The sequence below is a fragment of the Oncorhynchus keta genome, chromosome 32 (assembly GCF_023373465.1).
Source record: "Oncorhynchus keta strain PuntledgeMale-10-30-2019 chromosome 32, Oket_V2, whole genome shotgun sequence".
NCBI classification, from domain to species: domain Eukaryota; kingdom Metazoa; phylum Chordata; class Actinopteri; order Salmoniformes; family Salmonidae; genus Oncorhynchus; species Oncorhynchus keta.
This window is the reverse complement of record NC_068452.1, coordinates 13,244,829-13,316,917: the sequence shown is the minus strand read 5'-3', so window position 1 is coordinate 13,316,917 and position 72,089 is coordinate 13,244,829. Positions and strand designations below refer to the sequence as shown.

Below are 72,089 nucleotides of genomic sequence, written 5' to 3'. Positions count from 1 at the left end.
TGTGGTGTGAGAGAGGAAGGGAGAGCGAGCTATAAAGAGAGAGAGATAACCACGCACCATTCAAAAATGTAGAACCAGGAACAAAATTAGCCCTTGGTTCACTCCAGAGCTGACTGCCCTTGACCAGCACAAAAACATCCGGTGGCGTACTGCATTAGCATCGAATAGCCCCCACGATATTCAACTCTTCAAGGAAGTTAGGAACCAATATCCACAGGCAGTTAGGAAAGCAAAGGCAAGCTTTTTCATACAGAAATGTGCATCCTGTAGCACAAACTCAAAAAGGTTCCGGGACACTGTAAAGTCCATGGAAAATAAGAGCACCTCCTCCCAGCTGCCCACTGCACTGAAGCTAGGTAACAATGTCAGCACTGATAAATCAGTGATAATTGGGAATTTCAATAAGTATTTTTCTACGACTGGCCATGCTTTCTACCTGGCTACCACTACCCCGGTCAACAGCCCTGCAACCCCACAGCAACTTGTCCAAGCCTCCCCATTTCTTCACCCAAATCCAGATAGATGATGTTCTGAAAGAGCTGCAAAATTTGGACCCCTACAAATCAGCCGGGCTAGACAATCTGGACCCTCTCTTTCTAAAATTATCCGCCGCAATTGTTGAAACCCCTATTACTAGCCTGTTCAACCTCTCTTTCGTATCGCCTGAGATCCCCAAAGATTAGAAAACTTCCACGGTCATCCCCCTCTTCAAAGGGGGAGACACTCAAGACCGAAACTGTTACAGACCTATATATATTTACATTTACATTTAAGTCATTTAGCAGACGCTCTTATCCAGAGCGACTTACAAATTGGTGCATACACCTTATGACAACCAGTGGAACAACTTGCATCTAAATCTTGTTGGGGGAGAGAAGGGGGGTGAGAAGGATTACTTACCCTTACTTACCCTATCCTAGGTATTCCTTGAAGAGGTGGGGTTTCAGGTGTCTCCGGAAGGTGGTGATTGACTCCGCTGTCCTGGCGTCGTGAGGGAGTTTGTTCCACCATTGGGGGCCAGAGCAGCGAACAGTTTTGACTGGGCTGAGCGGGAACTGTATATATCCTACCCTGCCTTTCTAAAGTCTTCGAAATCCAAGTTAACAAACAGATCACTGACCATTCTGGTTTCCCGAGCTGGTCATGGGTGCACCTCAGCCACGTCAAGGTCCAAAACGATATCATAAACGCCATCGATAAGACACAATACTGTGCAGCTGTATTTATCGACCTGCCCAAGGCTTTCGAATCTGTCAATCACCACATTCTTATCGCTAGCCTCAACAGCCTTGGTTTCTCAAAATGACTGCCTCGCCTTTACCAACTACTTCTCAGACAGAGCTCAGTGTGTCAAATCGGAGGGCCTGTTGTCCGGACCTCTGACAGTTTCTATGGGTGTGCCACAGGGTTCAATTCTCGGGCTGACTCTTTTCTCTGTATACATCAATGATGTCGCAATGATGATCGCTCTTGCTGCTGGTGATTCTCTGATCCACAATATTCAATATTCTGTATACATCTGGCACTTCTTTGGACACTAACCTCCAGATGAGCTTCAATGACTCTCCTTCCGTGGCCTCCAACTGCTCTTAAATGCAAGTAAAACTAAATGCATGCTCTTCAACCGATCACTGCCCGCACCTGCCCGCCCGTCTAGTATCACTACTCTGGGTGGTTCTGACTTAGAATATGTGGACAACTAGGAGTGGACAACCAATGTGTCTGGTTGGACTGTAAACTCTCCTTCCAGATTCACATTAAGCATCTCCAATACAAAATTAAATCTAGAATCGGCTTCCAATTTCGCAACAAAGCATCCTTCACTCACGCTGCCAAACATACCCTCGTAAAACTGACCATCCTACCGATCCTTGACTTCGGTGATGTCATTTACAAAATAGCCTCCAACACTCTACTCAGCAAATTGGATGCAGTCTATCACAGTGCCATCCGTTTCGTCACCAAAGCCCCATATACTACCCACCACTGCAACCTGTATGCTCTCGTTGGCTGGCCCTCGCTTCATATTCGTCGCCAAACCCACTGGTTCCAGGTCATCTATAAGTCTTTGCTAGGTAAAGCCCCGTCTTATTTCAGCTCACTGGTCACCATAGTAGCACGCGCTCCAGCAGGTATGTTTCACTGGTCACTCCCAAAGTCAATTCCTCCTTTGGCCACCTTTCCTTCCAGTTCTCTGCTGCCAATGACTGGAACAAATTGCAAAAATCACTGAAGCTGGAGACTCATTTCTCCCTCTCTAACTTTAAGCACCAGCTGTCAGAGCATCTCACAGATCACTGCACCTGTATGTAACAGTATAACTTTAGACCGTCCCCTCGCCCATACCCGGGCGCGAACCAGGGACCCTCTGCACACATCAACAACAATCACCCTCGAAGCATCGTTACCCATCACTCCACAAAAGCCATGGCCCTTGCAGAGGAAAGGGAACTACTACTTCAAGGTCTCAGAGCAAGTGACGTCACCGATTGAAACACCGTTTAGCGCGAACACCGCTAACTAGCTAGCCATTTCACATCCGTTACATGTACATAACCCATCTGTAAATAGCCCATCCAACTACCTCATCCCCATACTGTTATTTATAGATTTTTTTGCTCCTTTGCACCCCAGTATCTCTACTTGCACATTCATCTTCTGCACATCTATCACTCTGGTTGTTAATTGCTAAATTGTAATTATTTCGCCACTATGGCCTATTTATTGCCTTATCTTACCTCATTTGCACACACTGTATATAGACTTTTCTATTGTGTTATTGACTGTATGTTTGTTTATTCCATATGTAACTCTGTGTTGTTGTTTATGTCACACTGCTTTACTTTATCTTGTCCAGGTCACAATTGTGAATGAGAACTTGTTCTCAACTGGCTTACCTGGTTCAATAAAAGTGAAAATAAAAATAAATGAAAATGTCAGGTAAAGCCAACACCATCGTGTTACGTTACATTTGAGCTGTTTATTTAAGTACAGTTAACAAGAACACTTGTTATGCTTACTCAAACATTGACAGTGCAGTATACTCAAAAAATATATATATTCTCAAATGGTTCAGTGCCATTGGTTTCCTACAACCATTTGAGTAAATGTAACTAATCAGGTTTTACAGTGATAGTTGCCCTATGTATGGGTGCATGTGAAAATATGTTATAAATAGGTTTGGGAAAACCTGCTTATTACCTCATAACAATGGGGTAGAGTATAGCTGCCCTATGGCCTGAAACATTGCTGACTTTTGTCTACCTTGTGACAACCTTATGTCTACCTTATGACAGGGTAGTTATGTCAGCGTAGGACAATAAGTTATGTTTACCTTGTGACAAGGCAGGCACACAAACCCTTCCTCGCCAGTCTGCCAAGCTTGTGTGTTTTGTTTTTCTCTGTATTTGTTTGTTTGTTTTTACTATCTCTAAACCACCAGCACCAGGAGTGCCAGCGCAGAGCAGTGTAGGGTGATAAATGTTAGTTTTATTAACATTTTAATTTACCCTTTATTTAACCAGGTAGGCTAGTTGAGAACAAGTTCTCATTTACAACTACAACCTGGCCAAGATAAAGCATAGCAGTGTGAACAGACAACAACACAGAGTTACACATGGAGAAAACAATAACACAGTAGAAAAAAAAGAGTCTATATACATTGTGTGCAAAAGGCATGAGGAGGTAGGCGAATAATTACAATTTAGCAGATTAACACTGGAGTGATAAATGATCAGATGGTCATGTGCAGGTAGAGATACTGGTGTGCAAAATACCAGAAAAGTAAATACATAAAAACAGTATGGGGATGAGGTAGGTAAATTGGGAGGGCTATTTACCGATGGACTATGTACAGCTGCAGCGATCGGTTAGCTGCTCAGATAGCAGATGTTTAAAGTTGGTGAGGGAGATAAAAGTCTCCAACTTCAGCGATTTTTGCAATTCGTTCCAGTCACAGGCACCAGAGAACTGGAAGGAAAGGCGGCCAAATGAGGTGTTGGCTTTAGGGATGATCAGTGAGATACACCTGCTGGAGCGCGTGCTACGGGTGGGTGTTGCCATCGTGACCAGTGAACTGAGATAAGGCGGAGCTTTACCTAGCATGGACTTGTAGATGACCTGGAACCAGTGGGTCTGGCGACGAATATGTAGCGAGGGCCAGCCGACTAGAGCATACAGGTCGCAGTGGTGGGTGGTATAAGGTGCTTTAGTAACAAAACGGATGACACTGTGATAAACTGCATCCAGTTTGCTGAGTAGAGTATTGGAAGCTATTTTGTAGATGACATCGCCGAAGTCGAGGATCGGTAGGATAGTCAGTTTTACTAGGGTAAGTTAGTGAAGGAGGCTTTGTTTGCGAAATAGAATGCCGACTCTAGATTTGATTTTAGATTGGAGATGTTTGATATGAGTTTGGAAGGAGAGTTTACAGACACCTAGGTACTTATAGATGTCCACATATTCTAGGTCGGAACCATCCAGGGTGGTGATGCTAGTCGGGCGTGCGGGTGCAGGCAGCGAACGGTTGAAAAGCATACATTTGGTTTTACTAGCGTTTAAGAGCTGTTAGAGGCCACGGAAGAAGTGTTGTACGGCATTGAAGCTCGTTTGGAGGTTAGATAGCACAGTGTCCAAGGAAGGGCCAGAAGTATACAGAATGGTGTCGTCTGCGTAGAGGTGGATCAGGGAATCGCCCGCAGCAAGAGCAACATCATTGATATATATAGAGAAAAGAGTCTGCCCGAGAATTGAACCCTGTGGCACCCCCATAGAGACTGCCAGAGGACCGGACAACAGGCCCTCCGATTTGACACACTGAACTCTGTCTGCAAAGTAGTTGGTGAACCAGGCAAGGCAGTCATTAGAAAAACCGAGGCTACTGAGTCTGCTGATAAGAATATGGTGATTGACAGAGTCGAAAGCCTTGGCCAGGTCGATGAAGATGGCTGCACAGTTCTGTCTTTTATCAAGGGCAGTTATGATATCGTTTAGTACCTTGAGCGTGGCTGAGGTGCACCCGTGACTGGCTCAGAAACCAGATTGCACAGCGGAGAAGGTACGGTGGGATTCGAGATGGTCAGTGATCTGTTTGTTGACTTGGCTTTCGAAGACCTTATATAGGCAGGGCAGGATGGATATAGGTCTGTAACAGTTTGGGTCCAGGGTGTCTCCCCCTTTGAAGAGGGGGATGACTGCGGCAGCTTTTCAATCCTTGGGGATGTCAGATGATATGAAAGAGAGGTTGAACAGGCTGGTAATATGGCGGCGGGTTGAAGGCAGATTGTCAATGGAGTCCAGATTTTGCAGCTCTTTCAGAACATCTGCCATCTGTATTTGGGTAAAGGAGATGCTGGGGATGCTTGGGCGAGTAGCTGCGGGGGGGGGACACTTTACAGTGTCCCAGAACTTTTTGGAGTTAGAGCTAGAGGATGTAAATTTCTGCTTGAAAAAGCTGACTTCCCTTAACAGTTGCATATCGCGGGGACTATTCGATGCTATTGCAGTCCGCCACAGGATGTTTTTGTGCTGATCGAGGGCAGTCAGGTCTGGAGTGAACCAAGGGCTATATCTGTCTGAGTTCTGCATTTTTTGAACTGAGCATGCTTGTCTAAGATGGTGAGGAAGTTACTTTTAAAGAATGACTAGGCATCCTCAACTGACGGGATGAGGTCAATATCCTTCCAGGATACCCGGGCCAGGTCAATTAGAAAGGCCTGCTCGCAGAAGAAGTGTTTTAGGGAGCGTTTGACAGTGATGAGGGGTGGTTGTTTGACTGCGGACCCGTAGCGGATACAGGCAATGAGGCAGTGATCGCTGAGATCCTGATTGAAGACAGCCGAGGTGTATTTGGAGGGCCAGTTGGTCAGGATAACGTCTATGAGGGTGCCCTTGTTTACAGATTTAGGGTTGTACCTGGTGGGTTCCTTGATGATTTGTGTGAGATTGAGAGCATCTAGCTTAGATTGTAGGACTGCCGGGGTGTTAAGCATATCCCATTTTAGGTCACCTAACAGAAACAAACTCTGAAACTAGATGGGGGGCGATCAATTCACAAATGGTGTCCAGGGCACAGCTGGGAGCTGAGGGGGGTCGGTAGCAGGCGGCAACAGTGAGAGACTTATTTTTGGAGAGATTCATTTTTAAAATTAGAAGTTCGAACTGTTTGGGTATGGACCTGGAAAGTATGACATTACTTTGCAGGCTATCTCTGCAGTAGACTGAAACTCCTCCCCCTTTGGCAGTTCTATCTTGATGGAAAATGTTATATTTGGGTATGGAAATCTCAGAATTTTTGGTGGCCTTCCTAAGCCAGGATACAGACACGGCAAGGGCATCAGGGTTGGCAGAGTGTGCTAAAGCAGTGAGTAAAACAAACTTAGGGAGGAGGCTTCTGATGTTGACATGCATGAAACCAAGGCTTTTTCGATCACAGAAGTCAACAAATGAGGGTGCCTGGGGTCATGCAGGGCCTGGGTTTACCTCCACATCACCCGCGGAACAGAGGAGGAGTGGGATGAGGATGCGGCTAAAGGCTATCGCCTAGAGCGTTGGGGACAAAGAATAAAAGGAGCAGATTTCTGGGCGTGGTAGAATATATTCAGGGCATAATGCGCAGACAGGGGTATGGTGGGGTGCGGGTACAGCGGAGGTAAGCCCAGGGACTGGGTGATGATAAGAGAGGTTGTATCTCTGGACATGCTGGTTGTAATGGGTGAGGTTACCACATGTGTGGGAGGTGGGACAAAGGAGGTATCAGAGGTATGAAGAGCTAGGGGCTCCATTGTAAACTAAAACAATGATAACTAACCTGAACAACAGTATACAAGGCATATTGACATTTGAGAGAGACATACAGCGAGGCATAAAGTAATCGCAGGTGTTGATTGGGAGAGCTAGCTAAAACAACAGGTGAGACAACAACAGCTAATCAGCTAACACAACAACAACAGGTAAAATGGCGATGACTAGGCAGAGAGGGTCGGATTAACTACACACAGAGCCTGAGTTCGTGGCTGGGGCCGACAGATAAAAATAAATAAACAGAATGGAGTACCGTGATTAATGACGGTCCAGCAGGCATCAGCTATGTAGCCAAGTGATCATAGTGTCTAGGGGGCAGCAGTAGATGGAACAGGGAAGCCACCACTACGTTAGCACACGGGCGACACAGCGTTTAAAGTTAGTAGCCCGGGGCTAGTAGGAGGGTCTGCTCCGACGGAGGCCAGTTGAAGGCACAGCGGATGGAGTATCCGTCGGCAGATCAGTCGTGGTGGTGCGGCGGGGCGCCGTGTCGACAGAGAATCCAAGCCAGATGGCAAAAGAGGTATTGTAGGATTTAGTTTGCTAGCCGGGAGATGCGCCTGGCTCAGGGCTAACACGGCTAACTGGTGCTAGCTTCGTGGCAGTGGTGTAGCCACTATAGCCAATCGGTAGCAGCGGGGATCTGGTGCCAAGGTCCAGAGTTTACAGCAAGGATCCGGTGGAGTATTGATCTCTAGCTGTGTATGAGTGGGGTTCAGGTGAAAAGCTGAGTAGGCCGGGAGGTGGGCCTCAAGGATAGCTTCAGTATTGGGTGCCACGGTGAGTGCAAGCTAGCTGTGAGCTAGCTCGCTGCAAGCTAGCTGTGAAGATCAGAAGTAGTGGTCCAGGGATTACGGCAGGAATCCGGCGTTGTTGTGGAGAGACAGTCCGATACTGGTAGACTAATGAGTATTATCCAGGCTAAAACAGGGCTGGTATATGTGCAGAAGGTAAAGCCGCTAGCAAATAGCTTGTAGCTAATTAGCTGGTTAGCTTCTGGAGGTTCTTGAATGTGTTCTAAAATTGAAAATAATAGCGATTCTGTATCACATGAGGCAGGTTACCGGAAGGTATAATTGAATTAAAAATCTAAAAGAGACTGAAAATAAATTGAAATATATATACAAAAAATACAAAAAATACAAAAGTACACGAGAGGACAAACAAACACGTCTTCACTGCTACGCCGTCTTGGTGTCCCTTGTGTCAGAGAGGTGCCTGGCAGTGCCCACGGTTGGATGATTTGTGGAGTGTCCAACATTCCTTTCCTTGGCACTTGGGCAGTAATGTGCCATTAAGCAATCAAGGTGACTATTAGGTGACTCGTGGAGTATTGGATCAGTGGATTGGCAAGAGACAAGGCTTAAACTTTTCCCACCTTTCCCTAACATGGGTTGAGTCATTATTTCGCAAAAGGTGGGACAGTAATTTCCAAACCCATGAGAAAATCCATTGTGCAATGCTTAAAAAAGGATTGTTATCATTTTGATTAGGGCCATTATAAATCATGTTTAATACGTTAAAGTAAACTATATATACAAAGTAACTCAAAGGTTACATACATGAAACACAAAATTCCTTTTCAATTCAACATTCAGCAATGTTTCAGGCCACACTTTCCCCCTAAGCTGATGATCTGAAATAATACAGGGACAGTATGGTTTATTTAAGGTGATGAGGAGAAAAGGAAGAGACAGTATATTACATTTACGCAAATCATGAATGCTTTTAAAAATATCTATATATTTATTACTTTCCAAACAAACGTTATTTGCCGTGGAAAAACATGGGTAGCCATGAGAAAGACACCCCCCCCCCAATAGGGATCGACTATCTAGGATCACTATGGGGCGCAATCGGGCGATGCAGGCTTGTACACAATCGCTCAACCTTAACACACACACACACACTCTCTCTCTCTCTCTCTGTGTGGTTGCAGTAGGCTAACTAATGTCAATGGTTTTAGGAACAGCAGTAACATCAGGGAGGATTTAGGCTACCAACTACGTTCCCGCACTGACTGACTGTGTGGAGGGTCATTGATTTAACATTATGTTAGCCTACACTAGTAAAGTAATTAAATATATAGCTGTCGGCTATATTAGCCACGCTGTTCTTTGTGCAGCTTCAAATGTCGAACAAAGTTGGAAATTGTTGCTTCTCCGTCTGTAATTTTCTTCCTGCATGTTTTGCAAGTTGCAATCCTTTTTTTTTGTTGATACAGCGTAGTATTTATATCCGAAAATACATTTTGGGTATCATCTTTCCAAGGGCTCCATCTGAATTCACCTGCCGACGTTACTCTGCATTGCCACGCACAACTTTCTCTCAGCTGGCACAATTTGATTGGCTGCTGTCTGATTCCAACTGTGATCCTGTTAAATGAAGAGTTGATACACTGCACACTTTTTTAAATAGCATCATTTATTATATTTGGGATTGGGTAGAGTATCAAGTCAGTTCGAGTTAAAAGGCTCAAGTCCAAGTCAAGTCACGAGCCATTGGTGTCAAAGTCAAAGTAGAGTTGCAAGTCATCATATTTGTGACTCGAGTCCAAGTCATGTGACTCGAGTCCACACCTCTGCTATTTCCTGTGTAGTGCATAGGGCTCTGGACCATAGGGCTCTGGTCAAAGGTGCACTAGATAGGAAGAATTTAGGGTAAGACTTCAGATGCAACCTTGAAAATGAGCTGGCGTGGTAGGCATCCAAGAATATGAAAACGTCTGCCCACATCGACAAAACCAGGTCCCTTGTTTTCCATGGGAGCGGTGAACCGCGTAAGTGACATAAAAATGAGGTCAAAACAGACGGTTAAATAGTATACCTCCATCTTTTGCAACACCTTCTTAAAGGGGGTTGGTATATTGTGACACCCTCTAAAGGAGGTGGTAATATTGCAGCCATGTAGATAGGGGCAGGAATTTATATTTGGTATGCATCTGTTAAGAAACCCAGTGCGCTTATCACTTTGGGTCGACTGGGCCTTTCTTAGTGAGACAATACATATCACAGACTGAGCGATGTGGGAGTTTATGTGGGTCGTGAATGCGCAGTTGCTTGAGTCCTCTCTCCACGTTCTCTTTAAATGCTTACAGCCTTCTTCTGTGAAGGTATGGCTTTTTCAAAGCCCCCATGTGAGAATTAAGGATAAATTGCAACGATTTAAGGTTAGCTTAGACTATTTATCCATAAATTGCTGTGTTAATTCTATCCAATCATTGATTATGATTTTGACTCTGCTTCCATAACGAACTGGTGTTTCATCCATAACGTTTCATCCATAACACTGCAAAAGGTCACTTTACACACAGCTGTTTTGCATACACGTGCATCGGAGAGGCACACTCAGCTGCAAGCCAAGACTGGAAATGCCAATACTGTGATGCTTCCAACACCATGGATCGGTTCAGGTCTACCCGCAGGTGCCAACGTCAGCACCACGTACCATCATGGCAGAGCCTAACAAAGCCTTCGGTGTTGGGGCGTGCAAAGTCACTGCCGCCGGCAGGTGGAGCAGAAAGGAGAAGGTGAGTTATTGCCAAACATACCCTGTGCCCCAGTGCCAATGTTGTTGAGTAATTGTATATGTGGCAGCAAAGTGGGCCTAATAAGCAACTGAGGAGATGACAGTCAGGCTGGCCATGAAGTGAATATAATAGGCCTACCTACTATCCAAACATACAGTACCGGTCAAAGGTTTGGACACACCTACTCATTCAAGGGTTTTTCTTTATTTGTACTATTTTCTGCATTGTAGCGTAAGAGTGAAAACATCAAAACTATTAAATAACACATATGGAATCATGTAGTACACAAAAAAAGTGGACACTCATTGTCTTGATGACAGCTTTGCACACTCTTGGTCTTCTCTCAACCAGCTTCACCTGGAATGCTTTTCCAACTCCCTTGAAGGAGTTCCCCCACATATGTTGAGCACTTGTTGGCCGCTTTTCCTTCATTCTGCGGTCCAACTCATCCCAAACCATCTCAATTGGGTTTAGTTTTGGTGATAGTGGAGGCCAGGTCATCTGATGCAGCAATCCATCACTCTCCTTCTTGGTAAAAAGCCCTCACACAGCCTGGAGGTGCATTTTAGGTCATTATCCAAATGATAGTCCCACTAAGCGCAAACCAGATGGGATGGTGTATCACTGCAGAATGCTGTGGTAGCCATGCTGGTTAAGTGTGTCTTGAATTCTAAATAAATCACTGACAGTGTCACCTGCAATGCACCCCCACACCATCACACCTCCTCCTCCATGCTTCACGATGGGAACCACAAATCATCCGTTCATCTACTCTGTGTCTCACAAAGACATGGCGGTTGGAACCAAACATCTCAAATTTGGACTCGTCAGACCAAAGGACAGATTTCCATCAGTCTAATGTCCATTGCTCGTATTACTTGGCCCAATCAGGTCTCTTCTTCTTATTGGTGTCCTTTAGTAGTGGCTTCTTTGCAGTAATTCAACCATGAAGGCCTGATTCACACAGTCTCCTCTGAACAGTTGATGTTGAGATATGTTTGTTACTTGAATTCTGTGAGGCATTTATTTGGGCTGCAATCTGAGGTGCAGTTATTCTAATGAACTTAACCTGTGCAGGGTCCTCCTTTCCTGAGGTGGTCCTCTTGAGAGCGAGTTTCATCATAGCGCTTGGTGTTTTTTTCGACTGCACTTGAAGAAACTTTCAAAGTTCTTGACATTTTCCAGATTGACTGACCTTCACGTCTTAAAGTAGTGATGGAATGTAATTTCTCTTTGCTTATTTGAGCTGTTTTTCCCATAATATGGACTTGGTCTTTTACCAAATAAGCCTATCTTCTGTATATCACCCCTACCTTGTCACAACACAACTGATTGGCTCAAACAGATTAAGAAGGAAATAAATCCCACAAATGAACTTTTAACAAGGCGCACCTGTTAATTGAAATGCATTACAGGTGACTACCTCATGAAGCTGGTTGAGAGAATGCCAAGAGTGTGCATAGCTGCCATCAATGCAAAGGGTGGCTTCTTTGAAGAATCTCAAATATAAAATATATTTTCATTTGTTTAACACCTTTTTGATTACTACATGATTCCATGTGTGTTATTTCATAGTTTTGATGTCTTCACTATTATTATACAAAGTAGAAAATAGGTTTTTTTTTTACTTGAATGAGTAGGTGTGTCCAAACTTTTGACTGGTACGGTATTTCAGAATTCAGAGAGTGTATTATAAGGATGTTATATCTACTTACGAGTTCTTATGACAGTTCACAGCCAGTGTTACAACACACTACAATGGTAGGCCTATATTAAGGCATTATAAATACATGTGCCTCATAGAAAGTTACCAAAAGTTGTTGTGAAAATACCCTCCCTTCTTAGCGTATCTAAGATAGTATTAGCAGAAAAAGTTCCAGCAAGCCAACTGTTACTCAGACAGACCTTATCAAAGCACTTTTCATATCAGGGATAATTACGCCCCAGATGTAGCCACTGAAAGATGTTAATGGTTACTGTGCAAACAACAACCACTCTAAAGACTAGCCCTCTGTGAGAACATCTAAACCTTAAGGTTTTTCATTGTATAATTCAAGTTACAACTCTACAGTGTTCAAAAGTAGTCAACTGTATTAGTGTTCATTTTCAACTCTTTGAGGTTACTGAAACTCCCCGAAAGCGAACACTTATAGGATTAAATGTAACACAAAAAAGTGTCTATATTGTTCCACACTACACAGAGGTAGTTAACACCGTGTGGTGTAGGACAATATAGACACTAATGATTTAACACTTGCTGTTTTGCTGTTTGATTAAAAACTATATTTGTTTTTAAGAAATCTTGAATTGTTGGGAAAGGGCTAGTGGTCAAGTCAGCATGGATGAAAAAGCAATTCATCTAGGACTCTACTCTAAAATTAACTTCAAGCTTTAAGATAACTACAGAAAAAAACAGTTAGAAAAAGCCCCTAATGTTCCCTCAAAAACTTGGCAGACAAAATGTCTGCCTCAGTCCAATTCTCTACCTCTCCCTAAGATAGCAATGAGAAATAATAATCTTTGGGTAATTTTATGTCTTATCCAAGGGCGGCATGTCATAATCAGTGCCTTGACACACTTCATGTAATGGCTGAGTTGGCCCTAGTGCCTAGAAAAAACTTGGTAACACTTTCTAGTGTTATAATTTACTGTAAGTATATCTTAAGGCATAACGCAATTTGAAAGTGTTGGTGCCTCATAGAAAGTGTTACCAAACGTTTCTACTTGGTGATTTGTGTTGTTGTTGTTTTTTAAAATTACATTTGTGTCCCTCTGTTTATACAGCAAAAATGGGTATTAATCACAATCAAAATATTTTTGTTGTTGTTGATATTTGAACTATATTTTACTTAAAGTGCATGCTCAACTTTTTAAATGCACCAACACCCTTTTATTCCAAAGTTGAGCAGTATAATTTTGATGATACACTTCCAACTCATGGTTTATTATAACCCTGCTAGGAGACAGTAAGGTTGCAGGTTGGTCTTCCTTGTTTTTACAATGAAACACATTCATGCCTCCTTGTTCAGGAGAGGTAAAGGTTGAGTGCTATATGAGGTCCTCCCCTCTAAAAAGACTGATGACCGTTTGCCAGTATCTATTTTCAGTGAATGAGTCAAACATCAATGGGTGGTGAATTTAAAAAAAAATTATAATAATAATTTTACCTTTATTTAACCAGGCAAGTCAGTTAAGAACACATTCTTATTTTCAATGACAGCCTGGGAACAGTGGATTAACTGCCTGTTCAGGGGCAGAACAACAGATTTGTACCTTGTCAGCTCAGGGGTTTGAACTCACAACCTTCCGGTTATTAGTCCAACGCTCTAACCACTAGGCTACGATTGTTGTCAACAGTTTTGATAAGGTGTTGCTGTTTATTATCATTACAGTCCAGGTATTTATGGTTTATGATGTAGGAGACATATTTCTGGTTTATGATTATTATGATATTATATTTATAATGTAGTATCATATATTTTTTAAATAAACTCTGAATATACCGTTGTATATGTTAGGCTAATAAGTTCACTCTTTATCCTAGTATAAAAAGTAAATTTGATGAAAGACATATTGCAAATTAACAAAGCTTCATTGCAGGTCGAAACACTTTCTATTTAATGATGAGAAGAATATTGGGAACATCAAATCATGAAATGTACCTAAGGACTTCATAACACATTCATAACTTAGAAACACATTCATAAGCAGTAAACATAACATGCATATGTAAACAACCACTTTAACTTTAACTGAAAATATAAAATAATGAGTGGTTATAGTTAATAATGATTTGAATGACAAAAACAACAACTAATTTGAAAAAAAACTGCACTCTTTGTTTCAACCTTATGAATGGGCCTTGGCCCTTAACGGTTGGCCATGCCCTCGTTATGCTGACGCCAGGGGTTGGGTTACTTTGGGCTACGTGTGGAGTGAGTTGGGGGGGTTGGGGGGTGTACCGTGCGTCGTCGCCATGCGACTCGACCAGAACGTCACACTGCAAACAAGAGTCAGACAATTTGCTATGTCGCGTTCAAACAGTATTGTATCTACTACGGAACTCAAAAGGAGCGCAAGTCACCGCATGATTCAATGATTTACCTGGGAGCCCCCGCTCTCCGGTTTCGTTTGTATTGTTTCAGGAGCCTTCTAAACTTGCACGGTAGAAGCGCGTGAAAAGACCTCGGTTTAAAGTGGCATTCGCTCTTGTATAAGCATGGAGAGAGAGAGCGTAAAGGAAAGGGCCGCCGGGACCGATTTGGACATGGACGAGCAGTATTGTGAGCTTTGTGGAAAGATGGAAAACCTGCTTAAATGTGGACGGTGTCGGAACTCTTTCTACTGTAGTAAAGAACACCAGAAAGCGGACTGGAAGAAGCACAAGCAGTTTTGTAAAGAGGCCGAGAAACCACAGAGTCAGCCACAGCCCGAATCAACACAACAGCCCGCACGGACTACGAAAGGAGGGCAAGACAAGCAGCTAAAAAAGAAAAGCACAGAACAAAAGAGTAAAACAGCTTCTCAGAGCACCACAAACACTGGGCTTTCAAATCCGCCTGCAGGTGGCGAAAGAATGAAAGATTTGATCACTTCAGCAACTCGCTCGGGTAGTGTGTCTGACAGCAAGCAGACTGGGGAAGGAATTAAACTCAGCTCTAAGACCAACGGACAAACGATGTCCCCCCCGCAAAAACTGGCTATGGACTATATTGTTCCATGTATGAATAAGCATGGCATTTGTGTTGTTGACAATTTCCTTGGAGAAGAGACTGGACTTAGCATTTTGGAGGATGTGAGAGCCCTCCACAAGACTGGTAAATTTACTGATGGGCAGTTGGTTAGTCAAAGAAGCGACTCCACTAAAGATATACGAGGAGACAAAATAACCTGGACTGAAGGAAGAGAACCTGGTTGTGAGAAGGTAGCCTTTCTCATGAGTCGCATGGACGACATGGTCCGACACTGTAATGGTAAACTGGGAAACTACAGAATAAATGGAAGGACGAAAGTAAGTAAACACTGAAAGTGAGTAGCACATTATTATTAGATTTTAACTTATTGAAATAGCTATTTATCTTCTCCAGGTAGGCATATTTAAAAGTTATGAAAGTCTTAAGCATTTATTTTTGCAGCAACATAATAATCATAATGTTGAAAACAATAATAAAATATTTTTAAATGTGTAATAATAATAATATGAATATGGTATCATATTAATTATACTATAAGAATATATAATACATATAATATTATAATAACAGATAGGCCTATTCTTAAAATAATATGGAATAAGCATAGGCCTATACAGTGCATTCGGAAAGTATTCAGAGCACTTGACTTTTTCCACATTTTGTTACTTTACAGATGTTCTAAAATTGATTAAATTGTTTTTTCCCTCATCAATCTACAATCTGCAAATGTATTAAAAAAAACGGAAGTATCACATTTACATGAGTATTAAGACCATTTACTCAGTACTTTGTTGACGCACCTTTGGCAGCGATTACAGCCTCGAGTCTTCTTGGGTATGACGCAACAAGCTTGACACACCTGTAGTTGGGGAGTTTCTCCCATTCATCTCTGCAGATCCTCTCAAGCTCTGTCAGGTTGGATGGGGAGCTTCGCTGCAAAGCTATTTTCAGGTCTCTCCAGACATGTTAGATCAGGTTCAAGTCCGGGTTCTGGCTGGGTCACTCAAGGACATTCAGAGACTTGGCTGTGTGCTTAGGGTTGTTGTCCTGTTGGAAGGTGAACCTTCACCCCAGTCTGATGTCCTAAGCGCTCTGGAACAGGTTTTCATCAAGGATCTCTCTGTACTTTGCTCTGTTCATCATTCCCTTGATCCTGCATTTTGGAAAACTCCAACAAGGCCTGATTGGTGGAGTGCTGCAGAGATGGTTGTCCTTCCGAAAGGTTCTCCCATCTCCACAGAAGAACTCTGGAGGTCTGTCAGAGTGACCATCGGGTTCTAGGTCTCCTCCCCGATCAAGGCCCTTCTCCCCCGATTGCTCAGTTTGGCTGGGCGGCCAGCTCTAGGAAGATTGTTGGTGGTTCCAAACTTCCATTTTAAGAATGATGGAGGCCACTGTTCTTGGGGACCTTCAATCTGCAGACATTTTTGCTCCGACATGAACTGGTCAACTGTGTGACCTTATATAGACAGGTGTGTGCCTTTACAAATTATGTCCAATCAATTGAATTTAAAACAGGGGGACGACAAGTTGTTGAAACATCTCAAGGATGATCAATGTTAACAGGATGCACAGGATGAGTTCAATTTCAAGTCTCATAGCAAAGGGTCTGAATACGTATGTAATTAAAGTATTTCTGGTTTTTATTTGTAATAAATTAGCATACATTTCTTAAAATTTGTTTTCACTTTGTCATTATGGGGTATTGTGGTGTAGATTGAGGAAGAAAAACATTACTTTAATACATTTTAGAATAAGGCTGTAACGTAATAAAATGTGGAAAAAGGCAAGGGGTCTGAAAACTTTCTGAATGCAATGTATGAACGAAAATTTGGAAAGTAGCCCTGATATGGACAGGAACCCGTGTCCCTGAGTCTGTCAGTCCAACACCTCACACCTTACACCAAGAGTTCTGAACGTACTAAGGAGCCTACACACACTACCCCCATCCTGCAGAGAGCTCACAAGCCCCCCCCCCCTTTCTCCAGCTGGTACCCAGTCAGGTCCCTGCGTCTGTCAGTCAAATAACAGTCATTTAATGGGGGGAAATAATAATTGAATAGTGCACATTGCATTCCAGTGGTGGAAAAAGTACTCAATTGTCATACTTGACTAAAAGTAAAGGTACCTTAATAGAAAATGACACAAGTAAAAGTGAAAGTCACCCAGTAAATTACAATGTTTTAAATATACTTAAGTATCAAAAGTAAATGTAATTGCTAAAATATACTTAATTATCAAAAGTAAAAGTGTAAATTATTTAAAATTCCTTATATTGAGCAATCCAGACAGCACAATTGTCAATGTTTTATTTATTTGATTTAGGGATAGCAAGGGGCACATTCTTTACAAACAAAGCATCTGTGTTTAGTGAGTCCGCCAGATCAGGGGCAGTAGGGATGACCAGGGAAAATGTATGGAGTAAAAAGTACATTATTTTCTTTAGGAATGTACTGAAGTAAGAGTTGTCAAAAATATTTACTGACCAAAAAATATAAATGCAACATGCAACAATTTCAAAGATTTTACTGAGTGACAGTTCAGTCAATTTAAATAAATTCATTAGGCCCTAATCTATGGATTTCACATGACTGGGCAGGGGTACAGCCATGGGTGGGCCTGGGAGGGCATAGGATTATTTTGGCAAAGGAGAAATGCTCACTAACAGGGATGTGAACTAAATTTGTGCACAACATTTGAGAGAAATACACTTTTTGTGCGTATGGAACATCTCTGGAATGCTTTATTTCAGCTCATGAAACATGGGATCAACACTTTACATGTTGCGTTTACTTTACTATTTACACTGGAAAAAATATATAAAGTACTTTAAAGTATTTTTTACTTAAGTACTTTACACCACTGCTTGAAACAAAACAAAATCAACAAAATTACTTGATTATTAAATTGTTTAATTCATTTAATATTACATACATTTATTAAGACTTAAACTATTACTACGATATGCTACTTTCCATAGGCTAGGATATTTGAGTCTTATGACAAAAAACAGAGAGAATGGGGTATTCCCTATTACTAAAGAGTCCAGATTCTCTTTCCCTCCATCACTACCTCCTTTTTCTTTGTAAGGACAATGCAGCTCTTTCATCCTAACGTATGTTTTTCAGTTTATTCATGAGGAAAGTGGTGGCAGGATTTGATTTCATGCAGTTATTGGCCGTATGTGCTTGGGGGACTACAGCACTACCAATGTGCCACACTCCCACACAACAACCTCTCCCTCTTAACACTAGAACCGCTGGGCCTCGAGGAACCCCGTTCAAGCGAATGAGGAGTGATTCTGTCTGCAACACTCTAACAGTGTAATTCATACATTTCATATATGATATGGCAACAATCATAATTTTATTGTGTTTATGAAGGCCTTGGGTAACATTAGAATATAATTGTTATTTTATTTCAAATAACACTACAGCATTTCCATTAGTTTATGTTACTGTATGTAAAAACAGAAAACACCCAAATTCAAGTGGTGAATCAATTTTATTTGTGGAGTTCCATTGTTACAACAATGAAACAGAAAGCATATGTGTTCGAACTCGGTAACAGCTTCTGTTTATAATGACAAAATAAAATAAATGACCCAACCACCAAGACACACAGTCAGCAAGATGCGTGGTCAAATGATTAAAACATCTGTAGCCTAAACATCATTATAAGCGACAAGTAACCTTGATAAATTGTAAAAATCATCAGAAAAGCAATAATGGCATTATAATGAATATAAGTGTCTATGACAGCAGTCAAAAATAGTTAATTATTGTCAGCTCATGCTCACATTGTGTGCGTCGTCACGCAATTGCATAATTTGGATTTTAATTTAGCTGTTATCGGTTGTCCAACAGTTGACAAAAATCTTCATACTTTTCACTTGCTTGACACACAGTGCATTCGAAAAGTATTCAGACCCCTTGACTTTTTCCACATTTGTTACGTTATAGCCTTATTGTAAAATGTATTAAATATATATTTTTTTAACCAATCTACACATAATACCCCATAATGAAAAGCAAAAACAGGTTTTTAGAAAGGTTTGCAAATGTATTAAAAATAAAAAACAGATACCTTATTTACGTAAGTATTCAGACCCTTTGCTGTGAGCTCCGAGACAGCATTGTGTCGAGGCGCAGATCTGGGGAAAGGTACCAAAACATTTCTGCATCATTAAAGGTCCCCAAGAACACAGTGACCTCCATCATTCTTAAATGGAAGAAGTTTTGAATCCACCAAGATTCTTCCTAGAGCTGGCCGCCCAGCCAAACTGAGCAATCGGAGGAGAACGTCCTTGGTTAGGGAGGTGGCCAAGAACCCGATGTTCACTCTGACAGAGCTCAGAGTTCCTCTGTGGAGATGAACCTTCCAGAAGGACAATCATCTCTGCAGCACTCCACCAATCAGGCCTTTATGGCAGAGTGGCTCGACGGAAGCCACTTCTCAGTAAAAGGAATTTGCCAAAAGGCACCTAAAGGACTCTCAGATTATGAGAAACAAGATTTTATGGTCAGATGAAACCAAGATTGAACTCTTTGGCCTGAATGCCAAGCGTCACGTCTGGAGGAAAACTGGCACCATTTCTACGGTGAAGCATGGTGGTGACAACATCATGCTGTGGGTATGTTTTTCAGCGGCAGGGACTGGGAGGCTAGTCAGGATAGAGGGAAAGATGAACGGAGCAAAGTACAGAGAGATCCTTGATGCAAACCTGCTCCAGAGCGCTCAGAACCTCAGCCTGGGGCGAAGGTTCAACTTCCAACAGGACAATGACCGCCAAGACAATGCATGAGACAATGCACGAGTGGCTTCAGTACAAGTCTCTGAATGTCCTTGAGTGCCCCAGCCAGAACCTAAAAATAGCTGTGCAGCGACGCTCCTCATCCAACCTGACAGAGCTGCAGAGAAGAATGTGAGAAACTCTCCAAATACAGGTGTGCCAAGCTTGTAGTGTCATACCCAAGAAGACTTGAGGCTGTAATCGCTGCCAAAGGTGCTTCAACTAAGTACTGAGTAAAGGGTCTGAATACTTATGTAAATGTGATATTTCAGGTTTTTTATTTTTTACATTTGCAAAAGTGTATAAAAACACTGCCATTGACAGTGGAGTGAAGAAATTGTCCATGGTGACATTTCGGTTTCGCTTTAGTTTCGAGTCAATTATTGGGGTGATGGGCATGGCAGGTAGCCTAGTAGTTAGAGCATTGTGCCAGTAACCGAAAGGTATGACAAGGTAAACATCTGTCGTTCTGCCCCTGAGCAAGGCTGTTCCCCGGGCGCCGAAGATGTGGATGTTGATTAAAGGTAATCCGCTGCACCACTCTGATTCAGAGGAGTTGGGTTAAATGCGGAAGACACATTTCAGTTGAAGGCATTCAGTTGTACAACTGACTGTCGGGAGAAGCAGGGGCAACGGGGGATAACCATTCTAACACTTATTTAGGAAAAGTCAAGAACGTAGGGGGCAGTCAAAAGTGTTTATCCTAAAACAGAAAGGATTCAGCGTTGGCTGGCCACTGACTATTCTTTACCCGTTGTCCGCCCTGAACAAGATTATACATGAATTTGGGAATGACAGCCAATCGCTCACGTCCAACTAACGGCGAGGGTGCGGCACACACCTGTGAGCAATGGTCGACCACAGACGGTGTTGGACTGATCGTTGGTTCCGATGCGTCCCCTACTTTATGATTGAGTTCCTGCCAGACTTTATTGCTTCATTACATGCCAGACCTTACTACGCTTGGATATGTATTTAACATATAAGCTAACCACATCATATGAAATAGCCATCTGATGCACAGTTAATGATGTGGCACACAACCATTGGTACACATCTAGTCGGGAAGGAACGCAACCTATACTTGTGTGTGAGATCATTCTTCACCCCTCCACCAGACAGAACTGTTCTAGGGTTATAATACAGTACTGTGTTATTCCTCCAGTCTATCCACACACACCAGTTGAACCACGCTGCTAGTATGCACTCATTAAGTCTAATCTCTTGGAAAACTTTGAAGACTTAACCATTCTATATACAGAGTTGGTGTGTACTGTTAACCAGTTGACAGGTGATGCAATTTTTACAAGACAATGGAAAATAATTAAATGCAAAGCAATTCGAATACCTCCGATTGAGTTGCATTGCTGCCCCTTGTGCCTCTCTCACCAGCTGTTAATGGTAATGGTACTGCCAAACTCTACTTCATTCCACAATCTGTCCCCCTCGGGAGGACTAATGCATCTGTTGTGGCCCTTATAGGTTCTCGCCAGGGGTTCATTGCAGTCCCCAGGCCCACAGCCAAACTGCTGTGTATCTTCTCTCTCTATTGTTCTGAACTCTCTGATATAAAAACTAGAGTCCATTTCTTTAAACAGGGACTTCCTGGCAGGCTGCACCCAATGCTACTGATAGGCTGTATTTGAGTCATCCATCGCCAGGACGACCTTCACATTTCCTGCATGCGAGGAACGTCCCTTTCACCGTCAGCTTTGCGCCCATGCCTCAAAAAGGTTGTGTTTTGTTTTAGAGGACAGTTGCCTTAAAGATACACAATGGAAGTTTAGTTTTGTCATTGTTTAAGTCAAATTTTGGCTTGGATGTTGTCTGCATGTTTCATATACGTTAATACATTCATTTCCTGTTTTATGAAATCACACATCCATTTAATAGTATTAGGGAAACAATGTATGCTTTTTCTCATGGTTGTGATGTGCCACTGTCCAATGAGGTCATTTCTGGACAATGGGTTATTTCTGTCCATTTAGGGTACTTCCTTTGGCTCAAGAGCACCTCCGGGCAGATGCTACATATAGCCTCTTTAAGTTGTTTGACCAATAGAGAAAAAAATACACTGATGTGTCAGTTACTGATGGGTTTTGTTTGGGTATGTGTATCTGAACCCTTTGAGCTGCTGTAGTTCTCTCCACACTGTTGCCTAGCAAGGTGACTTGTTTTGTCACAGCTGTGAAGAAGGACGACCCCTGATAGATTGACTGTTTGGACTGTAGATTGGAGGGCTTCCCTTATCAGGCCCTACACACAGACAGACGCACGCATGAAGCTCAACTTTGTGGAAAACAGTGCAGCTCTGCTTGCTTGTCACGCAAGCCCCAGATTCAAGGTCTGTGAACTTTATATCCGAGTGTCTAACCAAACCAAAAACGTCTAAACTACTCTGAGAATGTTGCTTTTGGAACCCTAACATGCTCTGTGTCTTGATGTGATGTATCTTCTATCAATAATGAGTCGTTCTGTTGTTGACGTGGGGAATGCAAACACAACATTTCACTACAAGCAAAGCCTGGCTTTTGTGGTTACTAGAATTGGTATCTGGTGTCAAGATCTCAAAGTAATATGAAATTACAGCAATAATACACTGGAAATAACACTATGGTATGATCTTAAAGGAAAACAATCCTCTACCTAGAGTACAGATAGGGCTTTAAAGAGAAATTTGATAGGAAGTAATCCGCCCTGCAAGCTTGTTTATTTTCTATAATAATTGGACGTTTGCCTCAGTCATTAGTTTGTGAGAAGCAGAGCAGTGTCCAGGCCTGAAGGTTTCATTTGAACACTTTCCGGGTGTTAGGCCTAAACAGTAGGAAAATAAACAGACTGACCATGATATTGTGCGGCGAGTATTCAGACTCCCCTGCAGTATCAGCTAACAAAAAACAAAAAAAAATACATTATTGTTTCCTTATTGATTGTTTTCCAGCCGTCCTTGGACCTGCCGTATCAGCTAACAAATAAAAAAATAATTACATTATTGTTTCCTAACTGATTGTTTTCCAGCGGTCAGAGGACTTTGCACAAATGCACTCTGTCAAGGTCTTAAAGGATAAGAAAATGTCCCCTTTCTGTGATTGCAAGGCTTTGACTTATTTGCCACCAAATATTGCACATCTATGTGTTGTCTCTTGTCACTATTTTGAAATATACATTATCACCCAAAGTGTTTGGAGCCTAACACGCTAAAGTTCTTGATTGATGGACTGTGACTTTTAAAATGTGTTCATTTATCAACACTTTTCAAAGTTTTAATTTAATGCTTTTCCAGATAATTATATGTACATGTTGAAAGTGTTTATTTGAACACTGTGGGTGTTAAAATTGCTTAGGAGATTTTCCTGTGTACTTTTCTGTTTGACAGTTCAAAGGACATGTCAACTGCAATTGATAGACTTATTCCGTTGGGAACAAATGGAAGATACTAGGCGATATTTGGAAAATGCACAACACCAGATACACTTTTGTACACATTCAAGGAAATTGGCAACAGTTCAATGCAGCTGGTCCCTGTGTCATCTGTGGCCGTGCACTACAACAGGATGTTTCCAGAAGCGCCGAAGCAGTACTTCCTGCAGACACTGATACAGGCAGCAGGGCCATGCTGGTTTCTCTGGCCATTAGCACAATAGCATGTTAGCACCTACTAGACAATGAGAAAATGCTCAAGTTACTAAGCAAATAATTGTACACTATCCCTTTCCCCTTAACATGGCCCATTGCATAAATTTGGGATCCACCTGTGCTTCCTAAAGAATCTTACTTATGGGGACCTACAAAATGCAGTGGTCCACACGTGGTAATGGGAAACTTATGGCATAATTCCTCCTGGTTGTCTATACTGGTTAACTCAGGCTTTATAAAAATTCCAAAAGCCTTTGGTGAGTTACAGGCTGCGTTAGGGTTGTTTGAACCAATCCTGGCAGTTTTCTCGCCATTTTTCTCCTGTCTAGGAAGAGCTATTGATTAATTTAGGGGCTTGTTTGGACAGGCAGCGATGCAACGGGTTGACCCTCACAGGCTAAGGAGATAAAGGCTAATGGGTGCTAAAACAGCAACTTAGGGAATGTAAACAAAACAGGCTGAGAACAGGGTCAGCGTCCAATAAGAAACACACATTTTAATTTTTCGTGGCAAAAATTGTTTTCCGTTGCGAGCACGACCCTGGTGTCTCTGGGTCTGTCAGCCTATACTTCCTCCCTGGTGGTGGGTCGGTGCTGGAGCTCTAGGAAATGCCCAATGCCTCTCTTTACATTCTAAGGTGGAGGAGATGCACAGACTAAGGAGAGACGGTTTTCCCCCGTTGTTTTAATTCAGAAGACCAAGGCTGCTCCAGTCGCCCAGAACTCACAGTGGCTCTGTAGACTCCCCGTGGAAAGTCCCCCTCAGTACAGTCGGAAACTGACAGGAAATAAGAGTTTTATGTTACTCTGTTTGAGAGGTTATTTAAGAAATGTTCACATCATAGCAACGTCCTTTTTTTTATTATCCTTGAGTGCTTGAACTCCTTATCTGTGCTGAAGCTCGTATGTGAAAACCAAATTAATCCTGGTCCAAATGGGTTCTCATGTGCTTCTGAAATAACGTTGCTTTACCAATGGTTCAAGTGGGGCTACCGACTTTCGTCTCCAGCTGCACAGAAAGCTTTGATATGATGGCACGACTTGTTGTAGCAAATTCTTACAGTAGTGCAATACTCTTCTGTCGTGATCTTAGGGGACCCACAGCTTTTGCACATTCACGCCCCTGATAAGTTTTAATGTGGTGTGTTTAGCTCTGGGATAGAACTTAAATGTCCACACCCTTGGTGGTCCCCAGGACCTCAATTGTAGAACACTGCCATAAAGAAGAGCATATTTATTGACTATGATTGAATTGGATATTGCATGCAATTTCAAACATGGATGAGTTGCTCCCTGTTATAAGTGAAGTTGCATTGAAAGAGTGAAAATAGTTGCTTTTTAAAACAGCTGCTTTAAGTAAATCTAGCTTAAGGCATAAAACAGTGCACAACCGACGTGAAAGTCAGTCTCACTTTAAAAGGTCACTTTGAAGGCAGTTCAGGTCCTCCATCTCAAACAACACTAAGTGCCCGTGTCATACAGTAACTCATTAAACGTAAACTGCACACTGCGGGGGTTGTGCATGACCCGTCTCAATCCTCAATTGGCTCGCTAACCTCCCTCCCTTTGACCATAACATATGTGTTTACTCCAACACCGGTTGAGCCTGGCCTGGATGCTCTTCTAGTGCCAGGGCAGGTCCCCACTCCCCGCTAGAGGAACAGCAGCCAGCTAGAAGACAGACAGGCAGCCTCACGCACCGCACGTAGCGCGATCATTAAAATAAATCCTGTCTGGATGGGCTCCAGCTGCCGACACAGCCACCGCCGAGTTTAGATCAGTTCAGCCACTCTTCACCCTGGAGTAACTTGGGCAGTATACCGTTTAAACCGTGTACTGCAGTGGAGGCTGCTGAAGGGAGGACTGCTCATAATAATTGCTGGAACGCAACAAATGGAATGGCATCGAACACATGGAAAGAATGTGTTTGATGTATTTGATACCGTTCCTGTCACGTCCGCTCCCCCTCTCCGGTGCTCGAGGTCACCAGTTCACTCATCATTACGTACACCTGCCACCATCATTACACGTACCTGTGCTTAATTATGGGACTCACCTGGACTCTATCACGTCATTTACCTCATTTACCAAGTCAGCATTGATGTTATGTTTCTCCTGTCCAGACGCTGGTCTTGCTTTGTTTCATGTCTATTTATTATTAAATCCACACCCTGTACTTTCAATTCGCGCCCGGCGTCTCTTCTTACAGAACCATTACAGAATCCTGACTCACCAATTGGAAGCAGAGTTTTATTGTTATTTATTTATTTTTTGTTGGTGACATTGGGTCTGGGTGCCGCTACCGACACAATCAGGGATGCCTCAGCTGGCTTGAGAGTTTCGCAAGCCTCGGCCGGCTCGTCGGGCTCCCACACCTCGGCCGGCCCGCCAGGCTCGCTCAGGTAGAACGCCAGGTGTCACCCCTAGAGGACGGGGTACTGCTCGAGGATACCAGTTCACTCATTACGCACACTTGCCACAATCGTTACGCTCTCCTGCGCTTAATTATGGGACTCACCTGGACTCCATCATGTCATTTACCTCCCCTATATTTGTCACTTCCTCAGTTTCATTCCCGAGTCAGCATTGATGTTAATGTTTCTCATGTCCAGATGCTGTTCTTGTTTTGTTTCATGTCAATTTATTATTAAATCCACACCCTGTACTTGCATCTCGTCACCCAGCGTCTGTTGTTACAGAACCGCTATAATTCCACTAATTCCGCTCCAGCCATTAACACAAGCCAGTCCTCCCCAATTAATGTGCCACCAACCTCCTGTGGTATACCCAGGGTATTGGACAAAGCGACAGGATGGTTTTTCAATACTGTCAACAATTTCTATTAAGTTTTCAATAAATGTGAATATTTGTACCTCCCTGCAGTCAACTTGTGTTATATGTTAGGAGATAAAGCAGATTGAGTTCTTCATTTTACCTGTCAAATTATGAAGCTTACCATATTTCCCCAGAACAGATGAGCCAGGCGTGTGTTTATTTTTAAATAGCACAGCAGGAGCTGGTGAGTCCATAGCGTTCTATGTATATCGGCGAGTCTCAGTTGTGTGGCGCACATGAGGTGATGAAGTTATGCTTGCATGTAATTCACCAGATATCTTATAATGCCTTTCTGCCGGAAGTCAAACTCTGGATGAGTTATTTGCACAGCTACATTTCTTCCCCTGTGCTTCCTATTAGCATTTTCTTCCCTCCTCCGTTTTTCTCCCATCTGCTCAGTGTTCACATGCTGCTCTTCCTTCAGAAAAGCATGCATCAGAACTTTGTTCATTTGCACAATTTCTCTTATTTCTCTTATTACACAATTTCTCTTGACTTTCGGTAACTTTATGAGCTCGATTTCCCTTTGCAATTAGTTTGTTTGTTTTTCACTCATTAGCAGTTAGCAGTGTCTTTGATTTTTTTTTTGTGCTAATGTTGTTAGCATTCCGGTGATAGAAGGCCAATTAGCTTTTCTTGCGTTTTTAGCTCCCGCTTGTGTGCTATGCCGGTAATATCCCGGAATGAGAGAAGGATGGTATCACGATATGAAAATCTGGATACTACCCAACCCTACTCTGGAGGTGGCGCGTGTGAGAGATCGAGCAGGATGAGAGAGCAGCAGACCATTCTTACGCACACACTGACACACTCACTGAGGTGCATTCACACAGACACACACTCATTTTCAAACCATGCAATTACACAGAAAGACTGAAATATGCACAGACACACAAACACAGGAATACTCAGACATTTACACTCAGATACAGATACACTCACTCCAAGTGTGCAAGACTGGAGTGTTGAAGTGTATTGTGCGCAATGCCTACAAGTGCAATATAGCCTATTCCATTTATGTGGCCTTATACAGTTCAGAGCTGTGACCCATTTATGCATTGTGCCTACAGTAAGCGAGTACCTCGCTCCAATACATTTCTATTCCATAACGCATACATTGGCTTTATCACGTCTGCTTGCAGCAGTGCGGAAGACAATGTAACTGATCACCAACTTTGTTAACATAAAGGGTTCATTAAACATCTGGAAATTAAAGTAACGAGCAGAAATTTCAGGTCACAGTTACCAAATTACTCTCAACCCCCATAACAGTCTTGTTATGCATATTAAGTGCTTACAGTATAAGATGTTTCTTGTATTTTGTAGACTGCTGTTGTATCATAGTAAGGTATGTGTAGGGTTGCAACATTCTTGGAACTTTGAATCAATTCTCTGGTTTTCCCAAAATCTCAGTTGGAGGATTCCCAGATTCAGGAGCGAATAAGCAGAAAATCCATAATCCTCCAAACAGGATTTCTAGAAAACCAGGGAAGTTATTGAAAGTTTCCAGAATTTTGCAACCCCAGGTCTAGTATGGGCACTGTCTGTATGAAGGCGGTATGGCTGCCAACCCCCTCACCCGCCCTTCTCTCCATTCACATGCCCTCTCTCGATGGAAATCGCTCTTGCACAGCACTAATGGTTGATATAATCGATTGTGGGGGCTGTCATCTGTCACACACACACACACACACACACACACACACACACACACACACACACACACACACACACACACACACACACACACACACACACACACACACACACCTATGGTCACCACTGCCTATACCAGTTAGACTCAAGGCCTGACCCAGAGCGCCGGTGACCGATTTCGTGACCTCCGACCCCCTTTCCTCCCTTTGATTTCCTTTCTTTTGCGTGCGGGCCTCTCTTAAATAAAAAGACGAGGGGGTTTCCACCATCTGGAAATGACCCTGGCAGAGCGGCGTGAACGTGAGACGTGCAGAACATCCTGGTGGTTAACAGCCTCCTGTCCCCGTCCCCCTCTCCCCTCAGCTCATCTCACCCCTCCGTCCTCCTCCCTCCTCCACAGATGGAAAAGAGATCAGAAGGCCTTCCAGGTCACAAATAAACACATACAGAGAGACAATAAACACATACAGCGATCTGAGGAAAACGACAGTGTAAGCAGTCTCATGTCATAGTATCATACAGTCAGTCCTGTGGGGTGGTGAATTACACTCTGGCCCTTGTTGACAGTCTAAGGACCTATCGGAATTCTGTTATTAGTTTAGCATAGTTATGATTATTGTAGAACATAATTGAAGAGGACTTGCTATAGGAACTTGACAGGGATATTGTTTGGAAAGCAGGTCGAATTCAGAGTGTTGTCAGATTGTATACTTTGGAATTGAATGGTAACAGATTTGAAGCATCAATGTCTTCTGTTTCTGTGATTAGATATGAAATATATACGGTAACACTTTATTTGGATAGTCCAAAGTAAGTGGTTTGTATATGATTTGTAGATGTTCAGTAGTTGACAGTTCAATAACTGTCAACAACATTTCAACTAACTATCCACTAACCCTAGCCCTAATCTTAACCTTAGCAAGCAATTGCTTATCAACAGATAGTTGCCCCCCATGATTAAATTAGTCCCCTTCCGTCAGTATGTTTGTTCACCACACATGATTTCTCAGGCACCACTGGACTGATTTTGATGAAAATTTGCGTGAATGATGTGTCTTGCCATAGAGATCCAGCATTTACAAAATTACACTGATTGTCCAGATGGTGGCGCTTTAACAAGCTAGTTCAAATTTGCCTCAGGAACCCAGGGATTTTCCACCCTTTAGAATGTTGTGAAAAACACTTAAAATGCAACTCACGCAAAAAATGTGGCATCTATGGACAAGTCTCAACACAATATTTTCCTAAAACAACATGAAATTTGGCACACACGCTCAGGGATATGAGTCTAGCTAACCCATGCGATATCTCAGACACCACTGGCCCGATTTTGATTCAACTTGGGTGAATGATGCATCTTGCCACAGAGATCTGTCATTTACAAAATGACACTAATTGAACCAAGGGGGGTGCGGCATCATTCATGGGGGACGACATGTTTACTGTTGCCTTATTTGACCATCTGTACTTTCAAGTTTCAAGTTGTATTGTCACATGCACAAGTACAGTGAAATGCCTTTTTTGCAAGCTCTTTCCTAACAATGAATGAATCAATATCAGAGCACAGTGCCATCTCTTTTGATATGGAGATCATCTATATGGGACTATCCAAATAAAGTCTGACAAAATATACTACTTTGTGACTACTCAATTGTAGCCTATGTCCTTGGAAGTACTATACATCTCCAATGACTGAGCAAAATACACGTGTGTGTGCGTGTGTGTGTGTGTGTCTCCACTTTGGCCCGGTCCCATGGCAATACCCGAGAACCAAAAGGATGTATCCATTTATAAAAATAAATAAATAAAGAGGATGTATCTGTGTATAAAAATAATCCAGCTGGCTTTTTTTCTTCTTCCCACCCACGGTTTATTACGTAACAACTTGTGCGTGTGACCCAGAGACCGACATAATAAATCATTGTTTTCTAACACTTGAAGTAAAGGCCAGTCCGATGACACAGCAAAAACAACTTGGCTACTCCAATTAGCCTCTTTCCTTTCAAATCAGCCCAGCAAGCGTGTCAATCTCCTCTCTGCCTCGTCTTTCACATATCAGCAATTATGAATAACAAGCTCCCCTTTTTGTTTGTGATTCTCTTTTTTGTTAGCATGCATTGAATGGGAATAATTTTGTATATACGTTTTATACACATATGAATTTCAACAGCAGTATTATCAATTATGAATCAATGAGACTTCTTAAATGACATGACAATATCATAATAGGAAATATGGTGTTCTGTTATATGCTTTACCAGAGTGTAGCCTAATCATGGAGGCAAGTATTCTGAAGTGACATAGAATAGCCTGTTAAAAGGGGTCACTTTAACCAATTGGCTATGCGTTAATCATTTGTTGTGAAACGCATTGTAATGATTGTCACAAAATGTATTTAAAAATGAATTTGGAAGCAACAGCCAAGCAACTGAATTGCATCTGCAATGATATCCTCAACCGGTGTAATTTATTGCTGACTTGAATGGACATCTCAGAAGTAGGTGTTGAAAGTATGTCTACTGTTGGGACGCATTTTTATCTTGTGACAACTTTTACAACACTGTCAAAATGGCTACCCAAAATATTTCCTCCTAACATGTCCTTCTCATGTTCTTTTTCAGGCCATGGTGGCCTGTTACCCAGGCAACGGGACTGGGTATGTACGTCATGTGGATAACCCTAACGGCGATGGGAGATGTGTAACGTGTATTTACTATCTCAATAAAGACTGGGAGGCTAAGGTATGTCAATACAATGAACTGAAAGCAAACTTTATGTCCAATATTTAGTTGATTTTTCAAATGTTTTCTCTGCTGGGAACAACACTGTGGCTTTGTATATTGACTTTGTTAATTCCATTTGTTTGTTAATTCCATGCCATCATTGTCAATAAGAATTTGTTCTTAACTGACCTGCCTAGTTAAATAAATTCCATGCTGTCATTGTAAATAAGAATTTGTTCTTAACTGACCTGCCTAGTTAAATACATTCCATGCCAGTCACACTTCAGTCACCCTTTAGAGGTCAGTTTCTGGATGTACTTCCAAAGTTCACCAACCAGCCCACTAAATCAGTTTATGCGGATGGGAGAAGTGTTGATCGATAAAGTGAGGGAAAGTGGGGTGTCTAAACAGGTACTGACACGCTATGGATGAATCCCACACATACTGTACAATGACTCCATTGCCTGGCTTCTGAAACTCCTTGCTCCAGAAACCAGTGGGTTGGGCCAGAGCCAGAAGTCATTTTGAAAATGTATCATTGGCTTTGATACTCTGATTGGTTAGAGATGATCCAATCACTGATGACTTTGTTTTGTAAAGCACCCCTCATTTTGACGTCACCACAGACGACTTTAACAATGGCAGCCTGACTGAAGTGTGTAGTAAATGATAGAGCAGCGAAAGAACTCAGTTTGAGTCGTCAGGTAACTGACTCCATACCATATGTATGGTGTCCATATAAGGACAGCCTCTGATGGACACCAACACCTTGTGAATCTGTTCTAATATGGCAACCATACATGCTACAGTGTGACAAGTGATGACAAAAGCACGGCTGGAGTCCTGTTGGGACGGAAAACATGTAATGGACACAGTCTGCATCATTTACAGCTAATTACATTTTCATGTAATTGCACAAATAATGCTCACAATCCCACACACACACAGGCATTCATGCACCAAAGGAAGTGGCAGTAACTGCTAGAACCAACCCCAGGGCGGCTACCACTAGAACATTGTGATTGCAGGTGGAAACTATGCTGGAATGGGGATGACAGGCAGGCAGCTCCTCTCACACTCCCACTCGGACATTGTGGGCCTTAATTCTAACCCGATAGCGCCCTCCCTTCTCTTTTCCCCTGATCTTTGCCTTTGCTGACCCTCCTCTCAGATCTGAAAGAATGAACATGAATAAGGGGATAGGGAGTTATCAGTTTGGAATCCGCTAGTGGGGTCGTATAGTAGGGCTGCAGCCAAGGTCCTAGTAAGACTCAACAGAAGAGAAGCTGTCAGTCTCACTGACCTACAGGCCTGGTGTAAGATTAGCAGCTAATTATGAAATTAGGACCACTTAGAGATTTTACCTGGGTCATGTTCAGTAAGGAGAAAAAGGAGTGAAACAAGGAACTACCTAAACTTTTGCAATAAGGACACAGATTTGAATTTACTGTTGTTTAATTTGCCTATGGTGTGCCCTATTGAGCACGACAGTAAACTTGCAAATGCCTCACCATCGGACACCCAAAACATTTTGTTGTAGCCCTAAACCAGCACACCTGATTCAACTAATCAAGGGCTTGATGATTAGTTGACGAGTTAAATCAGGTGTGCTAGCTCTGGAATATCACATACATGGAATTGCTGGAGGTCTCCGTGGAATGCTGGAGAAGTTGATAGCAGCTGAGGTTCTATCAATAGATGCATCATCAGTGTTTCCGTCATCCAGTACCCCCGGACAAGCACACCTGATTCAACTTGTCAACTAATCATCAAGCCCTCAATTAGTTGAATTAGGTGAGTTTGTCCAGGGCTACAACAAGAATGTGTGCTGTTGAGGACCAGGGGTTGGGAATTATTTAAAAAACAATACCTGAGAACTGGGAATTATTGTCAGACAGCTCCCGTCAAGGGCTGTTCTGAGACCCTAGGTGAAGCCAAGGGCCGGGATACAGCCCTTGGAGGGAGTTGTCACATGATCATTTCTGGGTATGTGGGCATTATTGCTTTTAGAAAATGTTTGCCAACATATTTATAAAAATATTAATTACAAGTAAATTTGGTTTTGCATTTTGAAATTGCTCCCCTGGCTGGCTGGTCTTTAGTTATTTTCTCATGTTTTTACCCAGTCCTTAATTCAAATAATTATATTCCTTCAACATAGCTATGCTAAACCAAATCATTGGCATTGTAGCTAGTTAGCAGAGATTCAATGATGATGAGTAATGATTTAATAAATATCCAATAGGCTAGTTGGTGATGTTAATAGTGACGTTTTCCGTTGATGGCACACGAATGGAAGAACTGGTCGTGAGTTATTTTCTCATGTTTTGGCCCAGTCGTTAATTCTATTCATTCGACGTTGCTATGCTTAACAAATCGTTGACATGTAGATAGCATTCGATGATGAGAGACAAGAACTTCAATAAATAAGGATTTAATAAATATTAATACATATCCCACAATGCGCTGGTTAATGACGGAATCGAATTCTGAGTGTTTACGGTTTCCATGGTAAATTATTAGGTTCACGTTCGTTCTTGGGCTAGATAGCCTACTGGCTGGCACATGAGAGATCGCATTTGTCAATTGATCAAATGATACATTGTTGCACATGACGCAGACAACTGTTGCAAACCAAATAGTATTTTTTCCCCAAGGGAGATTAAGTTTATGAATTTCCTGCCTGGGCTGCGGGACAGTGGAATTAACATGTCATGGTATATTGCGGGAGTTGTTGTCCCACAGATCAACCAATCAGCATCCAGGATCCAAACAACCTGTTTTTATAATGATCTACATTAGGAACTCTACTAAGAGGTAGATAATTCCAGTGGGTCTTAATAGCTGCTAATACACTGAAGAAAAATATAAACGCAACATGCAACAATTTCAAAGATTTTACTGAGTTACAGTTCATATAAGGAAATCTGTCAATTGAAATAAATAAATAAGGCCCTAATCTATGGATTTCACATGACTGAGGAATATAGATACCTTAAAAGAAAGGGAGTGGATCACATTTTCCCTCATGCAGGGCAACACATCTCCTTCGCATAGAGTTGATCAGGCTGTTGATTGTGGCATGTGGAATGTTGTCCCACTCTTCTTCAATGGCTGTGCGAAGTTGCTGGATATTGGCTGGAACACACTGTCGTACACGTCGATCTAGAGCATTCCAAACATGCTCAATGGGTGACATGGCTGGTGAGTATGCAGGCCATGTAAAACTGGGACCTTTTCAGCTTCCAGGAATTGTGTGCAGGTCCTTGTGACATGGGGCCGTGCTTTATTGTGCTGAAACATGAGGTGATGCCGGTGGATGAATGGCACGACAATGGGACTCAGGATCTTATCACGGTATCTCTGTGCATTCAAATTGCAATCAATAAAATGCAATTGTTTTCGTTGTCCCGATCTTATGCCTGCAAACCGCTCGCCCACACGACACCATACACACTGTCTGCCATCTACCCGGTAGTCATCCATGAAGTCGGTTACGACTTCCGAACTGCAAGACCTTGGTGAGGACGACAAGCACAAAGATAAGCTTCATTGAGATGGTTTCTGACAGAAATTCTTCGGTTGTGCAAATCCACAGTTTCATTGGCTGGTCTCAGACGATCCCGCAAGTGATGAAGCCGGATGTGGGGTCCTGGGCTGGCATGGTTACACGTGGTCTGCGGTTCTGAGGTCGGTTGGATGTGCTGCCAAATTCTCTAAAACAACAACACAACACATTTTAGAGTGGACTTTTATTGTCCCCAGCACAAGGTGCACCTGATCATGCTGTTTAATCAGCTTCTTAATATGCCACACATGTCAGGTTGGTGGATTATCTTGACAAATTAGAAATGCTCACTAATAACAGCGATGTAAGAAAATGTGTGCCAAAATGTGAGAGAAATAAGCTTTTTGTGCATATGGAAAATGTCTGGGATATTTTGTTTCTGCTCATGAAACATGGGACCAACACTTGTTGCAATTATATTTTTGTTCAGTTTATTTCAGAGCACATAGTAGGATGTTAGATTACACCATGACTTGGTCTGTGCCATCTATAGCAGTGTTAATCCTGGTCCTTGGGACCCAAAGGGGTGCACATTTTAGTTGTTGCCCTAGCACTACACAAATCCACTAATCAAAGGTTAGAGGATGAGTTGATTAGTGGAATGACATGTGTAGTGCTAGGCCAAAGCAAAAATGTCCAGCCCTTTGGGTCTCCACAAACAGGTTTTAAGAAATACTCATCTACAATATAGGATTATTAACAGATCAAGTTTCTAAAAGGAGGCCTGGGTAAGCCCAGATGTGCCTTCAGTTATGGATAAAGAGACTTTATAAAACAAACTGCTGGACGAATTAGAAAGTGTGTGTTTAGTGCCATTTACACCATGCAGATCCTCGGGGTGTTTTCACACTTGGTCCCTTTCAGACTATTTTTGTGAACTCAGTGCGGTTCCCTTGATTTTGTTGGTGCAGTGTGAACACTCTAAAGGAACTCAGACCCCTCAAATGAGCCCCCATATGGAAATACATAAAAATGTTATATCAATAATTGTCTTTATTTATATCAATAATTGAATTTCTTATATTAGTAATTTAATTTTATATTCCACAAAATATTTATTGATATAAAATTGCTTTTTATATCAATATATATATATATATTTTTTTTATTCATATGAAATGTTTTATTATTTGTATAATTTGATTTTTGATATCAATAAATCATTTTTTGATATCAATAATTCTATGATAATGACCTTCATGTGGGCAGGATCACATTTGCATGCTGCTACATACGTTCTCTGCTCCCAACAGGAAGACACAGCAACATGGTTGCACGTGTATTTCTCCAAGTTAAGAGTGTTGCAGCAAAGATGCGCAGGAAGCCGTGACCCTAACCCTGTTGCTACAGTAATATTCACATTATGTAGGCCTAAGCACAACTCTTCTGGCGCTGTTGAGGAGCAGCAGTGGATAGTATTTTCAGGGAGGAAAAAAGTTTGTCTGCTGGGGGAATCGAACTCACAAACACCAGTTTCTCCAATGAATCCTATTGGGAGTTATTGATATATATAAAAAAATATATAAAAAATTCAATGAATACATGTTAAAACAGCTTTCCATAGCCCACGTGATCTCGAGAGGTTGCTTGAATTACGGGGGTCCGGTTCCCTTTTTTAGGGCAATGTGAGCTCCTCAGGTTCGCTTGTCATTATTCCTGAACCACACTAGGCTAATGCAACACAGTTTCCCCTGACATTGGTGCCACAAGAGAGAGATGGTGCAGGTTGGCAAAAAAAGTGCTGTTTTTTATATTGATTAGCGATTGTCAAGGATGCACAGAAAACCAAAATAATTGTGTTAACAAATAATATGTTTTAGTTAAGATTATTTGTTTGCAATATGTGATCTATAGGCTAAGAGAGCTTCATAAGCTGTTTATTCAACATCATATTTGGTGAGAATCACAACATAGGGTCCAAAATCAATTCTAGCTCTTAAGGGAGCAGTAGCCTACATTGGGTGTACAATTTTGAATGAAAGCATTATTTAATCTGCAGTTATTCTTTTGCTATTTATTTTATTTTTTTACACATTTTGTTGTTACAGCCTGAATTAAAAATGTTTTAAATTTAGATTTTTCAAAGTGGAATTATATTTTGCCAAAATTTTTGCAAATGTATAAAAAATGAAAAGTTAACACGTGAGTCTATAAGTATTCAACCCCAGTGTTTAACATTTTTGAATGAATACCTAATCTCTATACCCCACACATACAATTACCTGTAATGTCCCTTCAGTCGATTAGTGAATTTCAAACACAGATTCAACCATAAAGGCCAGGAAGGTTGCAGGAGAGGAAGGAAACCACTCAGGTATTTCTCACCATGAGGCCAATGGTGACTAAAACAGTTAGAGTTTAATGTCTGTGATAGGAGAAAACTGAGGATAGATCAACAACATTGTAGTTACTCCACAATACTAACCTAATTGATAGAGTGAAAAGAAGACAAGCTGTACAGAATAAAAAAATTTAAGCATCCTGTTTGCAACAAACTTTTGGTCCTGAATCAAAAATCCAATACAACACGTTACTGAGTACCACTCTCCATATTTTCGAGCATAGCGGTGGCTGCATCATGTTATGGGTATGCTTGTAATTGTTAAAGACTGAGGAGTTTTTCAGAATAAAAAACAAACGGAATGGAGCTAAGCGCAAGCAAAATCCTGGTTCAGTCTGCTTTCCCCCAGACACTGGAAGATGTATTCACCTTTCAGCAGGACAATAACTTAAAACACAAGGCCAAATCGACACTGGAGTTGCTTACGAAAACAGGGAATGTTCCTGAGTGGCCGAGTTACAGTTTTGACTTAAATCTGCTTGAAAATCTATGGCAATACCTACAAATAGTTTTCTAGCAATGATCAACAATCAATTTGACAGAGCTTTAAGAATTTTGAAAAGAATAATGGGCAAATGTTGCACAATCTAGGTGTGGAAACATCTTAGAGACTTACCCAGAAAGACACTCAGCTCTAATATTTTGTGTAGATCCTTTGACACAAAATGACAATTAAATCCCACAATTTAATCCCACTTTGTAACACAACAAAATGTGGAAAATGTCAAGGAGTGTGGATACTTTCTGAAGGCACATGTTAATAGTATCTTCTGATAAAATTGATTGTCTAATCTTTTAACTAAATGCAATCTATTAGCGTCCAATATGTATGTAGGCTGTCTGATAACTGTCCGACAACACCCTGAGTGCATTGAGTGAATGTTAGAAAAAGTTATTGGTTCCTTTCGAAACATATCAATTTCAATGCAAAGAGGACTCGGATCACAGAATAGGTGACATGAACTGGCAAAGTAGTTGAGTTCTCATTTTAAAGGCAGGGGCAGTGTGAATACAAAGATAACTGAGTTATTTAGCTTATCCAAGAGTTCACTTTAAAGAGGACTATGTGAAAACACCCTCAAAGAGTAGAAACCATGTTGTAGACCGATTGTTACCTGGTACATATTAAAAATAAGTTACGGTACTTCCACATTTTCAGTTAACTTTATAAGCTGACAGTGGGTAACAAAATTGGAGGCATAGTTGGGATTACTATGAAGGAAAACAGCCAAGAGGACACAAGTTAAGGTACCCAGAGAGTACAGACCACTGATTTACAAATACCTAAACAATGAATAGAGAGAGTATTTTTTAGCAAATCTATTATCACATAGAGTAAACTAAAAGTGATAAAGGTATTGATTTTCAATCATGTAAGCATGAGGTATCATTTGCCCTTTTTTAATTGTATTTATTTATTTCACCTTTATTTAACCAGGTAGGCCAGTTGAGAACAAATTCTCATTTACAACTGCAACCTGGCCAAGATAAAGCATAGCAGTGTGACAAAAACAACAACACAGAGTTACACATAAACAAACGTACAGTCAGAAAGAATCTATGTACAGTGTGTGCAAATGTAGAAGAGTAGGGAGGTAGGCAATAAATAGGCCATAGAGATGAAAATAATTACAATTTAGCATTAACACTGAAGTGATAGATGTGCAGATGATGCTGTGCAAGTAGAGATACTGGGTTGCAAAACAGCAAGAGGGTAAGTAATAATATTGGGATGAGGTAGTCAGGTGTGCTATTTACAGATTAGCTGTGTACAGGTACAGTGATCGGTAAGCTGCTCTGACAGCTTATGCTTAAAGTTAGAGAGGGAGATAAAACATCCCCTTTTACGAGGGAATGTTTGGCGGCATGAGTGAAGGCTTTGTTATAGGAATAGGAAGCCGATTCTAGATTTAGTTTGGATTGGAGATTCTTAATGTGAGTCTGGAAGGAGAGTTTGCAGTCTAACCAGACACATAGGCATTTGTAGTTGTCCATATATTCTAGGTCAGAACCGTCCAGAGTAGTGATGCTAGTCGGGCGGGAGGGTGCAGGTAGCAATCGATTGAAGAGCATGCACTTAGTTTTACTTGCTCGGAAACCAGATTGCATAGTGGAGAAGGTACAGTGGGATTCGAAATGGATGGTGATCTGTTTATTAACTTTGCTTTCAAAGATTTTTAGAAAGGCAGGGCAGATGGATATAGGTTTATAACAGTTTGGGTCTAAGGTGAAGAGGGGGATGACCGCGGCAGCTTTCCAATCTTTGGGGATCTCAGACGAATAGGCTAGTAATAGGGGTTGCAGCTTTTTCGGCGGATAATTTTAGAAACAGAGGGTCCAGATTGTCTAGCCCAGCTGATTTGAAGGGATCCAGATTTTGCAGCTCTTTCAGAACATCAGCTGTTTGGATTTGGGTGAAGCAGAAATGGGGGAGGGGGGTTGGGCAAGTTTGCTGCAGGGGGTGCTGGGGTGTTGGCCGGGGTAGGGGTAGCCAGGTGGAAAGCATGGCCAGCCGTGGTAAACTGCTTATTGAAATGATTGATTATCGTAGATTTATCTGTGGTGACAGTGTTTCCTATCCTTAGTGCAGTGGGCAGCTGGGTGGGGTGCTCTTATTCTCCATGGACTTTACAGTGTCCCAAAACTTTTTGGAATTAGTGCTGCCGGAGGCAAATTTCTGTTTGAAAAAGCTAGCCTTAGCTTTCCTAACTTACTGAGTATATTGGTTCCTGACTTCCCTGAAGAGTTGCATATCGTGGGGGCTAGTCGATGCTAATGTAGAACGCCACAGGATATTTTTGTGCTGGTCAAGCCCAGTCTAGTTTGGGGTGAACCAAGGGCTATATCTGTTCTTAGTCGTACATTTTTTTGAATGGGGCATGCTTATTTAAGATGGAGAGGAAAGCACTTTTGAAGAGCAACCAGGCATCCTCTACTAACAGGATGTCAATATCCTTCCAGGATACCCGGGCCAGGTCGGTTAGAAAGGCCTGCTCGCTGAAGTGTTTTAGGGAGCGTTTGACAGTTATGAGGGTTGGTCGTTTAACCGCGGATCCAATACACACGCAGGAAATGAGGCAGTGATCGCTGAGATCCTGGTTGAAGACAGCAGAAGTGTATTTAGAGAGCAAGTTGGTCAGGATGATATCTAAAAGGGTGTCCATGGTTACGGATTTTGGGTTGTACCTGGTGTGTTCCATTGATAATTTGTGTGAGATTAAGGGCATTTAGCCTAGATTGTAGGACGGCCGGGGCGTTAAGCATATCCCAGTTTAGGTCGCCTAACAGTACGAACTCTGAAGATAGATGGGGGGCAATCAATTCACATATGGTGTCCAGGGCACAGCTGGGGGCTGAAGAGGGTCTATAACAAGCGTCAACGGTGAAAGACTTGTTTCTGGAAAGGTGGATTTTTAAAAGCAGAAGCTCGAATTGTTTGTGCACAGACCTGGATAGCATGACAGAACTCTGCGGGCTATCTCTGCAGTAGATTGCAACTCTGCACTCTTTGTCAGTTCTATCTTGTTGGAAAATGTTATAGTTAGGGATGTATATTCAGGATTTTTGGTGGCATTCCTAAACCAGGATTCAGACACAGCTAGGATATCCGGGTTGGCGGAGTGTGCTAAAGAAGTGAATAAAACAAACTTAGGGAGGAGGCTTCTAATGTTAACTTGCATGTAACCAATGCTTTTATGGTTACAGAAGTCAACAAATGAGAGCTCCTGGGGAATGGGAGTGATGCTGGGGGCTGCAGGGCCTGGGTTAACCTCTGCATCACCAGAGGAACAGAGGTGGAATAGTATAAGAGTATGGCTAAAGGCTAAAAGAACTGGTCGTCTAGTGCCTTCGGAACAGAGAGTAAAGGTGGCAAGTTTCTGGGCATGGAAGGATGGATTCAAGGCTAAATGTACAGACAAGGGTATGGTAGGAAGTGAGTACAGTGGAGGTAAGCCTAGGCATTGAGTGACGATGAGAGAGGTTATGTCTCTAGATGCACTATTTAAGCCAAGTGCTATCACCGCATGTGTGGGGGTGGAACAACAGGGCTAGCTAAGGCATATTGAGCAGGGCTGCAGGCTCTACAGTGAAATAAGACAACAATTACTAACCAAAACAGCAATGGACAAGGCATATTGACATTAGGGAGAGGCATGTGTAGCCAAGTAATCATAGGGTCCAGTGAGTAGGCACAGAGATTCAGACAGCTAGCAGACCGGGGCTAGCAGATGGGCCTCAGGGGGACGTCGCAACGGGGAAGCGTGTTGAAACCCCCTTGCACGGTTACGTCAGCAGATCAGTCGTGATGGTTTGGCGGGGCTCCGTGTCGGCAGCAAAGGGTCCAGGCCAATTGGCCAAAGAGGTAATTGAATCCCAGGAATTTTTGATAGATCTATTCGGCTAGCCGGGAGACGGGGCTAGATTCGACGCTATCTCCAGGCTAACTGGTGCTTGCTTCAAGACAGAGACGTTAGCCAGGAGTAGCCACTCGGATAGCAGCTAGCTAACTGCGATGATCCAGAGTAAAGGTTCAGAGCTTGTGGTAGGAATCAGGAGATATGGTGGAGAAAAGCAGTCCGATATGCTCTGGGTTGATATCGCGTTGTGCAGGCTGGCAGGAGTTGACTGGGCTGAAGCTGGCAGATGTCCCTTGTTAACGGTGATGGCTAACTAGCAGTGGCTTTCTGACTACTAGCTAGTAGCTGGCTAGCTTGAAGGGGGTTACGGTTCTAAAGTATAAAAAATCGCAGATCCATACGGCATTGGGTGAGGCGGGTTGCAGGAGAGTATGTTCAGTCCGTAGATGGAAAAATTAGATTAAAAATACATACGAAGAAATAAACTATATATACAAAGGACGGGACAAGAAAAATCAAAACATCTCACTGCTACGCAATCTTGGATTCAATGCTGTCATGCTTTGGGACTGCAAGTGTATCCACACGGCACTATGGACTGATATTAGAGCCAACAGAAATTTATTCTGAATTTATTCATTTTGAATCATTTCAAAATGATTGAGATCAGATTAAATTTCTGTTGCCACTAAAATCACTCCATAGAGCAATACGTTCCCTTTAAGTTATTTTATACTTATGATGTAGGGTTAAGAACAAGTTAGTACTCTCTCATACCCACCAGTTCTTCATCATTCCCCAGCCTCATTTAAGAGGTGAACGGATAGCTTGATCCTCCGGAGAAGCTTGGGGGAAACATGCATGTTTGAAGGTTAACAGACCCCACTCTCATGTCTTCTTTACACACTGCACACACACATCGGCCCCCTAGTAGTCACATGCAAACACACACCCCACCCATGGACACACCCCTCACACATACCTTTCACACACCGGCCCCCAATCAGTTCACGCAAACCTGAGTCATGTTTTTGCAACAAGGTAGCCCCACACATGAAAAAGCCATTCTCCTTTTAACATTTTCGCACCCTTAACATTCCTATCCTGCGTGTTTCAAGGGGTGTGTGTGTGTGTGTAGGGATGCATGTGCTGCTGTGTGTACCTATGTGTGTTTGCATGCATTTATTTGTATGTGTGTGTCAGGATCATGTGTTGGGATGTGTGTGTTACGAGGAGGTGTGATATATGGCCGATATACCGCAGCCAAGGGCTGTTCTTATGTACAACGCAACACAGAGTGCCTGGACACAGCCCTAAGCCGTGGTATATTGGCCATATATCACAAAGCCAAGAGGTTCCTTATAGCTATTATAAACTGGTTACCAAAGTAATTAGAGCAGTCAAAATAAATGTTTTGTCATGCCTGGTATACGGTCTGATATACCACGGCTGTCAGCCAATCAGTATTAAGGGCTCGAACCACCCAGTTTATAATGTGTATTTTGGCGTGTGTGTTATTGTGTTTGTTATCTTGGTGTGACGAATTTTCCTCTTAACTCACACTAACCCAACTCCCAGGAAACACTTCACATGGTAACAGCTTTGTATGGGGCATTTGTGAAGAGGTGGATGTGATTGCTGCTCTTGTTTGTTTTCCTTGTCATGTGTGTACACCAAACCACACTTATCTGCATGAAGTAAATAGCAACAAACACACATACTTCCTCATTTAGCTTCAACTGAAGGTGAATCTGGTACAAATGGTTTGAACCAAAATACAGCCCTGTTTGGCTCCCAAACCTCACATCACTTTTTTATGCAGTCAGGGTCACGTCATACACTACATGGGCAGAAGTATGTGGACACCCCTTCAAATTAGTGGATCCAGCTATTTAAGCCACAATGTTGCTAACAGGTGTATAAAATTGAGCACACAGCCATGCAATTTCCATAGACCGACATTGGCAGTAGAATGGCCCGTACTGAAGAGCTCAGTGACTTTCAACGTGGCACCGTCATAGGATGCCACCTTTCAAACAAGTCAGTTTGTAAAATTTCTGCCTTGCTAGAGCTACCCCGGTCAACTGTAAGTGCTGTTATTGTGAAGTGGAAAAGTCTAGGAGCAACATAAAGTGGTAGGCCACACAAGCTCACAGAATGGAACAGCTGAAGCGTGTAGCGCGTAAAAATCGCCTGCCCTCGGTTGTAACGCTCACTACCGAGTTCCAAACTGCCTCTGGAAGCAATGTCAGCACAATACCTGTTTGTTGGGAGCTTCATGGAATGGGTTGCCATGGCTGAGCAGCCGCACACAAGCCTAAGATCACCAATGCCAAGTGTCAGCTGGAGTGGTGTAGAGCTCGCCGCCATTGAACTCTGGAGCAGTGGAAACGCGTTCTCTGGAGTGATGAATCACACTTCACCATCTGGCAGTCCAAGGACAAATCTAGATTTGGCAGATGCCCTAATGCATAGTGCCAATTGTAAAGTTTTGTGGTGGAGGAATAATGGTCTGGTGCTGTTTTTCATTGTTTGGGCTAGGCCCCTTAGTTCCAGTGAAGGGAAATCTTATTACTACAGCATGCAATGACATTCCAGACGATTCTGTGCTTCCAACTATGTGGCAACAGTTTGGGGAATTCCCTTTCCTGTTTCAGCATGACAATGCCCCTGTGTGAGGTCCATACAGAAATGGCTTGTCGAGATCGGCGTGGAAGAACTTGACTGGCCTGCACAGAGCCCTGACCTCAACCCCTCCGAACACCTTTGGGATGAATTGGAACGCCGAGCCAGGCCTAATCAGTGCCTGACCTCACTAATGCTCTTATGGCTGAATGGATCCAAGTCCCTGCAGCAATGTTCCAGTATCTGGTGGAAAGCCTTCCCAGAAGAGTGAAAGCTGTTGTAGCATCAAAGGGGGGACCAATTCCATATTAATGCCCATGATTTTGGAATGAGATGTTCGATGAGCAGGTGTTCACATACTTTTGGCCATGTAGTCTATTTCAAATAATATTTATTACAAAAGTTATTGTTCGATGATAGTTGCTATTACTAATGAAACTTGGTGCTTGGTTTCCCTGCGAAAGCTTGTCATATTAACAATGAACCTTGCTGCAGCAACGTATTTTGAAAAAAGTTATGTTTCGATGCCCAGAACAGTAGATGTTTTTAAAGCTTCTTATTCGATGTGATTTTTCATTCTATTCACACATTTTGCTGTTTTATGAGGGGATTGGTTCTATGTTCTTTGACAAATCGAAATGGGAGAATACATTTTTATTAAATTTGCACTTAATTTCTGAATGAATGAATTCATTATTTGGATAATGTATTGATGTCACACATGACTTGTATTGTCACGTAGAAACACGGAGGAATCCTGAGGATTTTCCCAGAGGCCAAGGCGCAGTTTGTCGACATCGAACCCAAGTTCGACCGCCTGCTCTTCTTCTGGTCGGACCGGCGGAACCCCCATGAGGTGCAGCCGGCATACTACACCAGGTAGGGTGATCTCTTAGCTTGACCTATGACCTTTTGACCCCAGAGAAAATGTCAATACTCCTGACCTTGGACCCAGGGTTTTCTGCTTGTCTTCCATCACAATCCCAAACCTCCTGTTTTGTGTTGCTTATTGTAATGTCATTTAAGTAAAGCATCCATCACAGGCCATTTTGAGAACTTGGCTGAAGCCTGAATTGTGACATAGTTTACATTAGGTTAATGCATGCCATGATCTATGAACAGACATTATTGTAAAGTGTTACCACATTAAGCAACACCACCAACAATATCCAGCTTTAATATATTGGAAAATGCTCAATACTGTTAGAAAAGTTGGACCATGACAAATGGTAGTGTTGGTGTTAGTAGGTATACCTATTATGTGAATAATTGTATGTTAGTTGACCTCTCTGTTTCCGTTCTCTTACTCGCTGTCCAGGTACGCCATAACAGTGTGGTATTTTGATGCCGATGAACGAGCTCGGGCCAAGGAGAAATATCTAACAAGTAAGATGGAGTCCTGGGCACGTATTCATAAAACATCTCAAAGTAAGAGTGCTGATCTAGGATCGGTTTTGCCTTTTGGATCATAAGTGAAATAAGATAAAATGATCGTAGATCAGCACTTGATCCTAGATCAGCAATGTGAGACTAAGACACTTTATTAATACAGGGTCAAAGTGATCATCATAAGAACACATTCATAAGAACATATTTTTTGTTCATTTTTTTGTGTTGTTTGTAACTGATTTTTTAAACTCATTCTGTACATAATGTTGCTGCTACCGTCTCTTATGACCGAAAATAACTTCTGGACATTAGAACAGTGATTACTCACCACGAACTGGCAGAAGCTTTTTCCTTTAACAAGTCCGACGAGCCCACGTGAAGGACAAACTGCTTTCCTGGGAACAGGCCCAAATCCCTGTCATTTGCGTGAAGAGAAGATGGAGAAAAAGAGGAAGGAGGTTGGGCTGCCTTCTGAGAATTCATAAGCAATCGAATAAACCTCCACTGCTTTCCGTTCTACTAGCTACCATGCAGTCATTCAAAAATAAAATTGACGACCTACAAGGAAGAGTAAACTACCAACAGGATATTAAAAACGGTAATATATTATGCTTCACGGAGTCGTGGCTGAATGACGACATTATCAACATACAGCTAGCTGGCTGGTAGTACGCTGTATCGGGAGGATATAACAGCGGTGTCTGGTAAGACAAGGGATGGCGGCTTATGCATATTTGTAAACAACAGCTGGTGCACGATATCTAAGGAAGTCTTAAGGTCCTGCTCGCCTGAGGTTGAGTATGTTGTGATAAGCTGTAGACCATACTAACTACCTAGAGAGTTTTCATCTGTATTTTTCATAGCTGTCTACATACCACCACAGTCCGGTGCTGGCACTAAGACCGCACTCAATGCGCTGTATTCCGCCATAAGCAAACAGGAAAACGCTCATCCAGAGGCAGCGATCCTAGTGGCCGGGGACTTTAATGCAGTGAATCTTAAATCCTTTATAGCAAATTTCTATCAGCATGTTAAATGTGCAAGCAGAGGGAAAAAAACTGTAGACCACCTTTACTCCACACACAGAGACGCGTACAAAGCTCTCCCTCTCCCTCCATTTGGCAAATCTGACCATAATTCTATCCTCCTGATTCCTGCTTACAAGCAAAAATTAAAGCAGGAAGCAACAGTGACTCGGTCAATAAAAAGTGGTTAGAGGAAGCAGATGCTAAGCTACAGGACTGTTTTGCTAGAACAGACTGGCATTATGTTCTTCCGATGGACTACACCCCATCAGTCATTGGCTTCATTAATAAGTGCACTGATGACACCGTCCCCACAGTGACCGTACAGACCCCAACAACCCCAACATACCCCAATCCGAAGCCATGGATTACAGGCAACATCTGCACTGAGCTAAAGGCTAGAACTGCCGCTTTCAATGAGCGGGACTCTAACCCGGAAGCTTATAAGAAATTCCGCTATGCCCTCTGACTAACCATCAAACAGGCAAAGCGTCAATACAGAACTAAGATTGAATGGTACTACACCAGGTCTGATGCTCGTCTAATGTGGCAGGGCTTGCAAACCATTACAGACTATAAAGGGAGGCACTGCCGAGAGCTGCCCAGTGACACGAGCATACCAGACGAGCTAAACTATTTCTATGCTCGCTTCAAGGCAAATAACACTGAAACATGCATGAGAGAATCAGCTGTTCCGGATGACCGTGTGATCACTCTCTCCGCAGCCGATGTGAGTAAGACCTTTAAACAGGCCAGATGGATTACCAGGACGTGTACTGCAAGCATGCACTCACCAACTGGCAAGTGTCTTCACTGACTTTTTCAACCTCTCCCTGTCTGAGTCTGTAATACCAACCTGTTTTAAGCAGACCACCATAGTCTCTGTTCCCAAGGACACTAAGGTAACCTGCCTAAATGACTACCGACCCGTAACACTCACATCTGGAGCCATGAAGAGCTTTGAAAGGCTGGCCATGGCTCACATCAACACCATTATCCCCAGAAACCCTAGACCCACTCCAATTTGCATACCACCCTAACAGATCCATAGATGATGCAATCTTTATTGCACTCCACACTGTCCTTTCCCACCAGAACAAAAGGAACACCTATGTGAGAATGATATTCATTGACTACAGCTCAACGTTCAACACCATAGTGCCCTCAAAGCTCATCAATAAGTTAAGGACCCTGGACTAAACACCTCCCTCTGCAACTGGATCCTGGACTTCCTGACAGGGCTGCCCCCAGGTGGTAAGGGTAGGTAACAACATATCCACCACGCTGATCCCCAACACAGGGGCCCCTTGGGTGCATGCTCAGCCCCCCTGAGCTCCCTGTTCACTCATGACTGCTGCACAGCCAGGCACGACTCCAACACCATCATTAAGTTTGCTGATAACACAATAGTGGTAGGCCTGATCACCGACAACGACGAGACAGCCTATAGGGAGGAGGTCAGAGTGATCAAGATAAAGGAGATGATTGTGGACTACAGGAAAAGGAGGAGTGAGCATGCCCCCGTTCTCATCGACGGAGCTGTAGTGGAGCAGATTGAGCTTCAAGTTCCTTGGTGTCCACATCACTAACAAACTAACATGGTTAAAACAGTCGTGAAGAGGGCACGACAAAACCTATTCCCCCTCAGGAGACTGAAAAGATTTGGCATGGGTCCTCAGATCCTCAAAAGGTTCTGCAGCTGCATCATCGAGAGCATGGTTGCATCACTGCCTGGTCTGGCAACAGCTCGGCCTCTGACCGCAAAGGCACTACAGAGGGTAGTGCGTACTGCCCAGTACATCACTGGGGACAAGCTTCCTACCATCAATGACCTCTATACCAGGTGGTGTCAGAGGAAGGCCCTAAATTGTCAAAGACTCCAGCCACCCTAGTCATAGACTGTTCTCTTTGCTACCTCACGGCGGCAAGGGGTACTGGTGCACCAGGTCTAGGTCCTAGAGGCTTCTAAACAGCTTCTACCCCCAACCCATAAGACTCCTGAACATCTAATCAAATGGCTACCCTGACTATTTGCATTGCCCAACCCCCCACCCCCTCTTTTACGCCACTGATACTCTGTTATTATCTATGCATATTCACTTTAACAACTCTACCTACAGTGGCTTGCGAAAGTATTCACACCCTTTGGCATTTTTCCTATTTTGTTGCCTTACAACCAGGAATTAAAATAGATTTTTGGGGTGTGATATCATTTGATTTACACAACATGCCTACTACTTTGAAGATGCCAAATATTCTTTATTATGAAACAAACAAGAAATAAGATTAAAAAAAAACAGAAAACTTGAGCGTGCATATCTATTCACCCCCCAAAAAAATAAGTCAATACTTTTGTAACGTGTGCGCTGACAGTCAGGAAGCAAGTTCTGGGAGTGAATAATTTAATTAATAAGTGAAAACATAATAAAAACCAAGACACTCAAACAACGCACTGACATGAAACTGAAACAATGTCGCCTGGGGAAGAAACCAAAGGGAGTGGCAGGTAATCAAGGAGGTGATGGAGTCCAGGTGAGTGTCATAATACACGTAACGATGGTGACAGGTGTGCGCCATAACGAGAAGACCGGTGACCTAGAGGCCCGAGAGGGAGCACACGTGACTACACCCCCTCCCCGACGCGCGGCTCCATCCACAGGACGTTGACCAAGATGACGATCCCGGGCATCAGGAGCGGAGCGTTCACCTCTGCTAAGGCGCGGGAACCTGTCGATCCAGCTTAGGTGCGGGAGCATGGTTACCTAGAGCGCTGGAGAGAGAGCATACGTGACAACTTTGTAGAGCCACCCTTTGCAGCAATTACATCTGCAAGTCTCTATAAGTTTGGCACATCTAGCCACGGGTATTTTTGCCCATTCTTCAAGGCAAAACTTATTCAGCTCCTTCAAGTTGGGTTGGTTCCACTGGTGTACCCCAATCTTTAAATCATACCACAGATTCTCAATTGGATTGAGGTCTGGGCTTTGACTTGGCCATTCCAAGACATGTAAATGTCTGAAACAGGTTGCCCTCAATAATTTCCCTGTATTTTGCACCATCCTTAAATTCTGACCAGTTTCCCAGGCCCTGCCGATGAAGAACATCCCACAGCATGATGCTGCTACCACCATGCTTCACTGTGGGGATGGTGTTCTCGGGGTGATGAGAGGTGTTGGGTTTGCGCTAGACATAGCGTTTTCCTTGATGCCCAAAATGCTCAATTTTAGTCTCATCTGACCAGACTACCTCCTTCCATATGTTTGGAGAGTCTCCCACATGCGTTTTGGCTAACACCAAACTTGTGTGCCTATTTTTTTCTTTAACCTCTTGGTCCTACCTGGCACGCAGGCGTCCCATCTAGAGCTCTGGAAATGCAAATGCGATACGCTAAATGCTAATAGTATTAGTTAAAACTCAAACATTCATTAAAATACACATGCAGGGTATTGAATTAAAGCTACACTCGTTGTGAATCCAGGCAACAAGTCAGATTTTTAAAATGCTTTTCGGTGAAAGCATGAGAAGCTATTATCTGATAGCATGTAACACCCCAAAAGACCCGCAGGGGACGTAAACAAAATAATTAGCATAGTCGTCGCTACACAAACCGCACAAATAAAATATAAAACATTCATTACCTTTGACCATCTTCTTTGTTGGCACTCCTAGATGTCCCATAATCACTATTGGGTCTTTTTTCGATTAAATCTGTCCATATATAGCCTAGATATCGATCTATGAAGACTGTGTGATAAACGGAAAAAAATAGCGTTTCATAACGTAACGTCATTTTTTAAAATTCAAAAAGTCGATGATAAACTTTCACAAAACACTTCGAAATACTTTTGTAATGCAACTTTAGGTATTAGTACACGTTAATAAGCGATAAAATTCATCAGGAGGCGATGTCAATTCTATAGGTGTCTGTTTCGAAAAAATGTCTTGGAGAGAGCTCGACCAAAACATCCGGTCGGAGACCGGAGGGAATCGATTCCCTTGATTCGGTTAGACCAATAATCAATTGCGAATCAAATGACAAGACTCTAGACAACGTGTGGAAGCTGTAGGCACTGCAACCTCGGCCTCATTTAATTCGATTCACTTTGAACAATTCCTTGAAGTCGCGGATGGATATTTTTTCAGTGATCAGATATTCCTGCACTTTTCGATGAAACGCACGTTCTGTTATAGTCACAGCCGTGATTTAACCCGTTTTATAAACGTCTGAGTGTTTTCTATCCACACATACTAATCATATGCATATACTATATTCCTGGCCTGAGTAGCAGGGCGCTGAAATGTTGCGCGATTTTTAACAGAATGTTCGAAAAAGTAGAGGGTCGACTTAACAGGTTAAGCAATTACTTTACTTTTTCTAGCCACTCTTCCATAAAGTGCAGCTCTGGAGTGTACTGCTTAAAAGTGTACTGCTTAAAGTGGTCCCTATGGACAGATGCTCCAATCTCCACTGTGGAGCTTTGCAGTTCCTTTAGGGTTATCTTTGGTCTCTTTGTTGCCTCTGATTAATGCCCTCCTTGCCTGGTCTGTGAGTTTTGGTGGTCGGCCCTCTCTTGGCAGGATTGTTATGGTGCCATATTCTTTCCATTTTTTTATAATGGATTTAATGGTGCTCGGTGGGATGTTCAAAGATTCAGATCTTTTTTTTATAACCCAATATAATGATCTGTACTTCTCCAAAACTTTGTCCCTGACCTGTTTGGAGAGCTCCTTGGGCTTCAGGGTGCCGTTTGCTTGTTGGTTCCCCTTGCTTAGTGGTGTTGCAAGCCTCTGGGGCCTTTCAGAACAGGTGTACAGTCGTGGCCAAAGGTTTTGAGAATGGCACAAATATTAATTTTCACAAAGTCTGCTGCCTCAGTGTCTTTAGATATTTTTGTCAGATGTTACTATGGAATACTGAAGTATAATTACAAGCATTTCATAAGTGTCCAAGGCTTTTATTGTGGCAAGGTGCTCTCTCCAGCGCAAAGAGTCAATATTTGCAGTGTTGAACCTTCTTTTTCAAGAATCCGTCTGCAATCCGTCCTGGCATGATGTCAATTAACTTCTGGACCGCATCCTGACTAATGGCAGCCCATTCTTGCATAATCAATGCTTGTAGTTTGTCAGAATTTGTGGGTTTATGTTTGTTCACCCGCCTGGGGAGTCTGGGGAGTTTCCTGGCCATGGACCCAAAATATCGATGTTTTGTTCCCTGAGCCACTTAGTTATCACTTTTGCCTTATGGCAAGGTGCTCCATCATGCTGGAAAAGGCATTGTTCGTCACCAAACTGTTCCTGGATGGTTGGGAGAAGTTGCTCTCGGAGGATGTGTTGGTACCATTCTTTATTCATAGCTGTGTTGTGAGGCAAAATTGTGAGTGAGCCCACTCCCTTGGCTGAGAAGCAACCCCACACATGGCTGGTTTCAGGATGCTTTACTGTTGGCATGACACTACTGATGGAGGCGCTCACCTTGTCTTCTCCAGACAAGCTTTTTTCCGGATGCCCCAAACAATCGTAAAGGAAATTCATCAGAGAAAATTACTTTACCCCAGTCCTCAGCAGTCCAATCCCTGTACCTTTTGCAGAATATCAGTGTGTCCCTGATGTTTTTCCTGGAGAGAAGTGGCTTCTTTGCTGCCCTTCTTGACAGCAGGTCATCCTCCAAAAGTATTCGCCTCACTGTGCGTGCAGATGCACTCACACCTGCCTGCTGCCATTCCTGAGCAAGCTCTGTACTGGTGGTGCCTCCGATCCTGCAGCTGAATCAACTTTAGGAGACGGTCCTGGCGCTTGCTGGACTTTCTTGGGCACCCTGAAGCCTTCTTCGCAACATTTGAACCGCTCTCCTTGAAGTTCTTGATGATCTGATAAATGGTTAGGTGCAATCTTACTGGCAGCAATATCTGTGAAGCCCTTTTTGTGCAACGCAATGATGACGGCACGTATTTCCTTCCAGGCAACCATGGTTGACAGAGAAAGAACAATGATTCCAAGAACCATCCTCCTTTTGAAACTTCCAGTCTGTTATTCGAACTCAATCAGCATTACAGAGTGATCTCCAGCCTTGTCCTCATCATCACTCACACCTGTGTTAATGAGAGAATCACTGACATGATGTCAGCTGGTCCTTTTGTGGCAGGGCAGAAATGCAGTGGAAATGTTTTTTGGCGATTCAGTTCATTTGCATGGCAAAGAGGGACTTTGCAATTAATTGCAATTCATCTGATCACTCTTCATAACATTCTGGAGTATATGCAAATTGCAACCATACAAGCTGAGGCAGCAGACTTAGTGAAAAATTAATATTTGTGTCATTCTCAAAACTTTTGGCAACGACTGTATATATACTGAGATCATTGGACAGATCATGTTACACTTAGATTGTACACAGATGGACTTTATTTAACTAATTATGTGATGTCTGAAGGTAATTGGTTGCACCAGATCTTATTTAGGGGCTTCATAGCAAAGGGGGTGAATCAATATGCATGCACCACTTTCCTGTTTTCTTTTTTTCACTTCACCAATTTTGACTATTTTATGTATGTCCAATACATGAAATGCAAATGAAAATATATTTAAATTACAGGTTGTAATGCAACAAAATAGGAAAAACACCAAGGGGGATGAATACTTTTGCAAGGCACTGTACCTGTACATATTACTCTGCACATTGACACTAGTCTCGCTATTGTTATTTTACTGCTGCTCTTTAATTACTTGTTCCTTCTATTTCTTATTCTTATTCATATTTTTTTAAATGCATTGTTGGTTTGGGGCTTGTAAGTAAGCATTTCACTGTAAGGTGAACCTGTTGTATTGGGAGCATGTGACTAATACAATTTGATTTGATTTGAAGAAAGAATAATTTTATATGAAGTCATAAGAAATAAGAATTTGTTCTTAACTGGTTGAATAAAAATGAATAAAATTAGAATTCTTTCTTAACGGGTTGAATAAAATTGAATAAAATATAACTCTCCCGCTCACCCTCCTTCTCTATTCCGTCCTATAGGTGCAGGAGAAAAGGGAGTAAACGTAGAATTGAACAAGCCGTCGGATCTGAGCTAATATGAGAGAAGCTTCCTGCCATCACCCGCTGCTGCTGTGGACAGATGGGGAAAGAGGGATGGATGGTGGGAGAGAGGGAAGGAAAAGGGATGGTGGGATGTAGAGGAGAGAGATGAAAGACCCCAACTTGGAATAGTCTGTTTTCTTTAAACTTTTAATATCCAAAGTTGACACACAACACACACAGAGACCCTGAATGTGATGTCATTGCACTGCAAGGAATCATCATTATTTGCCAAGTTTCTGTTTTTGCTTGTTGCATTGATTTTTGGCCTTTATTATGTGAAGAATGTCGGTGTAAAAATGAGCTATGGAGAAAAATAATATGTATTAAGTGAACCGAATGCAAAAAAAAATATTGTTGTGAATTTTGGGGTGATGAAAGAAGTGTACCCATATGTACTTATCTGTCAGACGGGTTGTCGCGGTCTCCATCGGATGGATCTCTCAGTGTTCTAAAAAAAAGGTACAAAAGACTGTGCGTGATGTCCCTCGACAGGAGGTTGTGACACTGTCCGGCTATTGCCTGATGCGCACTATAGAGCCGACTCAAACCGCACTGCGCTAATTTGGATACTTTCTTTTCACATGATCCTTTGCATCACAATTCTAGAATGATGAGTAACCACGCCAGTACAGTACAACTAGTCACGGCCCGTTTTGGCTTAGTTGAGTAAAAAATAGCTTGAGCTGCACTGACTCGAATAAGATGGAGAAGTTTTCACATTTTTTGCAAACTGAGGTAGTGATTTTCACATTGCAGGTATATGTTGACTGCGGTGCTGTTCTGTGTCCTGGCACTCATTGCTTGGTAACTGGGTCTTGTTCATTAGGCACCAAACAGAAGAAAATGGACTGAAACTGACATGCTCGTTTTCCGTTGCAAAACAGTTTTAAAAGTTTTCCTTGCGTGCCCTAATGAACACGGCCCTGTGTGCGCTACAGGAGCATCCTGACCTGCGATCTCAGTTGTTGCAGACGTTACTATCACCTTTGTCTTAAACAACAAAAACGGACACCTACCTATTAGCCTTGCAGTTCTGAAGTTGATTTTTTTTGTAAAAAGGTGGGTTTTGTATGTGCAATTTGAGTCTACTGCTGTATGGTCTCATCATTACTGCGTGTGCGTGCGTACGTGCGTGTGTGTGTGTGTGTGTGTGTGTGTGTGTGTATCTGCACGTATGCATGTGTGCGATACCTTGACTAACCACTGAGCAGAGGTTGAAAGTGAGTGAGAGCGACTGCAAGAATACCGGCATGACTATTCTCTCTGGCTATACACCATCGCCATCATGTGGTCACATCTGACCAATGAGTTTATCAACAGGAGAATTGGCAGAGGCAACTGAATGCGGCAGGTATCCTAGCGGTTAAGAGCGTTGGGCTCGTATCCGAACTCGCTGGTTTGAATTTTTGTTCAAACTGTATTTATTTGCCATTGATCTATTCATGTATCAATAAATCAGTTGACATGTAAATAAGACAACATTTAGAGAGCAGTGTATGTATGTATTGTTTGCATTAACTTTAAAATATAAATTCCAGTATGTAATTACTGACCTTTCAATTGGTTCCATTGTAAAGGGCAAGCTCAATCAAGCACAGCGGAAATATACATTTTTTCACCCATGTCTGAATTTATATCGCTTCATTGCAGAGTCTCCTCAGGAACTTCTCTTCCCAGGTGTTGTCTCACATCACATCCACAGGAAAGCCAATGACCTTTTTCTAGTCCCTACTCTTTTGGTGTTTACAAATGTATGAAGGAATAAAATATGTGCAAGGAATATGGAGGAAACTCCCTAAATAAATGTTGATGATGGCTCTGCCAACACTGTTTTCGTAACAGCAAATGAGTCACTGTACAGAGCTGTTAGAGAGAGGTTGAGTGAATAGCAGAGTCTGGCTTGTTCTGCTCTAACCAGGAGTATGGTCCCTACTAGCAGGAGCAGGACAGGGGCCCACCTATTGCATTCAGAAAAAACACCAAGATGATTCATGATTTGGTAGTTTTTGGCTTTCGAGTTTACATCAAGAGCAACCAAGAAGACAAAGATCAGATGAGCGGTACCGGCCAGGATGAGAAATGTTCCAGCCAATGACCGTCACCTTGTCTATGGACAAATTACACTTGAGGTATTCAGTGCACTTGGCCCAAGGATGCTGGTGATGGAGGTGATGGCCAAAGCTACAACCCCAATGTAATGGGGAAATAATAATAATAATTGCCAGTATGGACATAATCCACCCTGCCATTCTCAGGGTGTTGACCACAAACTCCATCCAACTCTGCTTCAGTGGGGCTTTAGGAGGTATTGGAGGGGTAGACAATTCTGTACAGCATGGTCCCCCTGGTCAGGAGTGTGCAGACCACAGTGGTCATGATAAATCCTATGACTCTCTGTCCATGCCCATCAACATGCTCTCTTCTACACCTGCCCTTTCTGGAGGAAGGGTGATACAGTAAAAAGCCCTCTGTCTGCTTTACTGTGGTGTCAAAAATTAGGCTGTCATGGAAACACAAACAATTAATAAAGACGTGATTGTACATTTTCATTGTATTTACAATTGAGATTTTATTAAAATGAGAAAGTAATTTGGCATTGTGATATCAACAATTATAAGTGGGCAGGCACAGCTACATCCTTTTTGGTTCTTTATTCCGAACACTGCTTGACGTGGCCTCTGCGCAGGGAGCCATAACTTCCATCTGCCCTAGCACACATACAAACCAATGGTGCATATAAACACTAGATGACTGACAGGTGGCGCTATTTTGAAGTGACTGTCACCATTTTTGTACCCCTCCAACACTTTGTCAAGCATATTACATAACAGACACCTCAATGCATACTTTTAAATTGTATTATATGAACAAACAAAACAAAAATAGTTTTTCCTTAAAGTATAATTTTTTGAGAATACGAATGTTACTGTTCACTCTACAACAAATAAATGCTTAAATATATGTAATTTTGCCCTTAAATTGAAATAATGTAGCATTCCATTCATTCCTATGGAGGACTGCTCCTGAGAAGTACCAATATGGGGGACAGTGGCTTTAAAGTCTCTCAATGGCCAATACATATCAAATCAAATTTTATAATCAACAATCTAGTGTTTTAATACATAATTGATACAACCCCCTACAGCAGGATTCCCCAGCTGGTGGCACGCAGGCCAAATCTGGCCCCTGGGTGGTTTTATTCCTCCCCCAAAACTTTTCTTGTTTTCATTTTCATTGTTGGACATAAAAGACTGTAAAACCACCAGGAAATTAGCTCCAAGTGATTTTAATTTTGGAAATCTGTTCCACACTATTCCCACACATAACAGACACATGATCGTATACAAAAGTAAGCATGGTTTGAAATGATCTGTTTGTGATTCTTGAGGTCAAATGTTTAACAGGTCAGGTTCTGCATCCTCTCAACAACCACATAGTCATGCCTTGTGTATTTTAGTGCGTTCCAGTTTACCACATTCCCTGGAGAGAACACCTCCCCCTTCATGTAGCTTTGGATCGCACATGGGGAGAGCACTCTGTCCCACATGTGGACATCAGTCTCATGTCCGTAAAAGGAGTCATACACATCAAACCCACCAACGTATGCATCTTGGTCCTGACCTAAAATAATACTGGGAGTACCAGAGATGGAGCTGCCGGCTTGGAGCGCTTTCCTTGCACTTGGCTTCCCATTCACCCACAGTTGAGTCAATCCTGTACTGGCATCCCACGTCCCACAAACAGAGTTCCACTCGTTCATTTTGTCTGGAAATCCCCAGAAATAGATACCTTGGTCCCCGATGTACACCCTGTAATTTCCCCCATCTCCCCTGAAGATGACAAAACCATCAGCATGAGAAGGCGTGGCCAATGAGAAAATGGTCAGCTCCTTTGTCTGGTAGTCGGTGAAAAATCGAACGCAGACAGTCACAGCAAAGAAGATTTTGTTCATGTCAGGGGTTATCTTGACATAGGCCGTGTTTGACTTCACTGGGAAAATGATTTGCTTTCCTGACATGTCTCTTACAATTAGAATAAGATTCGTTATTAGAGTTGCAAAGGGAGGAATCTTTCTAAATCTAGTGTTTGAAAATGTGTAGAACTTAGGAAAATTACAGGGAATTTTGCAATCCTATTAGTATAGTATATACAGTAAGTACTACTGAAACACATGTAATTATTCAACAATTCATGATAGTATTTTGGTCCATCTCCAAGATTTCAGTCTTACCTTCTGGCACAGCATAGCAGCACGTAAAGACCATCAGGAGCCATGCCTGCAGCTCCATTTCGTAGTTTCACTTGGAGTAAGCACTAATGTTATGGACACATCCTCAAAGGATATTCCTATTTATAGTATAGAAAACGGACTGAAAATGGGAGGAACTACTGCTCTTATGAATGCCAGCCAGACATAACACATTCCCCACTTCCTTGTTTTTGATATTGGTCTAGATTAGAAAATAGAGTCATCTGAGAATCTATATTCATATGATTGATCAACATTGCCAGTTTATCAAGATGTTTTATGTTCTGCCATCAGACTTTCTAGGTCAAACCAATTTCTAGGTCAACAGGTGTATTAGTCGGCATTGTCACACAGTTATTAGGTAATGGTATTATTGAGAAAACATCATATAAAAGTTTGAAAAATCAAGTTGAAATAAAACTTAATAAAAAGTCAGTTTGAATGACACTGAGGGGCAGTGTTTTTACAGCTAATGCCGGTGTGCCTGAGACTGATGCCGTGCAGGTGTTTGTCCACATGCGTATACACATACTCTCATTCAAATACACACATACACACACACACGTAAATAGTGCCAGACATGCACTCAAACATATACATTTGGCCTTGCTGTTATGATTGTAGTTGTCCTTGATGTCCTTTGTTTTTTTTGCATTGTTGTTTCCTGTTTTCCTTTGTCTTTTAATTTTTTCTCTTTAGTCAATTTTCTTGGTTGTTGGTGCATTGGTGGGGGGTTTTTAGGGCTTTTTGTCAAATATTTGTTGTTATTTATTTTTCTTGGGGGCGGGGACTGTGGAAGGGGTCTCAGATGGTTGAGGGGCAGCTATTGGGGAACTGTGGGGGATCTTGGAGGGTTCGGGTCCCCGTGTTTGGCCTTGTGGTAGATCTGTCGACATGCCCTTGAGCAGGGCATTGACCCTGGATACTTCTGTGTGTCGCTCTGAATGGGAGTCTGTTGGATGACTGGTGTGGTGTAGTTGCTGAGCACTGCAAGTATATTGTATGTTTTGGATTGTCCCGCCCTGACCATAGAGAGCCTTTTTATTCTCTATTTTGGTTAGGGTGTGACTAGGGTGGGTAATCTAGGTTGCTTTATTTCTATGTTGGGCTGGTATGGTTCCCAATCAGAGGCAGGTGTTTATTGTTGTCTCTGATAGGGGATCATATTTAGGCAGCCATTTCCCCACTGTGTTTTGTGGGATCTTGTTTATGTTGTAGTTGCCTGTGAGCACTCCATAGATTCACGTGTCGTTTGCGCTTTATAGTTTTTTTTGTGCGATTCACTTCTAATAAAATGTCGAACCGATTTCACGCTGCTCTTTGGTCCGAATGTTATTACGACAACCGTGACATGGATTCAATAAAAAAAAGTACCTTACTGTGATTGCTTTCAATAAATATTGTCAAAAATTGTCAAAAATAGCTTCTTAGCAAAGAGCAATTTCTCAAGCAAGAATTTTGCTAGGACGTTCTGGAAGTGGTCTGACTGGGGAGGGGAAAACTGAAAACTAACTGTTATTAGCAGAGAAATGTGGAACTCTTTCTTATTGGTCTATTAACTAATTTACTACCTGGTGATGTCACCAGGCAGGCCAAAACTCCACCCCACCAAAACAGGCTGAAATTTCAGGCTGTCTTTTTAAACAGCTCTTACACTAAAAGGGCATTATCATAATTTTCACAATTTCACAGTATTATTCCAACCTCATAGTGTGTTTAAAACACAGGCAAATCAGGATTTTGACTGCACTGGGCCTTTACCAATTGTTTCCAGGCCAGACGGTGGACAGCTTCTACCACAGATTTGAACTTTATGCCCACTCTATGGTTTTGTCTCACACAGATGTGGTGCCACTTTAACAGACTTAAAGCAACATTTAAGTTTAATTGGACATTATAAACTTCCAATGAAAATGTCATATTTAGACGCTCATATTCTGTTCACACATATCCAAATACTGTTGTTGACTTGTACCTGTGACCAAAGCATAAATTAAAGAGAGAAAAAAAGTTAAAAACCATACCTAAAACTTGTATCTGAAACAGACTGCTTCAAAAATGCTTGCTATTTTTTGTGAGCTTTAGAATTTTAGAATTGCATGAAACACTGCAAAAACTTCCCTCCAACCAATTGCAAATTGTGTAGAATTGCAGGAAATAAGCTTTAAAACCGCTAAATTGTCTCTCCGCCCCACTTTAAGCACCAGCTGTCAGAGCAGCTCACAGATCACTGCACCTGTACATAGCCCATCTGTAAATAGCCCATCCATCTACCTCATCCCCATACTGTTATTTATTTATTTTGCTCCTTTGCACGCCAGTATCTCTACTTGCACATTCATCTTCTGCACATCTATCACTCCAGTGTTTAATTGCTCTATTGTAAATACTTTGCCACTATGGCCTATTTATTGCCTACCTCCCTTATCTTACCTCATTTGCACAGACTGTATATAGACTTTCTCTGTTTATTATTGACTGTATGTTTGTTTATTCCATGTGTAACTCTGTGTTGTTTGATTCACGCTGCTTTGCTCTATCTTGGCCAGGTCATAGTTGTAAATGAGAACTTGTTCTTAACTAGCCTACCTTGTTAATTATATAAAGGTGAAATAAAATTTAAAAAATAAGATAATAAAGATTTGCCTAAGACTACCACAACAATTATATTGTCTATGGTAAATGTGTTTAAATTGTAAAGAGAGAAAATAGTTGGGATATAACATATATATTTTCTGCAAAGCAAAGATTACAAAATACTTTTCATTTCACCCTATTATCAAAGTACAGTCTGTTTACAATATCAAAACAATAGTCTGCTTTGTCATGACGACAAGGTGAAGGTGCTCTACTCAAATGGCACAACAGAATCGTTCAGATTGACCAAAGAACAGCATATAACAACCATCTCGTACAATTGAGAGATGTTTCCTTTCATATCTGGAAAAGGACAACGTAGTGGACGTATTAACTGGTGTTGCTGCAGCGTTGCTCATCCTCACAGTGGGAATCTAGTCGAGGTGTCTTGATAGAGGTCAGCTGGTGAATTTACAGCAGTACATAAACAAATGAAAAGCGCACCTGATGTTAGAATATCACTTCTTCTGGCAGTGTTGAAGTACTCGAGACCGAGTCCAATCTCGAGACCACATATTGAGTGGCTTGGTCTTGTCTCGGATACATTTGTACTCGGTCTTGGACAGTGAGGACTCGTCATTTCTTCCAGAGACCAGCCGAGTCCAGCGGATTAAAAAACTCAGAATTATCAACTTCCATTCAGGCAGTGCATAAAACCGCTTCACCGGGCCAAATATATACACTCCTTTCTTGAAACATTAATACCTTACACAACCGCAAAGCACGTGAAATATATTCACATGGGCACCATACACATAGCCTAGTTTCAGCGGAATATCATCTGCATGCAGCAAGATTGTGCAGCTCTCAACTGGTTTTGGCATGGAGCAGCTCACAGAAGAATTACATCGGCAGCTGCAGTGGCGTGCCGTGGGCCTGGGGGCTGGGCCTTCAGTGAGGTCCTACACAGTCTCACCCGAATTAATCCACCTCTTATTGCCATCATTATGATGCCATGGCTCTAGACACTATACATTTAGGACAGAAACGCAGTATAAAACCAGGCGTTGCGTCAACATGAAATTGACATTTTTTATTCATAGAATTGCAGGGGAAGAGTACAATTCCTTTGCCATGCGCGCTTGTTCGTTGAGCTGTCCACTCGGGTGTCCCCAAAATTCAAAAGCACCATTGCTTGCCTTGGTTAGACAACTCAAGCTTGCAAAGCCAGTGTGGCTCCAAACACCAAATCTATCACTTGCAAATAATAGGCATTCCCAGCAGTACAGTTTGCAGTGCTTATCGGAGCCTGTGAGCCATTGTTGTACAGTCTATCTGTGCGTTTTAGTTCCACCAATACGTAATTTTCTATCGACATGGAGGCTAATGCTGAAAGCCGAGTCTGTCCAGTAGCATTTCTGGAATACGTTTTGATTCGCATTAAGGCGGAGAATGACCGCTCGACAGAAGCCGTGGACACAGGGATAGTCACTGTCACACATGCCAATGTGTAAAGTTGCCCCATGTCCTCATTCAGATTTTTCTGTTTAAGGAAATCAAGGAGATCAGAGGGACGTTTCCCTTCAAAATCAGTCATAGCATACATTACAGTCAGTTCTGTTTTTAGCTTGGATAGGTCGAACAGTGTTCCGTGTCTCTCTGTTAAACTGGAGAAGGCTGTTTGCGGGATTTTTTTCCGGTAGGTCTGAAAGTGCTGGGGGTCCAGGAGGGAGAGAAACATACATTGTTCGTGGTCTTGAAACCTGTGTCGTATCTGGCAAATAATGTTGTCCAGAATATTGCTATGTAGTTGTTGGTAGTATGTGTGAGGGTCTCCTTGTGCTGGGCCTCTGCGTGCGCTGGGTGAACTTGAGATGCGCGCTGTGTCATCGTAGATTTGACTGAACCTGCGCCTCTCTCGCTCAATTGTAATAATAGGCATTCCCAGCAGTACAGTTTGCAGTGCTTCTCGGAGCCTGTTAGCCATTGATAGCGCTCGTAGTTGGAACTTTGAAAGTGGCGAACGAACCCATTTCCCACCTGTGACAGGCTTTGTAGCGTCGGCGTCGGGCGACCTCTCCTGACAATGTTTAACTTTTCTTGAAAAGTTTGTCTTGAGAATGGCGTTATAATTATATCCTCGACCAAATCGATATATTCTCCTCCTTCCGCCATTGTGGGTTTATAAAAACAGCTTAGTAGTACGCAAATTCAGTTTCCTCGTTCTGAGGTTTGAATAGACCTGCCCATATAGGACCTGCCTCTCGATATTGGTAATCCAATCAAAAGACGTGCACGCACTACGCCTGCATGCTGGCTCCTGTGTAACACTGGAAACAGCCAGCAGGCGTACAATAGCCAACTCTAAAGCTGATTGTTTGACACTCAATTTTCATCTCCATTCACTTTAAGCTACAAGCGCCCGCACTGTTGATTCTGAAGGCCTGAGGGCAGATTTGAGACCCCTGGCAACACATGATGGCTGAATATGATTGGATAAAAGATCTAACATAAAGACCAGCCCTCCAAATCTCAACCTGGGGCTGGAAGCAGTGCAACCAAGAGGAAAGCTATGAAATGAAGAGTATAACTCTTACTCTGGGGAATAATTTAATACATATTTGTGGGAAAATATATTTAAAAAATATATATATTCTGATGATGTTTAGGCCAGCAGAGAAGGCCTTGCTGGCCCTGACGGCCCACCACTGGGTAGCTGGTAGGGTAGGAAAGACATTTCAACATATGATATTTACCAGTAAATGCTAACTAAGGTAACAATGGGTATGCAAACCAGGTATTGAAAAAGTTTATTCTGAAGTGTAGGTTTGTAGGCTATTTGTGATGCGCAATTATCATGATTCGCTGTTTGCATCAGAGGCGTAGATATGGATGGGCCTGGGTGGACACAAGGGAGCCAGGCCCACCCAATCAGATTGATATGGTTTAAACATTGTTGTGGACTTAGACCATCACATTTTTTTTCTATAAAAATAAAGTTGTGATTTTGAGAATGAAAATCAGAAAAATCTATAGGAAGACTCAAGAACGCAGAAATACTGGACATTTTGATCTCTTATTATGGTGGGGATTTGACACAATTACAATCATGGTCTTGAATTGGACTCACACTTTTCTGGTCTCAGTCTTGACTTGGTCTTGACTTGGTCTCTGACCCCTTGGTTTTGTTGTGCTGTCTGGTTTGCATAATATAAGGAATTTTAAATTATTAATACTTTTACTTTTGATATTTAAGTACATTTGAGCAATTCCATTTACTTTTGATACATAAGTATATTTAAAACCAACTACTTTTAGTATTTTACTAAAGTAGTATTTTACTGGTTGACATTCACTTTTACTTGAGTCATTTTCTATTAAGGTATCTTTACTTTTACTCAAGTATGACTTTTGAGTACTTTTTCCACCACTTATTGTTTGGTTGTGTTTAATTTATTCAGGTGTTTTAGTGTCATATAAAGATCAAATCTATTGTTGGGATTGAACAACAAATAGTCAACACAGCAGGTTGTCCTATGCCATTGAGGCCTTTGTCCTATACTGTAATGTCCATACATTTCCACCCAATTTATGAATACAGTTCTCAACAAATTATTGATGACCCAATATGAATATGAATAAATGATAACCACTGGAGTATACGGACGTCATATTGTACAATTTGCGTCTCCCCTTTTCATGGTCATGGCTAGAAGGGATCCAGCGTCTGTAAAATGAACGTCATATTTGATATTTCGTAGCAGATTAGGAGAATTTCAGCAGTTAAGGTTGCTAAAATGCAAAAAAAGAAAACTTTAACAATTTGCTAAAAGCTGGATTCCTTTTAGCCAGGAACCCTTTTTCATAGGCCTAGATTACATGGTTGCATGGTTGCATTCAAGACAAGGTCATTTTTATTGTATCTGTTGTGAGTGTCAGAAGAGTAGGCCTAGGCTAACGTAAACTCACTCACTTTTGTACATCACCTTGAGCCGTACAATTGACCTTATTTTAGCGCCCCAAAAACGTAATACTTCCAGATCAACTGTAATGTCAATACCATTGTAAAGCACAATTTCTCCCCTTTCCAACAGAATCAATTACCCCCACGCTGCCCGTTTCTGCACGATTCAAGAAGGAAATGAGTTCTTTTTAAAAATGGCTGGTGGGGAAGCGAAACTAATGCGTGATAGTGAGAAGGACAGATCTCGTGTGGGAAAACTTATTTAACTTATTTTTTCACTCGATCTTTCCAACTTATTACCTTATCATCCTCTAAAATGTAAATAAAACACTATAAAGTGTTTATATAATGTGTCATTACATATCTATTTGAAGTTTTGTGTCGAATTTAAATCAGGTTTTTAGGGCGGTGCGAAAGTGATCTTCAGAAGTAAACAGCGGCTTTGAGAGTCATGATCGCATGCAGTGATGACGCAAAAAATGACAAGGTATCCCCACCCTACCCCGTCACTGTCAATTTCCTGTTTTTAAACGATAAGAGAAGTGCTACACCTGGTGGAGGAGAGATTGTAAGAGAAATGGTTGCTTTATGCGTGCTGTACGTTACGACATGACACGTCATGATGTAACGGAGGGTCCGTTTATTCAACTTTTCTCCAATACTATAGAGCCATTACCATGTCGATCAACGCTTGAATAGAAACCGAGTTTACACCCCAGATTTTGAAGTCAACACAGTCGCTACAGTCCCATTAGTTTTCTTTGAATGTCGCGGTTGCGCACATTTTTATGGAATGGGGTGAGTTTACGTTACCATCGTATTAAAAAAAGTGTATCATTTAAAGTGTAGCAGAATTGCATTAAATGTTTTTCAAAGGCCATATTTTTCCTGTGCAAAGGAAACATCTTTGATATAGCCTATAAACCTATGTCACTACGCGCTTATTAGTAGCCTAAATTATACTATCCAAACTACTCATAACATTAGGAATATTAGGCTTACATTTGTCTGCAAACGCGATGATGTTATAAAGGTGATTTTTTTTAATGGTGAAAAATAGCTTCCCCAAAACTTTAAACACGCTACACATGCTAATTGCTAGACTACAAGCTATCTAGCTATATAATTTTGGCTAATTTAGTGTTGTTGTTAACACCTGGTTAGCATAACAGCTAAACTAAACTCGAAATCGATCAGACTTTTACATTTTTTTTTTACCAGATAAGTTGACTGAGAACACATTTTAATTTACAGCAACGACTTTCCAGTGATGAAATGATCATAGCACACGCATTACTGACAGCTGTCTGGGTTCAGGTCTGCACTGGAAAAAGGTTTCTTCGCTTTTTTGACAGTTCTTGAGTCCTATCTTGGTGTCACCAATGGTGTTTCATGATTGCGGGGAATCTGTAAACATATTTTTTTCTTGTTGTCTTTCCTGTCTTGAGCAGACAAATATTCTACAGAAAATTATTGTGGGTGATGAATAACTAGTTTTAGGCAGTTATCGGTCCTTCTGTAGCTCAGTTGGTAGAGCATGGCGCTTGTAACGCCAGGGTAGTGGGTTCGATTCCCGGGACCACCCATACGTAGAATGTATGCACACATGACTGTAAGTCGCTTTGGATAAAAGCGTCTGCTAAATGGCATATATTATTATTATATTATCATGCAGTTTGGGGTAGCCATTCTGCTGTTGTTGTCAGAAGAATTAATGCGGTGGTCTTCCAACACCAAATCAAATCACATTTATTTATATAGCCCTTCGTACATCAGCTGATATCTCAAAGTGCTGTACAGAAACCCAGCCCAGCCTACAGCAAGCAATGCAGGTGTAGAAGCACGGGTGGCTAGGAAAAACTCCCTAGAAAGGACAAAACCTAGGAAGAAACCTAGAGAGGAAGCAGGCTATGTGGGGTGGCCAGTCCTCTTCTGGCTGTGCCGGGTGGAGATTATAACAGAACATGGCCAAGATGTTGAAATGTTCATAAATGACCAGCATGATCAAATAATAATAATCACAGGCAGAACAATTGAAACTGGAGCAGCAGCACGGCCAGGTGGACTGGGGACAGCAAGGAGTTATCATGCCAGGTAGTCCTGAGGCATGGTCCTAGGGCTCAGGTCCTCGGAGAGAGAGAGAGAAAGAAAGAGAGAATTAGAGAGAGCATACTTAAATTCACACAGGACACCGGATAGGACAGAAGTACTCCAGATATAACAAACTGACCCTAGCCCCCCGACACATAAACTACTGCAGCATAAATACTGGAGGCTGAGACAGGAGGGGTCAGTAAGCCAGTTACTCAGCCCCTGTAATAGGGTTAGAGGCAGAGAATCCCAGTGGAAAGAGGGGAACCAGTCAGGCAGAGACAGCAAGGGCTGTTTGTTGCTCCAGAGCCTTTCCGTTCACCTTTACACTCCTGGGCCAGACTACACTCAATCATATGACCCACTGAAGAGATTAGTCTTCAGTAAAGACTTAAAGGTTGAGACCGAGTTTGCGTCTCTCACACGGGTAGCCAGACCATTCCATAAAAGCTCTATAGGAGAAAGCCCTGCCTCCAGCTGTTTGCTTAGAAATCCTTGGGACAATTAGGAGGCCTGCGTCTTGTGACCGTAGCGTACGTGTAGGTATGTACGGTAGGACCAAATCAGAGAGATGGGTAGGAGCAAGCCCATGTAATGCTTTGTAGGTTAGCAGTAAAACCTTGAAATCAGCCCTTGCCTTGACAGGAAGTGTGGGGAGGCTAGCACTGGAGTAATATGATACATTTTTTGGGTTCTAGTCAGGATTCTAGTAGCCGTATTTAGCACCTACTGAAGTTTATTTAGTGCTTCATCCGGGGAGCTGGAAAGTAGAGCATTGCAGTAGTCTAACCTAGAAGTAACAAAAGCATGGATACATTTTTCTGCATCATTTTTTGGACAGAAAGTTTCTGATTTTTGCAATGTTACGTAGATGGAAAAAAGCTGTCCTTGAAACAGTCTTGATATGTTCGTCAAAAGAGAGATCAGGGTCCAGAGTAACACCGAGGTCCTTCACAGTTTTATTTGAGACGACTGAACAACCATTAAGATTAATAGTCAGATTCAACATAAGATCTCTTTGTTTCTTGGGACCGAGAACAAGCATCTCTGTTTTGTCCAAGTTTAAAAGTCGAAAGTTTGCAGCCATCCACTTCCTTTTGTCTGAAACACAGGCTTCTAGCGAGGGCAATTTTGGGGCTTCGCCATGTTTCATTGAAATGTGCAGCTGTGTGTCATCCACATAGAAGTGAAAGTTAACATTATGTTTTCGAATGACATCCCCAAGAGGTAAAATATATAGTGAAAACAATTGTGGTCCTAAAACTGAACCTTGAGGAATACCGAAATGTACAGTTGATTTGTCAGAGGACAAACCATTCACAGAGACAAACTGATATCTTTCCGACAGATAAGATCTAAACCTGGCCAGAACTTGTCCGTGTAGACCCATTTGGGTTTCCAATCTCTCCAAAAGAATTTATGGTATCAAAAGCAGCACTAATAAGGTCTAGGAGCACAAGGACAGATGCAGAGCCTCGGTCTGATGCCATTAAAAGGTAATTTACCACCTTCACAAGTGCAGTCTCAGTGCTATGATGGGGTCTAAAACCAGACTGAAGCATTTCGTATACATTGTTTGTCTTCAGGAAGACAGTGAGTTGCTGCGCAACAGCCTTTTAAAAAAAATTGAGAGGAATCGAAGATTCGATATAGGCCGATAGTTTTTTATATTTTCTGGGTAAAGGTTTGGCTTTTTCAAGAGAGGCTTTATTACTGCCACTTTTAGTGAGTTTGGTACACATCTGGTAGATAGAGGGCTATTTATTATGTTCAACATAGGAGGGCCAAGCACAGGAAGCAGCTCTTTCAGTAGTTTAGTTGGAATAGGGTCCAGTATGCAGCTTGAAGGTTTTGAGGCCATGATTATTTTCATCATTGTGTCAGGAGATATAGTACTAAAACACTTGAGTCTCTCTCTTGATCCTAGGTCCTGGCAGAGTTGTGCAGACTCAGGACAACTGAGCTTTGAAGGAATACGCAGATTTAAAGAGGAGTCTGTAATTTGCTATCTAATATTCATGATATTTTCCTCAAAGAAGTTCAGGAATTTATTACTGCTGAAGTGAAAGCCATCCTCTCTTGGGGAATGCTGCTTTTTAGGTAGCTTTGCGACAGTATCAAAAAGGAATTTCAATTAAATAGGATGATCGAGCAGCAGTAAGGGCTCTTCGATACTGCACCGTACTGTCTTTCCAAGCTTGTCGGAAGACTTCCAGTTTGGTGTGGCGCCATTTCCGTTTCAATTTTCTGGAAGCTTGCTTCAGAGCTCGGGTATTTTCTGTATACCAGGGAGCTAGTTTCTTATGAGAAATGTTTTTAGTTTTTAGGGGTGCAACTGCATCTAGGGTATTGCGCAAGGTTAAATTGAGTTCCTCAGTTAGGTGGTTAACTGATTTTTGTCCTCTGACATCATTGGGTAGACAGAGGGAGTCTGGAAGGACATCAAGGAATCTTTGTGTTGTCTGTGAATTTATAGCATGACTTTTGATGTTTCTTGGTTGGGGTCTGAGCAGATTATTTGTTGCAATTGCAAACGTAATAAAATGGTGGTCAGATAGTCCAGGATTATGAGGAAAAACATTAAGATCCACAACATTTATTCCATGGTGTAATGCTCCGGGTGTCGTGGGTGTGGAGTCAAACGCAGGAGACACAGAGTGCAATGCTGTGCGTCTTTAATAGCACCAACGCACCACAGGGTGCTCACAATAGTAACGGCCCTAAACACAGGGAATGAAAATGTACAACGGAAAAATCATGACCAGGCACTAACACGTACCTCTACAACAGAGCCGAAGGTTACACTGAAATAATCCCGCACAACACCCAGGCGGGCCGGCTGTCTAATAAAGACAAACTAATCATACATAAACAGGTGCTACCAATAAACATACAAGGAGGGGGAGGAAAGACAATCAGTGGTAGCTAATAGGCCGGTGACGACGACCGCCAAGCGCCACCCGCCCGGGAAGGGAAGCCACCCTCGGTCGGACTCGTGACACATGGGACAAAACTAGATCCAGAGTATGACTGTGACAGTGAGAAGGTCCAGAGACAAGTTGGACAAAACCCACTGAGTCGATGATGGCTCCGAAAGCCTTTTGGAGTGGGTCTGTGGACTTTTCCATGTGAATATTAAAGTCACCAAAAATTTGAATATTATCTGCTATGACTACAAGGTCCGATAGTAATTCAGGGAATTCAATGAGGAACGCTGTATATCGCCCAGGAGGCCTGTAAACAGTAGCTATAAAAAGTGATTGAGAAGGCTGCATAGATTTCATGACTAGAAGCTCAAAAGACGAAAACATCATTTTTTGTTTTTGTAAATTGAAATTTGCTATCGTAAATGTTAGCAACACCTCCGGCTTTGCGGGATGCACGGAGGATATGGTCACTAGTGTAGCCAAGCGGTGAGGCCTCATTTAACACAGTAAATTCATCAGGCTGAAGCCATGTTTCAGTCAGGCCAATCACATCAAGATTATGATCAGTGATTAGTTCATTGACTATAATTGCCTTTGAAGTAAGGGATCTAACATTAAGTAGCCCTATTTTGAGATGTGAGGTATCATGATCTCTTTCCATAATGACAGGAATGGAGGAGGTCTTTATCCTAGTGAGATTGCTAAGGCGAACATCGCCATTTTTAGTTTTGCCCAACCTAGGTCGAGGCACAGACACGGTCTCAATGGTGATAACTGAACTGACTACACTGACTGTGCTAGTGGCAGACTCCACTATGCTGGCTGGCCAACAGCCTGCTGCCTGGCCTGCACCCTATTTCATTGTGGAGCAAGAGGAGTTAGAGCCCTGTCTATGTTGGTAGATAAGATGAGAGCACCCCTCCAGCTAGGATGGAGTCCGTCACTCCTCAGCAGGTCAGGCTTGGTCCTGTTTGTGGGTGAGTCCCAGAAAGAGGGCCAATTATCTACAAATTCTATCTTTTGGGAGGGGCAGAAAACAGTTTTCAACCAGCGATTGTGTTGTGAGACTATGCTGTAGAACTCATCACTCCCCCTAACTGGGAGGGGGCCAGAGACAATTACTTGATACCGACACATCTTTCTAGCTGATTTACACGCTGAAGCTATGTTGCGCTTGGTGATCTCTGAATGTTTCATCCTAACATTGTTGGTGCCGACGTGGATAACAATATCTCTATACTCTATACACTCGCCAGTTTTAGCTTTAGCCAGCACCATCTTCAGATTAGCCTTAACGTCGGTAGCCCTGCCCCCTGGTAAACAGTGTATGATCGCTGGATGATTCGTTTTAAGTCTAATACTGCGAGTAATGGAGTCGCCAATGACTAGAGTTTTCAATTTGTCAGAGCTAACTGTGGGAAGCTTCGGCATCTCAGACCCCGTAACGGGAGGAGTGGAGACAAGAGAAGGCTCGGCATCTGACTCCGACTCGTTGCTTAATGGGGAAAACCGGTTGAAAGTTTCTGTCGGCTGAATGAGCGACAACAAAGAGAGAGGCAACAAAGAGACCAAAGATAACCCTGAAGAAGCTGTTAAGCTCCATGGAGGAGATTGGAGCATCTGTCCATAGGACCACTTTAATGCTTTCCGTTTGAGTTATATTAGGTTTTATTTTCATCGTCGGTACAGTCGGTAGTCATTTAGGGAGGTTACCTTGAGCACAGGGACAATGGTGGTCTGCTTGAAACATGTACTGTAGGTATTACAGACTCGGTCAGGGAGAGGTTGAATGTGTTGTCAGTGAAGGCACTTGCCAGTTGGTCAGCACATGCTCTGAGTAGGGGCTCAACTTTCACTGGGGACTGGGGGGAATTACTGTTTGACTGAATAGAAAAAAATATTTATTCCCAGTGCTGAGCTAGTAGTATAACTGACATGTAATGTTAGCTAGTGTTTCATCCCCTCTCAACAGGAGTTCTGTCTGAAGTGAATGAACCAGCTAGCTAGCTAGTAGCTACCACAGCCAGTTCAGCTCAAGCCTCTCGCTATCTGTTAGGTAGCAGTGTCTAACAGCTGTTGTATGTGAAAATGTTTTGTAGACGCCCCCCCCCCCATTTCAACAGAAGTAAATGAACTTGGCTCATTTACACCAGTTGATATACCATTAGAGCAGCGAAAAGTTGTCTAACAGTAGATATCTGTTTTGCCCCAATTACAGTCAGTATAGAAATGTAACATGTATCTGTCAGCTTCCCTAGCTAATTTCCTTACTTTTCACACGGACATGGTATAAACAGCTCTACAGGCTTCACTACACAATTCAATGCATTCAGTACACAACACTATGCTCATAATGTCCCAGCAGGGTCAGCCAGCCAGTGAAGACCAGTCTCGGAGCACAGGTCAATTTTGCAGTATATTTTAACAATCAGTAAATTAATGCAAAGTTCCATCTTGAGGTGATGGGTAGACCACAGACTGGGATTTGTGAATATTGATAATTTCAATCATTTAAATATTGATTCCCTTCTTGGATAAAGAGAGGGGTCTCGGCAGGTCTGGTAGCCAGGAAAGACCAGTCTGTCACGGCACTGAGGTGAACTTTTGCATATGCAACACTTTATTCTATCTGTGCAGCAAACACTGGACAAGCCAGAAGCGTCAAAGAATGAAACTATTTTAAGGCAGTCTAATAAACCTCTAAAGTTGATTTCCAAACTGTTTCAAGGGTTGATAGGCTTTTCCCGGTGACACACAACATGTAAAACAAAAATGTGATTAAGACCTGGGAGACACTACTGATGATGATGGATACAGATATGTTTGAATGGCCAGTCATGTTCATATCATCTTGCACATCAATTACTGCAGTATAAGACCATCCATAGAACGTACTTTATGCCAGTGAAACTGAATATCATGCACTCAGAAATGTAGTTCCTCTGCTGCAGGAGTAAAACACAAAAGGGAATATATTTCAATATGTTACATTCTTGTGAAGGCTGGCTGAATTCTGGCATGTTCTTTTATCTCAGCATGTCTACAGATTCTCCCTTCACCCTGTTTTTGTTTGCTTGGAAATGTTGATACTGGAGACTGTTATCAGAAGAAATTGTGTCACCTAGCATTTATAGCGGCTAAGAAATGCATTGCCATTAATGGAACGTTTGTTATCCTCCCACAATGTCACAATGGATGGCAGAAATGTTGAGTTATGTACCACTACAAG

General features: G+C 42.2%; 2 protein-coding genes across 3 annotated transcripts; one reads left to right on the top strand and one right to left on the bottom strand.

The window, feature by feature from the left end:
* The first annotated feature begins 14,290 nt into the window (after positions 1-14,290).
* On the top strand, positions 14,291-54,900 carry LOC118365082 (egl nine homolog 1-like). 2 transcript variants are annotated; one of them, XM_052490238.1, is made up of 5 exons: positions 14,291-15,341; positions 30,564-30,683; positions 44,300-44,436; positions 44,876-44,985; positions 52,990-54,900. In XM_052490238.1, exons 1-5 carry the CDS (start codon positions 14,550-14,552, stop codon positions 53,043-53,045), a joined length of 1,215 nt encoding a protein of 404 aa, XP_052346198.1. In that variant the 5' UTR covers positions 14,291-14,549; the 3' UTR covers positions 53,046-54,900. The 2 variants fall into 2 exon arrangements, with proteins under 2 accessions (XP_052346198.1, XP_035602905.1); XM_035747012.2 differs by having other exon boundaries at positions 44,876-44,943; positions 52,990-54,876.
* A 734-nt stretch (positions 54,901-55,634) lies between these two features.
* LOC118365083 (C-reactive protein-like) lies at positions 55,635-62,092 on the bottom strand. The gene is made up of 2 exons (XM_035747013.2): positions 57,284-62,092; positions 55,635-57,072 (listed from the first exon to the last, which is right to left on the bottom strand). Exons 1-2 carry the CDS (start codon positions 57,339-57,341, stop codon positions 56,450-56,452), a joined length of 681 nt encoding a protein of 226 aa, XP_035602906.1. The 5' UTR covers positions 57,342-62,092; the 3' UTR covers positions 55,635-56,449.
* Positions 62,093-72,089: the final 9,997 nt, after the last annotated feature.

Bases quoted from the DNA above. Each gene is read 5' to 3' on its own strand.
- LOC118365082 (XM_052490238.1), top strand. From the start codon at position 14,550: ATGGAGAGAGAGAGCGTAAAGGAAAGGGCCGCCGGGACCGATTTGGAC. The intron at 30,684-44,299 runs GTATGTCAATAC...ATTGTCACGTAG, and splicing joins ATAAAGACTGGGAGGCTAAG to AAACACGGAGGAATCCTGAG. The intron at 44,986-52,989 runs GTAAGAGTGCTG...TCCGTCCTATAG, and splicing joins TATTCATAAAACATCTCAAA to GTGCAGGAGAAAAGGGAGTA.
- LOC118365083 (XM_035747013.2), bottom strand. From the start codon at position 57,341: ATGGAGCTGCAGGCATGGCTCCTGATGGTCTTTACGTGCTGCTATGCT. The intron at 57,073-57,283 runs GTAAGACTGAAA...TAATTGTAAGAG, and splicing joins CTGCTATGCTGTGCCAGAAG to ACATGTCAGGAAAGCAAATC.